Here is a 72,089-nt window from a genome sequence, read left to right as displayed (position 1 = left end):
TGGCGACGCGATCGTCTTTCGAAGAAGAAAACCGGTCGGCGTTCGAAGGGAGGTATCTATCAAAAACCCTACGAGAGACACGAGACTCCATCAAGAGCATTACGGTGCAACTTGTTCGATAGAGGGAGAAGAAGATAATTTTGTCAAACTCGATGGTGTACCTCATGGAGTGCAGTCCTCTTCCCAAAATACATCATGCTCGGTTCCGAGCCGGATCGTTGATTATGTCGATGATCTACCGGCCATGAGGGCGATCTAGCGTGGGCGCGAGCGACGCACAAGTGGCTTATGGAGGATATTCCTAGCGACTGGCCCGAGTCGCAAGATAGATGCTGCGGGAAGAAGACCAACAGTGAGTACATTAAGGGTTGCTCGGTCGCGCTTAACGTCCGGTTTCTACGAGTGATCGGAGCGGGGAAGAAAGTCCGTTTTGACAAAATCCCAAGGATGCTGTACTACGGTGAAAGTACTTTTCACGAAAGCAGCTGACGGTAGAAACCGACTTTGTCATCGCTCGATGGGAAAGAGGTAATAAATCATGGACAATGTTTAACATAAGTCTTTAATGTTTAAACATATTATTTAGCGTTTAACTTTATTATTTACCGTTTAAAACTTATTCATACTGGTTTAAATATTTTTTTCTCCGTTCAAATATATTCTATAACGTTTAAATATATAACCACTCTGTTTAAATATAGTTTTTATAGTTTAAAATGAATGACTTCGCTGAAATTGTTTGGTTTACATATGTTAGTTTCTCGAAAGTTTGGTTCCCAGCCGAATCTTTCGAAGAAGAAATATTTATTGGGGCCAACCGAGCGGATGGATGCTATTGCTCCCGGAACCACTTGCTCGAAGGCGGGATGAGAGAGCGCAACCTCTATCGTCTGGCGCTCGGCCTTGATTCTCCTACTTCCGACCCCACCACGCACACACGATCCTCGAGCCGGGAGAAACCCTCCCCACCCCCGGCAGATTGCAACAACCCCCCCTACCACGACAACGACAGTCCCCGATTGTGGCGGCCCCCGACCATGGCGGTCTCTCCGACCGTGGCGATGCCCAACGGGCGACATTAGGCGAAGATGTCACCTGCAACTCTAATGTAGGGCGTGCGGATATTGATGATCGAGTTTCCTCGACTTGTCGCTCGTGTTGAGGCGTTGGAAGGGACGTTCGCAACCGATGCGCTATCCCTCCAAAGAACTGAAGCACCCGGGGACGAGCGAGGCGTCGGGAATTTGATGACGACGACATCATCGGGAAAGGTCGTTCCAAAGACGACCACATTCGAAGAGACTTGCGAAAAGAGGAGAACAATCGCCTCTGTCTCCACTGCGGTGACGATGAAACAATAGCAACACCATCGGTCGATCGTATGTCTTGAGTCTGTCGCCGTTGATGATATGGCCATGACGGTGGAGGACATCGTAGATGATGTAGCTGTTGCCGCGGTTGAGAAGGTCGTTAACTCTCTTCTTAATGAATCGATGGACCCGGTGGAACCGGCTGCCGAGATTGCGGCATCAAAGATGGACACAATCCTTGCAGATCAAAAACAAGCTAAGGGTGTGTCTCCCAATGATGCTGTCGTCGTGGCCACGGTTGAGAAGATCGTTGAATCTGTTGCCGTGGCCGTGGCCGACAGTACGGCATCGAAGCAGGACACAATCCCACCACAACTAGAACCATGTAAGGATGTGTTTGCGGTTGATGTTGTCGCCGTCGTCCCCGCATCGAAGCCAGGCACAATCCCACAACAAGAACAACCATGTAAGATGTGTCTGCAGTTGATGTTGTCGCCGTCGTCCTCGCATCGAAGGAAGATGCTGCTGGTGTTGAACACCGTGAAGGTGCAACGGCAGTACCCCATGAAGATCCCGACCGAGCAACGAGAGAGATAATCAAGGCCAATCAACAATGGGACCAGACGGCTCGAAAAGCTTTTATTCCCAAAAAAAAAAATTGGTTGGACTGTCTCGTCTTAACAAATACGAGCAGGAGTTGATGAGGATCTTCCTCAACTTCTCTATGGACGGGTAAGTCTAAAGTTTTTATGATAGTGTTTAAAGTTTTTATTATAGTGTTTAACGATTTTCTAATAGTGTTTAATGTCTTTATGTTATCATTTAATTTGTTTACTTAACATTTAATTATATATTATATCATTTAACAATTGATAATATCATTTAAACATTTATAATATGGTCTTATTATATCTGTTATCGTTTAACCTCAGCACTGTCGTGTGGAAGAATGACGCTGTCAGCACCACACGGGACAAATTGTACACGCTGCTTGAGGGGAAGGAGATGGTCACAAATGATGTGATGGACGCTTTCATATGCATAATACAAAAGTCGCTGAGCAAATAGCCATATCCTTACAAGAAGCGCGCCTCCATCACCAGACCGCCTGCGCTGTTTATGTTAAAGCAGGACGACGCACATGAAACAATTATGGCTATGGTCGGGGATGCTGTGCGCAACCTGCACAAAGTTCAAATTATCATCCTCCCAATAATTATGAATGGCCACTTCCATGTCGTCGTCCTTGACAATGATAAACAAGAATACAGGCATTATTCTTCATGTCCGTGGTACGATAAAGACGCATTGGACATGGTAAGTTCTTTAATTATGTCTGATTAATAGTGTTTGGTATTTAATCGGTATTCTAATCTCAACTTGCATATCTCGACAGCGGAATCTATTCGACAATTGTGTCGATATGGACTTCGGCGAGTCGGCGACGGCAAAATACCCACTCGTGCACGACATGGAAACCCCACGCCAAAAACAAGGAAGCGTCGATTGCGCCGTCTACGTCATGCGGTTTATAGAGTAATTACTTTGGGGTGAGAAGTTACGGCTACCGCAGACAGACGTTCCTTACCTCAAATTAAGGTATGTTACTCGCATACTTAAGGAGGGGAGGGCAGCCGGCGTCCATGAGAAAGGGGGGTCGTCACAAGCGGGTTAAATTTTGTGACCGAAGAACATGTCTTGTATATCTCAATGTCAATTTTGTTTTCGAATGTAAACCTGGACATTCAATTTATTGTTTTGGTTTCGGAAGAACATGACTTGTATATCTCAATGTAAATTTTTTTTGTTTTCAATTGTAAAGCAGGTTAAATTCCATTCAGTTTCATTTCATTGTTTAATTTACGTTGTAATTGTGTACATTTCCGTTTCATTGTTTAAATATACCATATATCGTTTAAACATCGGTTTGAAATATTTCAAATTACGATGTATCCGTTTAAAAATAACACTGCTCTGCTTTTAAATAAATGCATTCATTGTAAAGAGTAAGAGTTTAAATATGGAAAGTTGTCCATCAATACACAATGTTTCCCTGTCATCGTCGGCTTATTTACAATACCTAGTCGGCGACAGTTTCATTGCAAGATCTACGATTGTGACCGGGATCCATGGCGGCTGGCTGCAGATGTAACTCGCGGACATCAAACGCTTGCGACTCGATACTCTTTCGTCTAGGCCGCCCGGTGCCTTCTCGTCACGAGCGGTCGTAAACGAAGCTCACGATTTCCGTCGAAGGCACTGTCATCGTCGGGTATAGGGAATATAGCTTCCTTATACGCCAGTTTGTAATTGTCGACGGTGAAGTACTCGCTAATAAATCGATGGACGTTGGTGTCTGTCTGCATTATTGCAGCGCAAGCTTGTTTGCAAGGGATACCATAAACTTGCCACTTTCGACATAAACAAGTTCTGATGGCGAGATCTACGAGTTCTCTGACCGGTCGATCACTCGTAACGATCATCGACACGACGACCAACACGAAGATTTCGGCTATCCTCAACAATGATCTCTACCTTCGAATGTATGTCCGGGCGTAAGTAGGGTCTCCCATTTGTTCGCTTGCTCACGCTAGTTACATAACATGCGCATCAACTTGAACCTGGCAAATAAGGTTAAACAAAGACAGTGGTGGTTAAATAATTCGTAAACATGTTTAAACATTATTGTAAATATTTAACCGAAAGGATTAATATTTAAAGTCAGACAAGTGTAATTAAACAAAGATTGAGAATGTTTAAAGGGTAACACTAAATGTTAAGTGTAAATCAACATTCGCGGACCTTATGGAGTCGACCATTTTTGTCACCGGTAAATGATGAGCTTCCTTGATCCAAGCATTGAACGACTCCGCGACGTTTGAATACATCTCACCCCAACGATCACCTCTAAACAGATAATTCGACCAATGTGCCATATCCGATTTATTGATCAACCAGTGATGAGCTTCAGGTGATGTGGCCTGCAGTTCATTCACGGTATCATCGAAATCTTTAGCCGTGGATGCCCACGTAATGCGGAAGCATATAGACCAGCACTCCTCCCTCAATGCCTTCCCAAGTCTGACATTGGATTTCATAAAATTGGCCTCCAAATGTCGAAGACAGTATGCATGTGGCGAAGAAGGGAAGACTCTCGCAATTGCGCTCACAAGGCCCTTGGACTCGTCCGACACTGAAGGTAATTATCTCATGATAATCTCCATCCTCGTATAAAGCATCGCCTAACTTAGATATGAACCAAGTCCAATTGGCATCGGGTCTCGTTGTCGACTATACCGAAAGCGACGTGGAAAAAAACCATTGTTTCCATCTTTCCCCGTGGCACCCGATGAGTGTACCCCGATATTTTTCCAAGGAGGTGGGTACCATCGAGAAAGCAGCCGGCCCCGCAAGCCCTCTTGAATCCCACAATACACTGCCGAAAAGAAAAGAATGCACGTTTAAAACGATCACCGTCTCTTTCTACGATCGCAACGCTGCCGGGATTTGTCTCAGCCACCTTATCCACATACCAAAGCAAAGCGATCATAGTCGGAGATGTCACTGCGGTCGAGGACCACCCGGGCATGCTCTTTTCCCAACCAAGCCTCGCTTGTATGGTATGTGGACACCATGTTCCCGCAACATGTCCTTCCCGAATGTCAATGGCCTTGCATACAGGGTCGGTCCTTGAGCTTCTGAATCACTCGTGCGCTAACCCATTTTTTGGACGCTTTCGGATGTGACGCCGAACCTATGCCACCACCGCAAGTGTGTGATGGGTTGATTGTCTTGATTCTGAAAGTATTTTTATTATACTCTTTTGATGCATGAAGGCGCGAAGGACAACCATCGGCAGCGCATTCCACAGTCACCCGATATTTTTTGTTCTTTATGAATTTGAAGTCAAAATTCCGTTTGATTGCATAATTTTGAAGTACATCCCTGAAATGTTCCACATCGTCAAAACGTTGTCCAATATCCAACGACAACACTTCAGAATGATCTGACAAGGAAGGTAGATATCCCACACCGTCAGGGTCACCATGGGGATGAACGGGAGCACTCGCAGAATCTGAATTCCTGCCAACACTTCAGTCAAATGAAAAGATCAATATGTTAAGCGGAGAATATAATGTTTAAGTGGTAAAAACAATATTTAAACGTTAAATTAAATACTTAAGCAGTTACCGAATAACGTAAACGACTAGTACAAGATGTTAACCAGTGACGGACATATTTAAACACTAATGAACCCAAACAACTGGAACAAATAAAAGAGAAGGAACCTACAACGAGTAAAACTCGTTTTCATTAGGATTCGGCAATGGCACATCTTCTGTCTCGACAACAAGATCAACTACAGCACATTTGAAGATGGAGTGCACGTGACACATCCGCTGGAAGTCAACATCGTTTTCTATTGGACAAACCGTTTTATATCCATCTGGTGTGATGAACTTAACCCTGACAAGAGAAACTTCGAGACCCCATCGCTCACATATCTCAGCTAACACCAACTCTCAAGAAGTCTGAGCCGTGAACATTAGCACTCTTCCCTCCCCGTTGAATCTAGCAATACCACAAAAACTCTCCATAATATATCGGCTGAAAACCAAATCGTACAAACCAAATGAAATGAAGAACAAAAATAAGGCGAAGAAGAAGAAGATGTGAACAACAAACAGCAATCAGATAGGCAAACAAAAAAAGTGCATAGAGGTTAGACTAGACGTGATGTGATTGGGCGGTATTTTTCCCTCCATCCCAAGGGCAAAAAGGGAAATATATGTCACTGTCGCGATGAAGACATATTGTCATCGCTCGACATGAGTATCTGTTTAAACGTCAAACTTTTTATGTTTAAACAGATACATATAGTGTTTAAAATAACGGTTACCTGTTTAAATAAAGTCTATATCATGTAAATAATACGTAAACCGTTTAAATATAGTGATTTAACTGTTTAAAATATATGTTATTGTTTAAATTGAATGCTTTCACTGACATCGCGTTGAAGATGGGTACCTCCTGGGTCACTGTTTAAACATCTTTACGTATTTTCTTAAACACCATTGTCATTGTTTAAAGAGTAAATTGAGTATTGTTTAACTTTTTCTATTGTTTACAATGACGTTCTTTTGTTTCCCATTGTTTTTACTATGTCTCTGTTTAAATTTCAGAAGTTCACATTCAAATAAGCTTGTTTCGTTTTATTTATAAAACATTTACAACATTTACAACGTCTTCTCGGACTTTAGACACTCATGACTCGACCCTCGTAGAACGAAACAAGTGTCTGTACATTCGAATGCTCACGGCGGTTGCATAACATGCGCATCAACTTGAACCTACACAACGTACAACATTAAAAAAAGGTTAAACAAACACATTCATGAAAACGTCTATTAATCAATGTGTCATGGTCTGACTTAAGCGAAGATCCTGATAGTTAAACACAGAACGTAATAGTTGTACACTGACGTAATGTTCTTAAACGGTAACAAAAAGTCTCAAGTGATAAATATCAACTCCGTCTTAAAGGATGTTTTCTGATCTCCCTCCTCTAGAGAATCCTCCGCAATCACGCAATAAGTGAAAACTTTCTTTTCTTACCCAAGTCGAAATGCCCGCTTAATTGCTTGTCCGTCATCCACCGCTGGAGAATCCTCTGCATTCAGGCAATTATGCGAGTATTTTGACTTGGGCAGGAAAAGATAGTTTAACTTGTTGCATGATTACGGCTGATTGATTCTCAAGATAAGGAGGATCACGAGACATCCTTTCAGATAGAGTTAATCTTTGAACTTTCGTCTGACTCCAGTGAATATCATACACAGGAAGCAGATGACGAGGAGGAGGAGGAGGATTATAAGGACGACGAGGAGTGGTTGTCCATGGGAAGGGTTCTTCCTTGTTATTTATGGTGTGAAGTCCACAAGCAGGCTGACTCTTCATATCCGAGAAAAAAGTTAAACGCACAGTGGACCGATATTGACTGATGACAACGAACGGGTGTTCGGATATTTATGTTACCGTGCATAAGAATTAATGTTGTCATTAATTCTTATGCACGGAATACCATAACCTTGCCACATGCCACCTGCCAACAATTCAGATCAAACGAAAAAGATCACCGTTTTACGCAGAGACTTTGAGAATTTACACGTTAATATGAATAGTTATACATGTAAAGATAAAGTTAAACGGAGATGACAATTATTAAACATATTGGTAATATATTTAAACGGATAATAGCAAATAGTTAAACAGTATTTAAAATATACAAATAGATAACCATAAAAGAGAAGAACTTTACAACGAAATGAACTCATTTTCAAACGGAGACGACAATGGCACATGCTCTGTCTCGACAATAAAATCGACTACAGCTCATTTGAAGATAGAGTGCACTTGACCAATCCGATGGAAATCAACTTCATTTTCTGTTGGAGAAACCGATTTATATATTTCGGGTATGATAAACTTCACCCAGACTACCACAAATGAGCTGCCATAATAAACACCTGCGGAATGGTCAAACTGATAGCAACGAAGAGATTCTTACCGTATTACGAAACCGGCAGAACTGAAGTCGAACAACTCAAATGAGGAGAAATGAGGAGAACAACAAGATGTAATGCAACTCCTAGGCATTGTCTATCAGAAACCAAGCAGAAAGCCCTTGAAAATGTTGAACATAATGCGATTTGGCGCTTTCTTTTCCCACCATTTTCAAGGCCAAAAATGGGATTTCACAACATGGACCCATTTGAAGTGAACGGTAGGGGGTAAAAGGGAAGTTAAACACTAACGGAAGGGCTGTCCGGGGTGTGTAAAAGTAGGATGGGGTTTTTGAAAAGTTTTGAAAATTACGATGGGTGAACAGTAATTTTCCCTTATTATTATTATTATTATTTGGAGTTCTAAAAGCCTAAAGCGCACCCCTTGTTATCTAAAATTTGAATTATCCAAATGTTCTCTTCTAAGATTTTTGGTTTCTAAGCTTAGATTTAAGATATTAAAAATAGAATAAAAATTTGAAGCATGTAGATCTATTTCTTTTAAAAAAAAAAAAAAAAAATCGGCCTTTTTAAATCAATTCTTAAAAACAAAATAAGAACTGAGAGTTGCCATTCCAATACAATCAGCATTATTGTATTTGGACTATTCTAACAAACACTTTTGTTCCCAATCAATTAAAGAAGAAAATCGGTAGTATATTTTTAAAAAAAATAAACCATTAAAACAGTAGGCATATTGAGGAGTAGGGTTGGGAGGACTAACAATGGATCTTAAAATCTAGGTCATTATTTGTATTTACCCTAAATTATGAAAATATTTTTTTTAGTTTCTAAATGTGATAAAAATGTTTATTTTGATCCTTCAATTTATCAGATAATTAATTCAATGAATACGACATTATTTTACAAAGTCGAGTTCAATATCATCATTGATAAAAAAAAAAAAATCTTTTTTGTTCCCTCTCAATGATGCAGATGAAGTGGCAAAATTATTATTTTTTCTGCTCCTAATTTATTAAAAAAAATATCCTTAAATTCAATGATTGTTTGTTTTATTATCATCATTGGAATCTGAAATAAAAAAAATTAATTTAATAATGGTATGGCATAGTCCTTTCACAAATGCATTTAAAAAAAAAAATCAAAAGAATAAATTCAGATAATTATGTGGCATATTTTGCAATTCAACTATTTTTGAAGAAACAAAAAAGTGATTTTGAAATGGCCATGTGAATGTTGTCTCTATAAAATATATTGGAAATGAACACAATGTCAATACCCTCTCAAATTAGGAAATGTAGATATAGTCAGTTGAATTTTCAGTATTTCCAAACAAATTTTTTTTTAACTTACTTTTAACTCTTCCATCCACTAGCAGGTTAGTTTTTTTTTATAGAAGTTGACAATAATGCCTTGTTTTGAAAAGCAAATCCTTTAAAAAGTTTGAATTTTAATTTTGGTTCCACAGTCAAATCAGTTGTCGCACCATACAAAGCAACAGCCAACTGAAAAATATGGGGTAATTATCTTTGGTGAGTACTAAACTTTGTCCAAATATTACTTTGAGCACACAATCTCAATTCGTATTAAAATGAGTACTAAATATCTATTTCATTTTAACGAGAGAGCACTAGGGCTATTCCGATAGGGTTTGGCTGACGTAGAGGTCGTAATGTTGACGTGGATGTTATTTTTCAACATCATATTCACGCGTGGACAAATTAAGATGTCACGTCTACATCTTCTTCCCTTTCTCTCTTCAATATGATGGCTAACGAGCAGGACTACCACCTGAGACCACAAACTCTTGCTCTGCCATCTCCGACGGTGGCATAAGATGGCAGCTAGTCCTCCAGGAATGGGTAGCCTTTCTTCTTGGCAAATGTAGCCATGAAACCAGTTTAACGACCTAGAAACCAGCAACGTGACTCAGCTCCAAAGACGGGCTCAACATCTCCATGAATGTCCACCGCCACATCCTCGTCACTCACAGCCAGTTTTTCACTGAAAAATTGTCTGACTGGTGGTCAAAATAGCAGAGGTCTCTTCCTCACCTTGTTGAGATCTTTGATTGCGACGATGTCAAGGTCTAAGTCGAGACTCTTCATCTCATGTACTCCAAGGACATTGCTGGCATCTCATGAAGGAGGATGTGTCCAAGATCCTTTGCATTCTCAAGGTGCTTTTTCTTTTTTTTTAAAAAAAATGTGATTTTAGCTGATTTTTCTCATGTTTGTGTTGGATTTTGATCAGGTTTTGTCGATGATTGGGTTTGATGCTGGGGTTTTGTCTTGCTTGGAGTACTTGGAGGCAGCGCCATGGGGAAAGACGAAGAGGAGAAGGTGGTGTCTTTACTTGTTCAGCTGGATCTTGAGAGTTTAGGAGCAGGGAAAGTGCTGAAAATAGTGTTTTTGGAGCTTGCTCCTTTAATAGAGGATGGAAGTAGCAATGGAGTTAGAGGATAAGAGATCCTTGTGAGACTCTTGCAGGTGGTGCTTGAAAGAAAGGATAGGAAGGCAAGGAGAGAAATGGTAGTAGTGGTATGGTGGTGGACATTGCTTCAGAGATCTTAGTAAAGAGGCTTTATACATAGCTTGTGATGGTTGTCTCAAGCTTCTTCGGTACCATTTCTTCCAAGCAGCAGCCCAAGAATGGGAGTGAATTTTTCCAGTGAGTACCTAAGTTTGGCCTTATATCAGTTTAAGCATTAACTTTCAATTTATATCAAAATGAGCACCAAGTTTTAATTTCATTTCTCCGGCAGGTAATTGGGGGGTTTTCGGTGGATTTTTGGTGATGTGGACGTCGGAAAGCTTGCGTGGATTTCTAGGGTCCACGTTACCGATTCACCAACTCAACCACTTAACCAATGTGGATTTTTTTTGTCCACGTAGGACGTACAATAGTTGACGTGTACATCCTACGTGGACCAAAAGAAGCCACATTGGTTAAGTAGCTGAGTTGATGAGTCAGTAACGTGGACCCAGGGCATCTACGCAAGCTTTCTGACGTCCACATCACCAAAATCCATCAGAAACCCCCAATTATCTCGCCGGAGAAATGAAATTAAAACTTGATGTTTATTTTGATACAAATTGAAAGTTAGTGCTCAAACTGATATAAGGCCAAACTTAGGTACTCACTAGAAAAAATTATCCCCAAAAATGGTGAAGTAGCTTAGATTGCTTGACAAGCAGATAACTTGTATCTAGGGTTCGGCTGAGATTGCCAGAATCAGTGGTGCTTTTAGGCTTAGGGTTTTTCTTGTAAACGTGGGATCTGATGTGGATTAGTTGGATGGCCACGTGTTCTGGTTGCTCATGTGGAATGTCCACGTGTGAATATGACATGAAAAATTAACATCCACGTCAACATTAAGGCATCCACATTAGCCAAACCCTACTGGAATAGCCCCAATACCCTCCCGTTGAAATGAAATAGATATTATGTGCTCATTTTGATACGAATTGAAATTGTGTGCTCAAAGTGATATATGGGCAAAGTTTAGTGCTCACCCAAGATAATTACCCGAAAAATGTGGTTTGGGATATGAGAAGACCTGTTGACACATCACACATGTAGCTATTTTCCCCATTTTTTACCAAAGATGCCAAAAATGAAATACCAACTAAAGAGTATATAGACCACATAAATGAGCGAAAACTAACAATGTTTTTTGTATATTCTTTTTGTGTTTGTGCATTCCGGTGAATCCCTATTTCTAAAATATTTTGGATTCACTTGTTTTGTGTTGTTGGGATGTTTTTGTTTTATTTTTTTGCTTTTTTCTTTTTGAAAATCATCTAGTGAACGAAAAGAAGATTTTTGTTCTTTTTGATTTTTTTTGTTCATTTATAAATTCAATAATTCATGTGTGTATTATGTATTTGTTATTTGCAAGCAAAACCTAAAAAATAAATATAGAAAAGTACATATGTAAATAAATTTTTAGAACTTTATATCAATAATTAAAATAAAATATTACATTCTTAAAAAAAAATTGGATTATTTTTTAGTATATAAAATTTTGAAAAGTTAATTGAAAGAAGATATATAATTGATTAAAATTCAAACTAAAATATTTAAATACTTTTATTATTTAAAATTTTACAAAGTAGTTGAGAATATTTCTATTATATGCCCGCGATGAAAAAAGACCTGCCGAGAACTAGAAATGAACATATTATACCTAATCTATATGATGAGATTGTAACAACAAAGGCATTTATAAAATAAATTAATGCTTATTATATCTTAGTTGTATTTACTATACAGCATTACCACTTATTATATTATATTCTTATTTATTAGGTAATAGATTAATGCTTAATATGTTATGTTTTTGCTTATTATATAGCGTTACTATTTATCATCTTATGTTTCCATCTAAAATGTTTTTTTTTTTAACTAAATTTTGGATATTGCCATTTACTACCTATTTAATGTTATTTTTCGTTGATAAGATTCATATTAGTAGAGGATAAAACGATGGTCCCAAATGGTATCCTAAACATCCTCACCATGATTGTCCTTGATTCATTGAATAAGAAACTTTCACCATATAGAAATGTGGGTCACAATCACCAAGCCACTACCAACGACCAAATGGTCTATTAGTATACGGGTCGCTAATAGAGCTCTTCACCGAGTGGTGAGAGTTCGATTCTCGGCTGAGGGCACATTTCTGGGAGATGTGAGTGGTGGTTGTGTGCGGGTGGTCCCAGCGCCCATGTGTGTATGGACCCCGCTCCCACTTGTTCCACCGAGACTTGTGCACGCCCCTGACGGTTTAGCAAGACCTTCAGGCTGTCTGTTCCTCTTGTCAAAAAAACAATCACCAAGCCACTAGCTCTTCTGAGTGATGTCAAAACAGATCACATGACAAATCCTAACAATGATGAAAGAAGTTGTGCATGTATATTGTGGCATTGATATGATCTTCTTACCCATCATCTTAAGCAAACACTTCCATGTTGACCTTCTCGACTATGAGAAGAAGAAATATATGCATTACTCATCCCTTTTGAGCCATACATACGATGGTTTCACTCAAGAAATTGTACTATGTATTAAATTTTTGTTATGTTTGCCTTCATCTTTAACTAATTGATGCAGTATACCCAAAGTTTGCTACATTCTGAAATAATTTCCTCAAGCTTTTTGTGTGTGTTAGGGGAAAGATAAGTTTTCCATCAATAGGAATGTTCACAATGCTCACGTATCATATTCATTAGCTTGAACCTTAAACAAGAGGGGTACAAACTAAACAGACAATATAAATAATAAGAAGAAACAATGTACAACATGTGGAAATTTACTATATTAAATGGAAACTTAAACTAATAAATGGAATCTTACTATATTAAGTGGCAACGCAGTATAATACATACTAACCCACTATAGTAAATACGGTCGTTCAATTTCCAAATGGCATAGGCCACTAACCCATTTTTTGGATGTTTTCAAATAGAAATCATGCCAATACCGCGACTGCATATAAGTGTGGTATATATTGTCTTAATTTTAAATATTTCAAGATTGTCCTCTCTCAAAGTGTGGATTCGCCACTAGCAGCCAGTCGCAATATATTAGACAATCACCTTCTACTTATTACTTTTTAGAAAGTAAAGATAAAATTCCTTTTTATAGTAAAATTGCACAACACATCCTTGAATGATTGATCATATGGTATATATGTCACATAAACTAAAACTCTACTTTAAAATGAGAGACCACAAAACTAAACTTATTGTGTGGAGTTCAAGGACCAAAAATAAATGAACTAAAAAAAGGGCGACTAACTGGGATATTCAAATGTCATAGGATTTGTTGGGGAAGATTTGAAACTTCCAAATACCTATACTTAATTTTTGCTAAAAATATATTTTATGATTGTTCACATATATTGTCTCCATAAAATATATCAACATTTTAATTAAATTTGAAAAACTTAATATAAATAATTTCATTATTTAAAGGCAGAAACAAAGAATGATCCAAATTTAGGGGCATTATGTTATGTTCCCACATTTAATTCAAACGAAATCGCAAGTTGAAGGCCAAGTGGAGGCTCATGAAGGGATGAATGCAAATAAGGAGGAGTTAATTTGTAATGGCCGCGTGGAGACCGAGAAAAATAGATTAAAAATCAGGAGGAGATAGTGGTTAATGGCCAAGTGGAGATTAAGGAGCAGGTGGATTCAAATCAAGTAAGAGTTTTTATGAATGGGCAAGCAGACAAGGTTGTTACTTTTGAGAGAAAGCAACCAACGCTGGGTAATGGAGAGCAAATGAAGAGAAGACACGTGTATAACCCGATAGAGCAAGTGGTTACAGAATCAACGACTGAAAGAGGTGAGGCAAGGATCTCCAGAGAGAGGAGGATTAGCTCTTACCTGGAGGGCTTCGTTCTGACAGGAAGGAAAGAGGATATAAAAGGAGAAGGAAGGAGAGAGAGGAAAAGGTACAGAAGTAGTGAGTCGGAGTTGGAGACCCTGCCAGAAAGAGGGATTGATGTTATGAAGAACTCTATATACTTGAACTAGCTGTTATTTCCTTTTAATTGCAAATATTTGTAAGATATTTAAACTCTATATACTTGCTTTCATTTTTGGTGCTTGATTAGTGATTGATGTTATGAAGAACTCAATTTAGATCTATTAATTTCTCTACTTGAAACTTGTTGATTTGGTGCTGATTTAATGAAAATTAGAACTGTAAGCTCTTAGCTGGTGTTGCTTGTTAAAATTTATTTGGATTGATTTGAAATTCATTAAATTTTTGGTTCTTTCATCTTCTATGGTTGAGAACACCATATTGAAAGATCTCTTGGCTAGAATGGTGACAATGTTAGCTGTGTTGGTGATAAAGAGGAGAAAGATAAGTTGAAGGATGAAAGACTTTCTCTGATTGAATAATCCATATCCTATTTGGTTAAGTGTATGGAGTCCTTGCAACAATAAGCCATGATGACTACCATAGCGTCTTCTCCTTCTATGATAAATGGTTGCTTCATCTGAACCCAGAGCTTCTTATAATTCTCCACTGCCATCTATCAAAATGGATTTTCCTCATTTTGATGGTTCACTAGCTTTGTAGTGGATTTATCAAGCAGAACAATTCTTTGATTACTGTGAAATTTCTAATTTCTATCGTCTGAAGATTGCTTCGATCCATTTTGATGGGCCAATTTCCAAATGCTGCAAAGATTGGGTACTATTGAATCTTCGAAGAGTTTGGCAAAAGCAATCTAACAGACTTGTGGTCCTTCTATTTTTTATAGTCCTCAATCTTCTCTTTTTAAGTTGTTTCAGGAGAGTTCGGTAGTGGAGTATTATCATTTTTTCACATAGTGGCTAATATATAGGGCTGAGGGTAGACATGACCACGGTTTAGGAACCGCCGGTTATGGTTCCTGAACCGCCGGTTCCGGTTCAAGGAAACCTTGAACCGGAACCGAACCGCCTAGGCAAGGTTCTTGGCGGTTCGGTTCCGGTTCGGTTTCGTTCCGGTTCTAGCGGTTTGGTTCAACGGTTCCGGTTTGACGGTTCATACGGTTCGGTTTTTTTTTAACTAAATAATTCAATAATTCAAATTAATTAACACAAAAATATAAGAATTAATTTAATACTAATATAAGATAGTAGGTTAAGTTAGTAGGTATACGGTATACCCAAGATTTCAATGTTTTATTTATTTTGTTGTTATTATTTTTAATGTTCATGTATGTTATTTGTTTTTTTTAGGAATTGTTTTTATTTTTTTTCCTTTTTCTTTTTGATTTCTAGTATACTTATATAAGTTGCATAGTTTACAAATTGAAAATCTTGGGAGTTTTATCTATATATTGGAATATATATATATATATATATATATATATATATATATATATATATATATCTTTAAATGATCAACAAAATCAGGCAAATTGATATATATACATATATATATTCATGTTTATTTTATTTTATTTATTTATATATTTTTTTAATGATTCAAATGTTTTACATGAGAGCATTTTACTCAGTATATTTTCATTTATATAAAATAAATATAATTTAATATGAACTACGTTAATTTTGTAAGTTTCAAAACGGAAGATATATAAAGTCTAGTCTTTGTTTTTTATATTAAATTATAAAAATAATATGGAAATCTACTAAAGAATTGAATATTTAAGTACTTCTCGTTAATTAAATTGTTTTAATAAATCCATATTTAATTTGTAACTAATAATTTGTGGCATAATAAATTAATTATAACTTATCCTCTTGCATGAGTAACAAAGTTTCACATGGCACAGTACATATAAGTTGGACGAATGTCACAAATCAGACCTAATCGGCTAATCAAGTATTCAGAATCAGACCTAATCAATAATCAATTTGGTTAATATTTTTAATTAATTATTTAAAATATCTTTAAACATGCAATTACTTAATTAATTACTAATTAATGATATTAACAAAATAAAAACCTAATCATAAATGACGTTATTTATATAGTATGACATTATTCATATTATATTTATATAATATAATATGAACTTTTGTTTTGAACCTTTGGTTGAACCGTATGTGGAACTGTCGGTTGAACTACATATGGAACCGCCGGTTGAACTGCTGGTACCACGGTTTTTAAATTTTGAAACCGGAACCGAACCTTATATGAAGGTTCCGGTTCCGGTTTTAGGACGGTTACGGTTTTTCCGGTTTTTGGCGGTTCGGTTCCGGTTCGGTTCCACGGTTTCGGTTCAAAATAGCCACGTCTAGCTGAGGGTTTATTAGCATATGCTCTTTTGGATTGCTTTCTCAGTGGTTTAAAACCAGAGCTCCAGCGAGACATCATACCTTGGCAATAAGAGTCTATTACCAAGGCTGTTACATTGTCACGATTATATGAAAAGAAGCCGATGTCTACTACTTGATTGCATTGAAGTAAATCTCCAATAACTATTGAAGTTTCCAGTGCACCAAAGAAATCAGTAATTGGTCTTTCACATTATTCAAGACCATCCAAATTATCTGGATTACCACCAATTGGGCCACCACCAATGGTGTTTCCTAGCCCTGCAAATACAACTCCTTCGCATTTCTGGAAAATGTCTTTCAAAGAAATGCAACAGAGAAAGGCTCAGGGTTTGTGTTATAACTGTGATAAAAAATTTTCTCCAATGCATAAATGTGCCAATAGTAGACTCTTATTACTTCAATGGGATGAAGAACTTATAGACTCTTCAAAAGGACTAGGGGAAACTTCTCAGGTATTGGAATAGCAATTTTTTAAGGAATTGCAGAGTGTTTATCTTATTTCTAGGGATGGAAGTTGGGTGTCTGGCACAATGAGATTCATTGGACTAATTGGTGGGCATTCTGTACAAATACTTCTAGATGGAGGTAGTGATGACAGTTTTATCAGACCAAATCTTGCTAAATTCTTACAATTACCAATTTTTCCAACTAGACAATTGAAAGTCTTAGTTGGGGATGGTAGTGCATTATTAGTAGAAGGTTTGGTTCAAGATCTTCAGGTACATATTCAGAAACACAAATTAACATTTTTTGTGAACCTCCTAACAATTGTAGGTGCAGATATTATTTTGGGAGCTAATTGGTTGGCAACCTTGGGGCCACACATCACTAACTACAAAAACATGACATTAAGGTGAGAGGCAACTGAAACCTTTTATAACTATGTTCCTCAACTACATAGATTCAACAAATGCCATTGCATCTTGTTATACTCTTATTGTATCCTAGAATTCAGAATTAGAGGGCACCTCTCTTCTGAGATTACTAGTGCAAGATCAAATTATAGCAGATGAGTTTATTTTACCTCTCAGTTTACCTGACAGCATACAACAACTGCTAAGTAGATATTATGCAGTGTTCTCTATTCCTCATGGATTACCACCATCTAGAAGTTGTGATCACCGTATCCACTTATTGCCAAACTCCAATCTAGTTAAAGTGAGGCCTTACAAATATGTTCATGCTCATAAATTTGAGATTGAACACATGGTAGCACAGAAGTTGTCTAAGGGTTTGATTAAACCGAGCAACATCCCTTTTTCTTCACCTTAATTATTAGTCAAAAATAAAGATGGCTCGTGGCGATTTTGTACAGATTATCAAGCTCTTAATGATATCACCATTAAAGACTCTTTTCCAATCCCTATTGTTGATGAATTACTTAATAAATTATGAGGAGCAACTTATTTTTCTAAGCTAAACCTTCAATTAGGTTATCATCAAATATTGTTGAATCAGGAGAACATATACAAAACACCCTTTAGGACACACCATAGCCACTTCCAAGGGTTAGTCATGCCATTTGGGATATCTAAGGCCCCGGCAACATTTCAAGCTCTTATGAATCAAGTTTTCCAATTTGCTTTGAGAAAATTTGTTTTAATCTTTTTTGATGACATATTGGTCTATAGTAAGGATTGGAATTCTCATTTGTTGCATTTGGAGCAAGTTTTGGAAACCATACTTCAACATCATTTTTTATGCAAAATTGTCCAAATGTCAATTTGGAATATAGAGGATGGAGTATTTAGGCCATGTTGTGTCTGCTCAAGGGGAGGAAATGGATGGTGCTAAATTCAGGCTAACTTGAAGCAATTGAGGGGTTATTTGGGTTTAACAAGATATTATAGGTCGTTCATAAAGAATTATGCACAATTTGCAAGACCATTGACAAATCTTCTGAAAAACAATAACTTCCCTGGAATCAGGAAGCTACATAATCCTTTAAGGCTTTGGAATTGGCAATTATATCAACACCTTTTTATCTCTACAAAATTTTTCTAAACCATTCACCCTTGAAACTGATGCATCCAGAGTAGGAGTTAGGCAATTTTGAGTCAGAATAATCACTCCATTGCCTTCTTTTCAAAGGAAATGAAACCATCAATGCAGAAACTGTCAGCTTATACAAGAGAAGTTTTTGCAATTACTGAAGCTAAATTCAACTAAATTCAGGCATTATCTCATTGGACAACAATTCATCATCAAAACAGATCAGCAGGCTCTTTGACAACTGTGTAATCAAACAATTCAGACCCTGGAGCAACAGAAATGGCTACCTAAACTGTTGGGATTTAATTTTACCATTGAATACAGGTCTGGTGTTGAGAATAGAGCATCTGAGGCATTATCTCATTGTTTCCAATTGACTAGTTCTAGTCAAGAATGTCAATTATTGTACCAAATTCAAGAAGCACAAGTAGGTGATCCTATCTTTAAAGATATTATTTATCAATTGCAAAATTCTACTACTTGTTATACTAAGTATACCTGAAAACAGGATTAATTATGGTGGCATGGAAAACTTGTAATTCATGTTGTTCCAAAAATTAAATAGATATTATTGAATGAATTCCATTCATCTAAATTGGGGGGGTTGGGGTTGGGGGTGGTGAATCAAGTCAGTTAAGAACATATGCTTGATTAGCATTGCAGTTCTTTTGGCCAGGAATGAGAAGTGATGTCAAGAAATTTATTCAAGCATGTTCAATTTGCCAGAGAGCAAAAAGTTTGCATCTTGCAAGTTTACTACAACCCTTGCCAATTCCCCAGAAAATATGGCAAGATATTTCAATGGATTTTTTTGTAGGCCTACCAATATCAAGGGGAAATTTAGTGATTTTTGTAGTCATTGATAAATTATCCAAATATGGACACTTTATGGCTCTTCGGGAAGATTTTAATGGTCATATAATGGCTGATACATTCTTGATCACATTGTAAGATTACATGGGATTCCTAGGTCTATTATTACAGACATAGACAAGACATTCACTAGCAAATTCTGGCAACAATTATTTGGCAAAATGGGTACTTCCCTCGCTATATCATTGGTTTACCACCCTAAAACTGATAGACAGACAGAGGTTATCAATAAAGGCATTAAACATTATCTCAGGTGTTTTATTGCTGACAATCCTAAATCATGGATGGACTTGTTACCCTGGGCAGAGTATTCCTACAACACTGCCTTTCATACTGGTATGAGAATAACCCCCTTTTAGGTAATATATGGCAGAGAGCCTCCTCCCTTACTACCTTATGTTTACAATGACTCAAGTCCATTACTAATATCAGAATGGTTCTCCAACAGAGATAAAATTCTGCAGCAATTGAAGATTAATTTGTCCAAGGTCAAGACAGAATGAAGAAATATGTTCATATGAAACGCAAAGAGTTATCTTTTGAAGTGGGTGAATGGATGCTAGTTAAGTTGCAACCCTACAGGCAACATTCTATATTTCTGCAAAAATTGGGGCAGATTGCTTACAAATTGCCATTGCCGTAGGGTACAAGAATACACCCAGTTTTTCATATTTCAATGCTCAAAAAAATTATTGGAAATCATGTTACAGGGAATATTCCATGGCCTATGTTTACTGATAGTTTGGGTCCTGTAATTCAACCAGAAATTTTGCCACAAAATCACACAATTTTGAGAAATCAAAAACCAGTGAAATAGGTTCTGGTTCAAGGGAATGGATTTCCTGCTTCTAAGAATTCTTGGGAGGATTTGTTGCTCTTACAAAAATAGTATCCCGGACTAGAACTTGAGGAGAAGGTCTCATTTGATGAGGAAGGTAATGTTATGTTTCCACATTTAATTCAAATGAAATCACAGGTTGAAAACCAGGTGGAGGCTCATGAAGGAATGAATGCAAATCATGAGGAGTTAATTTTGTAATGGCCACGTGTAGGTCTGAGAAAAGCAGATTGCAAATTAGGAGGAGATAGTGGTTAATGGCCAAGTGGAAATTCAAGAGCTGATGAGTGCATTTCGTATTATGTTTTATATACCCCCAATTTATACTTTTGCTCATCTTTTAACACCTTTTGTACACATTTGATGATATTCTGGGTATGTTTCATTCATGGTGCAGGATTTTAGGGTTCAAAGCAAATAGGAGTGAAATCGTGGACAAAATCAACCAAAGAAGACAATTTTTTAAGTGTCAAAGCCAAGCATAGCCAGAGCACGATCATGCTCTCTGGCGTGATTATTGTTGTCTGATTGAAGCCTAAGTAGCTTGCCAGCATGGGGGTGCTTCCAAGGAGAGCACGGTCAGAGCACATGCGTGCTCCTTCCCCGTGATTTTCTCTAGATAGATAGCACTCATTCCTCTCAAGGGAAGCATGGTCCGCGTGCTCCTTTAATGGGTGTGCACAGGCAAAGCACAATCGTGCTCTCCCCATGATTTACTCTAGATGACACTTAGCCGATTCTCTCAAAAACCCCAAGGAAAGCATGGTCTGATCACTACAGTACTGAGATCGTGTTGAGCCTGAAAATTCCTTTTTAACTCCCAGATCTAGGTTTTTTAGAGGGGAGCTTGGTCGAGGGTTTTCTTCTCCAACTTCAGGTGATTGTCAGGAAAGTGATCAGTCTTTACCACACTATCTAAGGGGATCAAGTTTGAGTTAGAAGTACTGGAGAAATGGAGTTAGCTCATCTATAAAGCTTTTGAAGCACAACTAAAGAGATTATGTAAAGGAGTCATTATTTCTCATCTTAGTACATTATTTCTTTCTCTCATTTCTACGAATTCATCAGGGAATAACAGTTCCACAGTGCCCTAAGATGCTGAACTATGTTGTTTAGTGTACTTTGAACTACTTGTTTTTAATGTCTATGGAGTTTTATTGCGTTCTTGTGTTAATTCATGCATCGTATAACTTGTCGTGTTTGGCGTAATTGCTTTGTAAAACTTGGCATGTGTTAATTACCGTAGTTGCGATTACCTTGTGTAGTTGCAAAATTTTGCGTATATGAGATCCGTAGTTACAATAGCAAAACTTGGCGTATTTGAAAGCCGTAGATACGACATTGTTTTTGAGCACTCGTAAGAACCTTAAGATGTAGCTGGTAAACATTAGAAGCAAGTCAATACACTAAAGCACATAGGGATTGTCCCGGGGCAGTACTCTCTTGATGTTGAAAACTCAATCCTTGTCTGCATATTTCTTCCACCCGTATCCTTTTAGTTGTTTAGTTAATCATTAGACAAACCATCCTTTGACTTACTAGAGATTAGAAGATCAATTAGTACTAGAAGTTCACTCCCTATGGTTCGATAATCCTACCCCTCACGGGGTACCACTTTATTACTTGTTACGATTCGTATACTTGCGGAGAATACAATAGGAGCAGGTGGATTCAAATCAGGTAAAAGGTTTTATGAATGGGCAAGCTAGCAAGTTGTTACTTTTGAGAGAAAGCAAGCAATGTTGTGTAATGGAGAGCAACTGAAGAGAAGAAACGTGTACCAATAGAGCAAGTGGTTACAGAATCAATGGCTGAAAGTGACGAGGCAAGGATCTCTGGAGAGAGGAGGGTCAACTCATGGCTAGAGGGCTTTGTTCTGACAGGGAGGAAAGGGGACATAAAAGTAGAAGGAAGAAGAGAGGAAAAGGCATCGAAGTAGTGAATCAAAACTGGAGGCCTTGCCAAAAGGAGGAATGAGGACCGAAATGTTCATCCTCGATGAACTATAGCGGTTATTTCCTTTTAATTGCAATTAATTGTGAGAGATTTAAACTCTATTTCCTTGCTTTCATCTTTGGTGCTTGATTAGTGATTGATATTTTGAAGAACTCTATTTAGATCTGTTAATTTCTCTGCTTGAAACTTGCTGATTTTTGGTGTTGATTCAATGAAAATTAGAGCTGTGAGCTCTTAGCTGGTGTTGCTTGTTAAAATTCAGTTGGATTGAGTTGTAATTCATTACACATTAATGGTTTTAATGTTTTTTTTAAAATCAAATAATAACATGGCACATTCCTTACCACAAGGCTATTTGGACTAACCGAATAACATTATTTTAAATTGTGACATCAAAGCTAATGTGGTAAAATATGCTACATATACACGTCAGGTGGCACACCATCCCAAATGACCACCTCAGCACCCAATATACACATCTAATCAAAAATAAACATGTTCATTAAGTTTGAGGGATAAAATAAATATTTTCATAGTTAAGGAGCTGGCAACCCCAACATTGCCCAATTTTGCAAAGGCCATCCTAAAAAATGCTAAGGCTTTAGTTTTCAAATAACAAATGAAATAATTTAAGTAATTAAAAAACTAAAATAAAAATTCTGAGAGATTCCAAAAAAAAAAAAAATTGCATTATATTGGCATTTAAAACGGCAGTTTCATGTTGATTAGTTTCGCAAAGATGAAACTAGTGTTTTAAACAGTAGTCCAAATTTAGTCATTATTTAAAAAAAAAAATTTGAAGACGTCCTTCAAATATCAGACTTCTAAATTTAAATATAAAAAATAGTAACATGAAAGCACATTAAAAAAATTTAGAAAAAATAGAAAAAATAAAAATAAAAAGATAACATGAAGCACGGTCTAAGATACCCACTTCAAGTTCATTTTCAACCAAAAAGACCTGAGAAAGCATGCTTAGTAAAAGTACTTTAATTCTCTTTCCACATACGAGCTGCTATTGTTGTGTTATACGTAGTTGTTGCATGTACAATTTCCTTAAGTTTATATAACATACGTTACAAGATTTGTCACATGTCACTGTACATATTTATATAGCATTTCAAAGTATGCGCACACACCATCACCACAATAGGTAAGTAATAGTATCTTTTAACCGCACACAAAAGATCGAAAATTCAACTCCTTAAATACATAACTCCCTTGAGTATTTGAGGTGGCTTATCTATATTGTAAATAGATAAATAAAAAGATACCGGTGTGCCATATACTCCCTCCGTTCTTTTTACTTATCATATTTACCTAATTCACACCGATTAAAAAAAATTAGTTAATTAAATAATTACTTATATTTTATAAAAAATTTCATTACTTTTCAAAATTATCCTTATTTAAAACTCAACTAAATAGAGCATATAATTTAATGCTTAATTGATTGTGATTTATTAAAAAATATACAAATACATTAAACTAAAGATAAATTTAGAAACATTTATTTAATATTACATAAAATTTCTAAATGAACAAGTACCCTGAAGCAGTATATATTATGAAATTGGTGTTTCAAATAATCAGACTTTATGAAATTCCACGTTTCAAAGTGATTTTTATTTCTACAAGCTGCTTCCACCAAATAAACTTCCCTAATCATTAATGACCATTAATTTTTCCACAACCACCAATATTTCAACCATAAATATCTCATATGATCAATGGGTTAGAAAATCTCAGTTTGATTTATACATATATATATATAATCTGAAAAACAGAAAAATGAAACTGAAAAAGGAAAAATCGCACCATCAAAATAGTCAAGAAACAAAAATCCACAATTTGGAAAATGAAATACAATCAAGATTTTCAAACTATACCCAAACTAACAGCTTTTCCCAGGTATCATAAAAATCAATAGGCAAAATGATAATAACATACATCATTTTATCCATCATTCACACTCATCAGTACTCACAATTAACATCATATATATAACCAAAGACACCAATAAACAAACCGAGAGATGAGAAAACAAAAAACATATACATTAACACATGCTAGAGACACATGAAATGAAGCTAAGGTCAAGCAAGAAAATTTTATCTTGGTTCACCGTTGCAGGCGCCCAGTCTTCTCTCTCCAGCATGTCATGAATAGTGAGCATTCACGATCTCCCGATACACAATATCAACAAACTGGTCACTCTGCCAAACAAAAGCATAGACAAGTCATAATAGCATTTGAGGGTTTTGCTTAAAAATCAAGTGATCATGTGAACAACTTTGACGGCCGAATGTGGCAGTAGTACAATGCACAGAAAATGTTTTTGGCATGATGGGAAGAATTAAACTCGCCCCAACAAATAATTCTTTTCTAAGTAACTCATCACTATGATTCCCCTTTCCCATGAAATATGCATATGGTGAATAACAATTATTTCTGCTATTTGTTCACAAGCCAGTATACTGGAATGGGTGATACAGAATCTCCCATGCTTCATGGTACAGTGCTGTCCAGAGGCTGCTTCTATACATCCCCATGTCTCAAGTAAGCTTTTTATATGGTGGGCATACACAAAAATATAAACTTTTACTCTGGTGTCTGCTAATATTAACTTTTGTATGTTAATATGCTTTGAAAAATTAAAAAAAAAAATCATTGTAGCAAGTGCTGATTTGCCCTCACCGCCACATCAAGGACACATCATCCTACCATCCACATCAGACAAACAATTAACATTTTAATTAAACTAAAGGATTAAGTGCATATCAATGATGGTGAGTCTAAAAGACTATAAATGAGTATGGTCGAGGAATTGAGAGGCCACTTTGAACCTGATTTAAATCTAGGAGCCAAAATAACTTTTAGGGTATAGTTAAGGCATCAGAGACCAAAAATGCACTTTCACCTCTAATAATCACGTTTCCTGTTCTCCACGAAAAATGCAAATGGTTCCATAAAATAAGCATAACATCAGCGAAAACTATCTATGCTAATTGTTTGCAAACATGCATGTTGGGGTAGGTGGAATTGGGTCTCCAATGTGCTTCACAATACAATGCTGACAAAAGGCTGCTTCTATACATTTTCTTAGTTACTTATGCTAGTTCTTTTATACGGTTTTGCAGGAATCTAATAGTTCAGATGTCTATAACCAATCAGTCAAAACTGTCATACCTTCATAGTCAATTTAGCATTGTTCTCTTGTAAATAGCTCCAAAAATGAATAACTGGGTTACACACTTTTATGGTTTCCTTTATAAAGGACCTGCTAATAAATGCTGAAGATAGCCTTCCGGAATCTTTGAGCTTTGTTCTTATTTGTTAGTAAGAAACTGGCAACTTGTTAGGGAGTTTACAATTCCAAGCCAGTGAGTTTCGCGGACCGAACTTGCTATCCTTTTTTTATCACTCTACATATCAAACTCTAATCAGCAATTCTCACCTATCATTGAATTTTCACATATATCTTGTTGTTCAGTCTTCAGATGTAATTAATACAAGCTAATTCTTAAAGTCTTCAACTTTTACAAGTTAGACACAATCATCCGCTCCTAAAGACTTTCCAATATATAATCGATATCCAACTAGGCAATCTACAATCAGTTGACAAGATGGCATAATTCAGGAATCCAAATCTTCATAATAGAGCAAACAGAAAAACTTAGCATTTTGACTAATATTCCTTGTGAAAATGCATACATGGAAAAAATCCTAAAACAGTAGAAACTCGTTCATTTCATACACTAAATTCAGCAACAATAAAAATCTTTGTTTACCATAATCACGTTACAAAATTAAGATTCCAAGTACCATGAAGAACAATTTATAGCACAAAGGAACAGTAAAAACCAGTTATCTTTGTTTCCCATAATCGCATTACAAAATTAAGATTCCAAAGTACCATGAGGAACTATTTGTAAAACAAAGGAACAACATGCAAGGAACTATAAAACAGTATCCAATGAAATCTAGATGTGCATGATGAAGAAGGAACAAGCAACCATACCTGCACAAGCTTCATCAATGCATCACGTACTTTTTCTCTTGTAATGGCAGGTGTGTTATTTGAAGCAGGGGTAAGAGATGGAGGTGGAGTCGGTGGTGGAAATGGCTGAAGCAAGGGGGTACCATAAGGGCGTTGCATAGTCACAGGTGGATGTAACGGTGGAGCAGTAGGCATGGAAACTGAAATAGGTGGCATCATTAATGCAGAAGAAGAGGACGAGGGTGTGAAAAATGAAGGTTTCACGAGATTTGTAGCAGAAACGGTGGTGTTGCTGGTAGGTTCCAGAGTGTCAAGAAGGGGCGCTAGAGGAGTTGACACAGTAGGAAGAGGTGGGTTAGGTTGAGGGGTTGGCAATGGAAATGGAGTAACACTTGTGGTCCTAGAAGGTAGTGAAACAGTTGCAGAAGGCTGATGTGGTTGTTCAGGGATTGCTGTGTTTGGTGCTATTCCAACATTCATAGCAGCCTGCAAAACAAAAAATAGACTTGTGAATTAAAATAGAGTAATATCAAACATATTGATTCAAAATATCTAATATTTTCAATGCAACCAAAAAAATCAGCCTAACATATACAAATGATTGAGAAGTAAAACCTATGAAATATCTACAGAAATATGTACAAAACAAGTATGCGCCCGCAACACCAGGAAAAAATTTAATTCAGTCAAATGAAAGCATTAAATATATATTTATAACATGAGACTCACGCAGTTAGCACAGGCTGACCATTAATGTCAAAGGCAAAATTACATACACTGAAGAAATTCACAAATGAATCATCAGCAATTTCCGAAACTGATGTAACTGTAGATGAAGTTGGTGGCTCCAAAGGACCCTCCATCACAGATAGACTAGGAACTGCTTCCAACTCCTCAAATTCGCTGCTGTAACTTACAACAAAAGCCCACTTCAGCCATGAAAATTAAATCTTCAAGCAATAGAATATGGAAAAATCCAGAGAATCCTGATATTACATAGTTGAATAATACAACAGTAGCATTGCACTGACAACAGTGCAAAAGCAACAAATTTTATGATGCAAAGTCATCTTAGGAGTTTATAAAAAGAAGCATATTTATAATAGAACAATGCTTGTAAATCATCAGTTAAGAAATGGTTCGAAGTTTTCCAAATGTCGGGCAAAGAGATTACAAATTAATTCCTAGACATGCACAAATTTAAATAAATACAGGCATTAAAAATAATGATGTTATGGACCAAGGAAATCTTACAGCAATGAGAATGAAGGTGAGCAGGAAGCATAAAAACCTACAAAGACACACATAACCTCCATTTTTCCTAGAAAGAGAGAAATTTGGTAGCAATTCATGCCAACTGTGTTCCAAATTAGACCATTCCCATAGTAGATCATATAATAAACACCAGATTAAATTACACTTTAGGTACAATATGCCATTTCCACCAGTAGCAATCGTAAGACTGAAAATGTTATGCAACATCTATCATGTTCAAGTTTCTAGAATTGGGCCTATTATTAACAAAATTCTTGGCATTCCAATGTCCTTCCACGGCGAATAGAATTTCTCATGTTGAAATCAAGAAAGAAATAATGAAAGCAGATAAAATCACCTTCCATGCCCACAATCTTTAACTCAAACCATTAGAACATCAAAAACCAAGCATGTTAAATGAATCTTATATAACGATAAAATATACAATCAACAAAGTTGTTAATTTTTAAAATAGACATTACCTACAGACAGCAAACACAGCCAATAGAATGTTTATTTAAAGACAATAATTGAGCATTGAAAATCTCTCAAATTAATAAAGAAACATGCAGATGCAGAAGTACCAATGACAGGCATTAGGGTGTCCATTGTTTAGTTATAACTGACCAAACTAATTGAATTCAACTGGTTCAGTTCAGTTATTCTTCCACGTCACCTCAGGTAATTTTTTTTTAATGTATTTTAAGCAATAAGGGTTAAATGTCGATTGGTCAATTTGAACAATTATGTTGATCAGTTAATAGAAATTTGTTAAATGAAATGTTTTGGTTATCATAAATGCCTAATGGAACTGGCCATTTGAATACCCCTGCATATGCATCTATAACACATAAATAAACAATTTTAAAAAAAAAAAAAAAAACCACAGACTGCTGAATTTCAAGAAGCCTACAGCAATCAAAAGATCAAGGAATCAGGGAAATGATTGCTTAAAAGGATGTAATTACCACCTTTTGGTTGAAGACACTTTAGATTTTGGAGGAACTTTGGAATATGCATTAAGAATCCTGTGGAAAACAAAGTAAACACAATTCACATCCATCAGCTGTAAGCATGTAAATTGATATGTAAAAAGAACTTGTAAGTATACATGGCAACCTGCATATTCCATGTCAATTAATGAATCAAAATGATTAAAAACAAGACTTAAGAAAATGTTTATTCTCCAGGAAAAACACTGTAGAATATCAGACTAGAAAGCAAGCCATGCATGTTTAGCATCAGAAAACACTTCTTGTGTTACAATTTTTTAGCAAAAATAAACCTCTTTGAAGTAAAATCAATTGGGCAAAGTTTTCAAGTGTTCCTCCAAAAGTTTAATAATTAGAAAGGACTACAACTCTTTCACCATATTAAATAATCAACAATATGCACTATAAAATCAATGTTGAGGTTGAAATAAAAATCCAATTAGAATAAGTTGCAGAGCATAAAAAATAGTAGCTAAACGACTGAACATTAGTAGAAGGCAGCAGCAATACCATTGGAAATAAAAAAGTTGAAACTAGAAGAGTTTAAAATGAATGGGAAATACAAAACAGTACTACCTGCTGAAAAGATTTCCAACTGCTTCACAGTCATGAGCATTATAAAACCATATACCATTAACTTCTTGGGATGCATTACGATATAATAGATATGGAACCTGGACATCATATTCAAAGTCTCCCAAAAGATCCTCCACCAAATTATCTGCCCATTAAAGGAAATTAATGCACTGAAGCATGTATCATCATAAACTTAATAAATCAAGCAAACACAATATTCTTGTCTAAAGTTGTCAATGGTAAACTGACCCTCAGCCCTCTTGACACCAAAAATGCAAGATTTCTAACAATAAATGATATAAATTAGTTCATCTATAAGACTTTAGTTTCTCTTACTAAATATCGCATGAATGCTCACAACAAACCATACCAATATAATGCCTAATCATCTCACAGAAGAAAGAGAGCACGGTTAAACCATAATTCTAACCTGTATTCCGCCGATTCATGACAATGAACTGAAATCTCGGTTGTGTATTCCTACAAGGAATGACATAAATCTTAAACCAATCGAAAATAGAAAAAAAAAAATAACTTTATAGGAAAAACGATAACAGCACCAGAAATCCACCCGCTCTCACAAAATCTATAGTAAAAGTAACAACAAACAGAGATCTGATAAAAGTAAAAAAAAAAAACTCCACATCAATTCAAAGATCTAATTTTTACCTTTTCACGACGAAGAGAGATCCTTCCACATCCTTGCGACTCTGGAGAGAAGAGTATCATACCAAAATCAAAAACCCTAATCAGCAACCATAGAACAACCAAAAACAAAAAAGGGATGAAAAAAAAATCAAAAACAACGGTGAGGAACGACATACCCACTGATTGAGCTCGATGTTGAATTCGTAGAAGGTGACATGGGCTGCAGTCATGAGGATCTCTTCAACGAATGGATCGATCCGCTGAAGGACGGTGAGATTGAGGACCTTGGTGCTCTGGTGATCGAGATTGGGCATGAGCTTCCAGTTCTGAGCCATGGTAGCAGCGAAACCCTAACCACGCAAGCACGCAGAGAAAGAAGGGGGAAGAACTCTAGAACGGTGTTGAGGGGGAATAGTCCACAACAGGCCAATGCCAAATCTAGTTCGGGAATTTTGCATATATACCCTTACAAAATTGCGTAATTCATAGATTTCATACATTCATTTATTTATTTGGATTTTGGCGGTGGTGGAAATAAAAAAAAAAACGTGGTTTCTTATAACTGCAAATACGGGGTAGAACAGAGAGTGGCCTCCCTATCCCCACCTCTCTGCCAATGATTGGGCCCGGGATTTCCTATTTCCAAATTTTGCAACAAGAGAGTAATCTCCCCATCCCATCCCCGCAGGGATCCTTTCACGAAAGACAACAACTATAAATTTTAGTTTTTTTTTAATTATTTAATGCAAATGCACCTATAGAAAAATATTCATTACATTAAATACAAACTAGAATATAAAATATTTTTTAAAAAAAATACTCCAAATGTTTAACAATATAGATTAAGAAACATAAATTTTAAAATTTAAACAAATAAAGAAATACAATTTTATAGAGCTCAACAGCCTCAATAAAACTACTCAGCCTTACAATAAATTAAAGTTTAAAGAACTAGTATATAAATATAATATCACCACAGGATCGAGAATACTCTCCTTGTCCCCACCCCAGCCCATTTAAGAAAACAGGGATGGGTTGACCCCGTCACCCCATCCCTACCCCCTGAGGAAGAAAAACAGAGAATCCTAGACTCTATTCGGTCGAGTCCTCATGGGAATCGAGGATTCCCAGTCCATTATTAGTGAAATATGGACAAAGCTTTTTTTTCATTTGGAAGATATGTGTTTATCCACATAACCAAAACACAGGTAATAGTGTTAAATCTTCCTTATTTTAATAGCGGTAAAATCATCAATTTATTTAAAATCTGTTACTTAGCATAATATACATAATTTTCAACATGATTTTGTTTAGTTTTTGGGATTTTAAGTTTTTTATAGTGGAATTTTGGGAGGGAATAATAGAGAGAAAAAAAATGTTTTTATACCATATGGGCAGACTTTTAAATAAATCAATAATATTGCCCTAGCCAAATAAAGAAAAGTTATTACATGTAAGAGAAGGATACGTTGTTCTGCTGGCAAACCAGATGTACTCCTATAGGATATGGGATAAAACTAACATTCCTAGCCAGCATGCACTAGTTACAATTGCTTTCAATGGAGCAAATCCACTCGACTATGTCTTTAAATGATTCAAGAAGGATAGATACTTAAAGGTATATGAATTTGTTGTTAGCCCAGCAAAAGGTAGGTCATACTAGCTAATAAGTGGAGAAAGTCCCTAATGCCTCCCATGGTTAGGAGGATACCTAGCAGACCTGCAAAAAAAAAAGGGACGAGGGAGCCATTGGAAAGCAAAAGTAAAAGCAAGACAAAAATTATTTAGGGAAAACAAGGAATTCAAGTGCAACATTTGCCATATTGAAGGACAAAACAAATTACGTTGTTCAAAGCTATTCAAAATAAGCTAATACCTCTTTGAGATTTCATTTTGGTTGTAACCCAAAAAAATTGTGATGTTGTAGATTAATATTAATGATACCCATCATGAGCCAACTCCAACAATAGAACCTGCTAATATTAGTCCAAGAGGAGAGGTGATAAGTGTTTAAATATGCTAGATTTCATATCATTTATATATGCATTTTTCATGTATATTCAATAAAAATGCCACCCATATGTACTTAATTAGTTGTATTTTGTTTTATAGGTCATGGAAAGGTGATCGTAGAATGAGCGTGTATTTGGAGGTGTTTTCACATCAAAATGAAGAAGTTTGGAGCTAAAGAAGACCAATACAGACTATTGTATGCCCGTATACATTATAGCCATGTTTTTACTATTCAAAAAAGAGTCAAGAAGAGGTATTTTCAAAGGCATATGGGTATATGGATTTTATACAATTTCATACGGGCAAGCATATGCGCATATGATTGGGCACGTGAATTTTTCAACAAGCCCGATTCTTAGACCATCTCAACCCATACATGAGTCAATATGTATGTGCTTGCCCATATGCTAGAAACCTATTTAAGACACCTTTTAGGGTTAATAAAGAGAGCTTTTGATTATGGATATTCTTGGAGCCGCCACTTCACAGAGGGGAAGAGAACATGAAGATACACCACCCGAAGCACATTGATGAATAGGAGGCCGTCAAGCATTCAAAGGAACCATCTTGCAAGAGATTTCAATAGCGTCATCGTGGCTTCTTCGGAGTTTCTCCATCCATACACCAAGATTGCGAGGTTATGGGAGTTTTTCCATGTTTATTTTCATTACTTTGTACTTTTTGTGTTGGATTTGTGCTCCACTTTCTGAGAGCTAATTTACTACGTATTTAGGCATGATAAACCCTAGGATTAGCTTGTATTAAGACATTGGATGGTCAATTTTTTCAAATGCCTTATTCCCATAACTCTCATGAGATTTAGGCTCCCCAAAATGCTAATGCAATAAGGGAGTTAGGTATTGATCGCCTCGAGAGAGGGATTTAATACACTTTATAAACCCTCGGTCCATAACCTTTCAACCATTGCCTTAACACTCTTTTCAACATTTTTATTAAAACCCTAGGGTGATTCATTGCCTGAATACCCTCTTGTGATTGATTTTCCTCTCCTCATCATTAGCAATCTTTAGCAATTAGTCCCTGTTTGTTCGACATCCTACTCTTTGGAGTATACTTTATTACTTGACAAAATCCGTACATCTGCGGAGAGTACCCATCATAAGGTAAGTCATCAAGGAAAAGCTATTGCTATAGAAACATCAAAGGAGAAGAGTGGGGGAAAAAAGAGACATGGTTGTTACATCCGAAAGGAAGAAGACACTTGCAACTAGTCATGGTTCATTTAATATGTTGAGAGTAAGCACTAGTTCAAGCAATGTTGTTTTGAATGGTTTTGCTACAATGTCCCACTTACAGAAGACTGAAATTTATTTTTCATGAGTTGTAAGGTGCTTGCACTGGTAAAACTATTATTGGAAGGGAAGTTCTCCATTTTACTTCATTCATCATTGCCAATAAATTATTATAAGATTTTTCCAATGTTTGAACCCAACTTAAGCTATAATTATTCTTTTTTTTGTTTGTTTGTTAACATATACTACTTGATGTTTGTAACAAAATTCTCAATGTAGCAAAGCATGACAGCTATTGCAACTAAAGAAAATTTTGAAATCTGAAGCGATGAAACAATTATTTAGGGATACTTTGTTGTTAGCATGGGTCTATTTTTGGGTTGTTGAGTTCTTAAATATTTGTACTAATTCCACAATATGTTGTTTTGTTTATTATGAACAACAGTTATAAGGAACAAATGTTGCTCTTGTAAATTGCATACAATCAATGAAATTAGAAGTTTTTTGCTTATGGTTATCAACTTCTGTACACATTATACTCAATGCAAATCAATTATTACAGTTAAGAATGCTTATAATATTAGAATTGTATATTTCATACAATTATTATAACAGAATGTGGCATCGTTGGTGATTGTTTTGCTTAGAATGTGAATGTCTTCTTGCTAATTGTTTTCTTATTGATGGTTTGAGAATACACTTTAGCATCATGACTCATTGTGTAGGGTGAATGAATTAAACGTTGTCACACATTCTATGTAGATGAAATTGATTACATTATCACATTGTTATAGATTGGTTTATTTAATATATGATTATCAAGCTAATTATTGGTTTGTTGATGGAGCACGTCAAATTAAATATAACAGCATCCTACTAGCCAGTAAAACAAAAATTATACATTTATATTAAAGTGTTGATTCTCTCATGCACAACACCTTGTTCAGTTTTGAATGCTCCTAACTTTGCTATTAATCAGCCACCCATAATACAATTTCTTATTGATAAATAAAAAATTAAAAAAAAAACATAAAATTAGCACAAATTCTGCTTCTCTGATGATTAGGTTGAGATTGAAGGTAGGTTAGATGAGCACAAATCTTGTTATGTTTCCTTCATCATCCATTTTCATAATACTATAATTTGCTTCTTTGGCCCTCAATTGTAACTTTAATTTAGGGGTATGGAGCATGCAGCTTGGACTAAGGCTTGGGGATGGATGAGGAAGAGATGGTGGTGATGGATGTGAGATTCCAATGGTCGTAGGGAAGAAGGTGAATGATGTTTAAGGGGGTGGTAACAACGGCGATAGCAACTACTCCAATGATGATGGTGCTAGCCGCTCAACAGGCCGGATGAAGAATTGAGTGTACAAGATGGAGGAAAAGAGTAAGGAAGAAGGATAGAGGGAAAGGAGTGATTAAAAAGAGGATCGATTATTTAGGTGGGTCCAGATTCGATTTGGATCCGTATCCAAAAAATTAAGTGGGTGTTAGTTGCTCATTTAATTGTTTTATATATTTTTAATAATATTTTACTCAGGAAAAAAGCCACATCAGCAATTCTTGACGGTAAAATCAACGTGTGTTAGGGTGTGGACTAAGATTTATCAATCGAAATAATATCGGAACTCCCTATGGCCAAATCAGAATTAGGAGAGTAAAAGTGTAATACCCTGAACCTGTGGATAACTGTTGAAAAATATATTCAGGGTATTACTACAGTTGCAGTAAGAATTTTCTACAGAGTAATCTTGTTGAGAAACCCCAAGTGGACAGAATAAGGACTTAAGTGTAAAAGTTTTTAAAAGATTTTGGGTTAAAGAGTAATAGAAAAAGGATTGATATGAAATGCTTGTGAAAACTAAGGACTGAAAGGTAAGTTGAAGGGATCATTTGGAAATATTGTGTTATAATCCAAGGACCATTGGATAATTTGAAAGGACCTTTTGAGAATATTATTTTATAATCCAGGGACCATTTGTGAGTTTTTTTCAGGGACTGGTTTGTAAGAAGTTAAGTTTTGAGGGACTAAAAAGTGAATTTTCGGCTGAAGAGTTAATTGAGAGAAAAAAATCTAGACTTTTGATGATTGTTCATCTTCTTCTCCACCATTTTTGCTACGATGAACCCGAGAGTTAAAAAGAGAAAAAGAGTGAGAGATTTGGAGAAATTGGAAGAGATAAAAAGCTTGGTATTTTGGAGAGAAGAATGGATGAAGTATTATTTGGTAAAGTATTTTGATGATTTATTTGTTGGTATACTTGAATGTATGTGTGTGTATTTTGGATTGAGAAATGTAATTTTTTTCTTGAGAAAGAAGAAGGATTTATGATGAAAAAAATGATGAGTTATTGTTAATAAGAGTTGTTGCTTCAATTTTTGGTTGGAAAAAAACACTTGTATTTGAGTTGGAATTTGCTTGAAATGGAGGTGAGTTCTTAGGATTCTATCGTAGTATTACTCGTAGCACCGAGATTAGGGTTTGGTTTGATTAATTAAGTTGATAATTATGATGATTAGGAGGTTAATGATAATGGTTAGATTGAAATGGGTTGAGTTAGTCCAATTGATTTGATTAGATCAAACCAAGTTGGATTGAATTGATTGAGTTGAATTGATTTGGTTGAGTTGAGTTGATTTGGTTGAGTTGGGCTGATCAAATCGAGTTGAGATGGGTTGGGTTTGGTTCAGTTGATTTTTGGGTTAAGGGTTTTGGACTGAACCAAGTTGGTTCAATGGATTTTTGAATAAGAATTGAGTTGGTTCAAGCTCGGTTCAGTGAAATTAAGTTTTGGTTCGGTCAGATTAAGGTTGGTTCGGATTGATTCAGCAGATGTTTAGCTCGAACCCGAGTTTGTTTAAATACAACCGAAAGGGCAATTGGACTATGCAAGGTCGGGTTTTTAACCGATTGGAGTGAGTGGGCCCAATGAGAGTCTATTATTGTTTCTTGTATTTTCTTTTTGAGTTTAAATATGTTATTTATTTTTTTATTATATTATTACATTAGGGTGTTGTTCGGGTCTTGAGAGGGAGTTCCGGATCTAGGAAGGAACCCAAGGACACCAGAGTGAGTTGGTAGTGGCTATTATTTTTTTAATATTAATTATTATTATTATTTTTGAAATAATTGTTTAATAACTAGTATTTTGGAAATAATTATTTAAGTATTTCATTTTATCATGTTTAATTTTGATGTATAAGGTTAAAAATATATGTATATTTACTTGTCGTTGATGTTCTCGACAATCGTATTGATACATCGAGTTTCAGTATAATTATACGTATTTGTGAATAGTGAAAATACATGTATATGTGATTTAATTATTCAATTCATGTATTTATTTTTGATGGTTATATATGCTTTTGATTTGGAATGATTTGTGAAATCATGTGAGCGTTTTAAAAATGTTTTACCGACAATATTTGTGGAATTGGTTTTCATTCCCGGAATAGGAATGGTATCATGGATCCGGATTTTTACTGGTTTTATCGTATCGTTATACTTTTTGACATCGGGCTTTGTGGAAATGATGTTTATTTTCGTGATGTGAATGCTTGTCCTGGATAAGGATCCTATGATGTGATTTATACAGATTGTTTTATTGCTGTATTTACATGTTGGTTTGGATGGTGACGGCGGGCTAAGGCCCGACTACTGCAGTAGTGGGTCCCCACGGGCCAGCCTTTAGAGGTGGCGTGGTGGACCTGAGTGTTGATTTGTCCAGATCAGGTGGGAGCGTAGAGCCCTGATTGGATTATACATCGGGATCCTAGAGTCACCACATGGGACCGATGGGCCAACGTCAAGGGTGCGAAGACCTTGGCGGCTCCCAACCTAGTCGCGACGGCGGCTAAGTGGGGGAGAGTTTTCCAGGCTGTGGAATTGAGAATGGATTTTTATATTACTTGTTATTTTGGGTTGTGATGAGGGCGAGCCCATTGCCGCTCTTAGGGAGGCGAGTCTCTCACAACAATTTGGATTTTCTTAGAAAAATTGATTTGATATTGATTTGTGATGAATTTATGTTTTGTGATGAGGTGAGCCCACTGTCGCTCTTAGGAGGCAGTCTCTCACAACAATTTGGATTTTCTTAGAAAATTGATTTGATATTGATTTGTGATGAATTTATGTTTTTGTGATGAGGGGCGTAAGCCCACTGTCAGCTCTTAGGGAGGCGAGCTCTCACAACAATTTGGATTTTCTTAGAAAATTGATTTGATATTGATTTGTGATGAATTTATGTTTCAAAAGTTCTTTAAAAATGTATTTTGCTAGAATTCTGGTATTTTTGGAAAAGTTGGAAAAATTATTTGAGAGGTTGGTATTTATATATTTTATATATCATGTATTTGAGTATTTGAAATTATTAAGCCACTACCTGACCAACCCGAATGTCTTTAGAATCTGCAGGAGCAAGACCCTAGATTGCCTGTTCAAGTTTAGAGCTAGTCAGGGTTAAGTCCAAGACTGCAGCTGGGTCCCATACTTTTTCTTTATATTTGTTGGTATCGTGATCTTAGTAGCGGTTGTACCCACAAATTTGAGTTATTATATTTGTTGTATTTATGTATTTGAATCCTGCAGATTGGTGTAAAGTTGTAAATTGTAATTTGTAAGCCTCGATTTGGTTTTCGAGAGGTAGTCGGGTTTCCAGCTAAAAAAAGAAATTTTTAAGCGATGGGTGCCACATTTACCTCGGTAGAAGGGGTGGGTGTGACATCTTTTTGGTATCGAGTCATGAGGTTGAGATATCCCTGGTTGGTAGAGATCACGGGTTGTGATCTGAGCCTAAGTTTAGAAGTCATGTCTAGACTTAGAGGGTTAGTAGTGATTAGACAGAAAGTTAAGGGCCCAGTAGAAGTATTTAGAGTCTCCAATCGGGTTAAAACCTAAGTTGCATATTGGGATTGAGGACGGATAGTAGGTTTTGACATTTGAGACAGAGCTGAGTAGTGTACTGTGATCAGGATCATGTGTTGAGATATTTGTCGGAATTGGTTTTATTCAAAATGAGTTAACTTAAAGATGCCAAAGAAAGGTGTTTGGCATGCTTTTTATTGACTGATACATAGTGATTTGTAGTGTGATTATTTACTATTGAGCAGATTTGTAGCAAGAGAAACAGGGTCTTGGACCGGTAAGTGAAATTCAGTGATATCAGATTGATGTATGCTAAGGAAATTTCGAGGACGAAATTTTTTTAAGGAGGAAGGATTGTAATACCCTGAACCTGTGGATAACTGTTGAAAAATATATTCAGGGTATTACTACAGTTGCAGTAAGAATTTTCTACAGAGTAATCTTGTTGAGAAACCCCAAGTGGACAGAATAAGGACTTAAGTGTAAAAGTTTTTAAAAGATTTTGGGTTAAAGAGTAATAGAAAAAGGATTGATATGAAATGCTTGTGAAAACTAAGGACTGAAAGGTAAGTTGAAGGGATCATTTGGAAATATTGTGTTATAATCCAAGGACCATTGGATAATTTGAAAGGACCTTTTGAGAATATTATTTTATAATCCAGGGACCATTTGTGAGTTTTTCAGGGACTGGTTTGTAAGAAGTTAAGTTTTGAGGGACTAAAAGTGAATTTCGGCTGAAGAGTTAATTGAGAGAAAAAAATCTAGACTTTTGATGATTGTTCATCTTCTTCTCCACCATTTTTGCTACGAGTAACCCCGAGAGTTAGAGAAAAAGAGTGAGAGATTTGGAGAAATTGGAAGAGATAAAAGTCTCTAGTATTTGAGAGAAGAATGGATGAAGTATTATTTTGGTAAAGTATTTTGATGATTTATTTGTTGGTATACTTGAATGTATGTGTGTGTATTTTGGATTGAGAAATGTAATTTTTTTCTTGAGAAAGAAGAAGGATTTATGATGAAAAATGATGAGTTATTATTAATAAGAGTTATTGCTTCAATTTTTGGTTGGAAAAACACTTGTATTTGAGTTGGAATTTGCTTGAAATGGAGGTGAGTTCTGACGGATTCTTGTAGTATTACTCGTAGCACCGAGATTAGGGTTTGGTTTGATTAATTAAGTTGATAATTATGATGATTAGGAGGTTAATGATAATGGTTAGATTGAAATGGGTTGAGTTAGTCCAATTGATTTGATTAGATCAAACCAAGTTGGATCGAATTGATTGAGTTGAATTGATTTGGTTGAGTTGAGTTGATTTGGTTGAGTTGGGCCGATCAAATCAAGTTGAGATGGGTTGGGTTTGGTTCAGTTGATTTTTGGGTTAAGGGTTTTGGACTGAACCAAGTTGGTTCAAATGGATTTTGAATAAGAATTGAGTTGGTTCAAGCTGGTTCGAGTGAAATTAAGTTTGGTTCAGTACAATTAAGGTTGGTTCGATCGATTCACAGATGTTTAGCCCTGAACCCGAGTTTGTTTAAATACAACCCGAAAGGCAATTGACTATGCAAGGTCGGGTTTTAACCGATTGGAGTGAGTGGGCCCAATAGAGAGTCTATTATTGTTTCTTGTATTTTCTTTTTGAGTTTAAATATGTTATTTATTTTTATTATATTATTCTGTTAGGTGTTGTTCGGGCCTTGAGAGGGAGTTCCGGATCTAGGAAGGAACCCAAGGACACCGAGTGAGTTGGTAGTGGCTATTATTTTTTTAATATTAATTATTATTATTATTTTGAAATAATTGTTTAATAACTAGTATTTTTGGAAATAATTATTTAAGTATTTCATTTTATCATGTTTAATTTACGTATAAGGTTAAAAATATATGTATATTTACTTGCCGTTGATGTTCCCGACAATCGTATTGATACATCGGTTTCAGTATAATTATACGTGATTTGTAGAATAGTGAAAAATACATGTATATGTGATTTAATTATTCAATTCATGTATTTATTTTTTTGATGGTTATATATGCTTTTGATTTGGAATGATTTGTGAAATCATGTGAGCGTTTTAAAATGTTTTACCGACAATATTTGTGGAATTGGTTTTCATTCCCGGAATAGGAATGGTATCATGGATCCGGATTTTACTTGGTTTTACGCATTGTTATACTTTTGACATCGGGCTTTGTGGAAATGATGTTTATTTTTCGTGATGTGAATGCTTGTCCCGGATAAGGATCCTATGATGTGATTTATACAGATTGTTTTATTCTTCTGTATTTACATGTTGGTTTTGGATGGTGACGCGGGCTGAGGCCCCGACTCATGCGATGAGTGGGTCCCCACGCGCCGGCCTTTAGAGGTGGCGTGGTGGACTCGAGTGTTGATTTGTCCGGATCGGGTGGGAGCGTAGAGCCCACGATTGGATTATACATCGGGATCCTAGAGTCACCACATGGGGACCGATGGGCCAACGCTCGAGTCGCGAAGACCTTGGCGGCTCCCAAACCCTAGTCGCGACTGCGGCTAAGTGGGGAGAGTTTTCAGTCGTGGAATTGAGAATGGATTTTTTTATATTACTTGTTATTTTGGGTTGTGATGAGGGGCGAAGCCCACTGCCGCTCTTAGGAGGCGATCTCTCACAACAATTTGGATTTTCTTAGAAAAATTGATTTGATATTGATTTGTGATGAATTTATGTTTTGTGATGAGGGCGAAGCCCACTGTCGCTCTTAGGAGGCGTCTCTCACAACAATTTGGATTTTCTTAGAAAAATTGATTTGATATTGATTTGTGATGAATTTATGTTTTGTGATGAGGGGGCGAGCCCACTGTCAGCTCTTAGGAGGCCAGTCTCTCACAACAATTTGGATTTTCTTAGAAAATTGATTTGATATTGATTTGTGATGAATTTATGTTTCAAAAGTTCTTTAAAAATGTATTTTGCTAGAATTCTGGTATTTTGGAAAAGTTGGAAAATTATTTGAGAGGTTGGTATTTATATATTTTATATATACTGTATTTGAGTATTTGAAATTATTAAGCCACTACCGACCAACTGAATGTGCTGTAACTGCAGGAGCAAGACCCTAGATTGCCTGTTCAAGTTTAGAGCTAGTCAGGGTTAAGTCCAAGACTGCAGTGGGTCCCATACTTTTCTTTATATTTGTTGGTATCGTGATCTTGTAGCGGTTGTACCCACAAATTTGAGTTATTATATTTGTTGTATTTATGTATTTGAATCCTGCAGTTGGTGTAAAGTTGTAAATTGTAATTTGTAAGCCTGATTTGGTTTCTGAGAGGTGTCAGGTTTCCAGTTAAAAAGAAATTTTTAACTGATGGGTGCCACATTTACCTCGGTAGAAGGGGTGGGTGTGACAAAAAGAACCTAGCCTACTTAGAAGGACTGTATAGGGAATTAAACTTTAAAAAAAAATTATAATATATAAAAATGTTTATTTTAACCTAAAGAATACAGATCCGTTTGGTTGGAGGGAATGAGAATATGAGGATGGGGATAGGGAAGGGGATGGGGATGGGGATGTGGATGGGAATATAAATAGGGAAGGGGGATTGGGGATGGAAACAAAAATAATGTTTGGTTTGAGGGAATGGGGATAGGAATATGAGAGAGTATAGGGGAAAATTTTAGTAAAATTATTTTTTAAATGAGTTATTAATGTATTCATTTTTTAAATAAAATTTTAAATATATACATTTTAATTGATGAATGCAATTTAATTATTTTTATTTAAAATAAACAAATGCCCAAATTTAATTATTTTTAAATCACTAAAATATAAATAAATCTAACATTTTAAAAATAAATAAAATGTATATTATGTCATTTCTTAATTTTCATTCAATACAATGTAAATAAAATGTGAATCACTAAAATTTAAATAAATATAATATTATAAGGAGTAAAAATATATTTACCTCATCAAGACGTGCTCAATCTCCCCAAAATGAGGGGATGAGCATGAAGAATTTGAGGGGCATCCACTACCCTCCTCAATCTCTTCTTATGCCTTTTGGTGCATGTCCAAACATGGGCATGCATATGCCATAAGACCTTGCATCCAAATACACCGACAAATAATTGTGTCACCCACCCCAAATTCAACCTCTGCTCTCTATTAATTGTGCTTTTGCTTCTCTATCTCTCCACCCTATTTGTCACATTTTTATTTAATAAAATCAAATTTCCATTTTATATGAATGACTTAAATATGTTTATTTCGTTTTTTTTTTTTTAAGAAGTCATCAGATGTGGCCCTCCACTTTTAAAGTTGAGATAAACAGTGTTTTCAGACCCGGATCGGACCGGGCGGTCGGACCGGGTTGACCCAGACCCGGCCTTAAAACCGGTCCGGTTCAATATATAAAACCGGATTTTGATAAAACCGGGGTTGAACCGGCAATCCGGGCGATCGAACCGGTGACCCGGTGACCCGGCCGGGTCATCAACCAGGGTTTGCACCAATTTTTTTTTTAATTCTTATTTTATTTTTATAATATATTAATGTTTGGGGGTTATAATGTAAAATTATAAAACTAAAGAAGGTAGAGACTAGAGGTGAAAGATCGGGCTGGCCGGGACGCAGTGTGGCTCGAGACCCATGCGATGCTCGGGCCGGCCCGGCCCGACTTGCAATCATCCTGGGCCGAGCACGGCCCATCAGTACAAGGGGTCGGCCCTGACCAGAGCACGCCCGAGCCCGACTTGGGTGGGCAGTCTTGGGCACTGCCCTGACCCGCTTTTTAATATTAAATTATTTAAATTCTTTAAAAAAATATTGTAAAAATTGTAAAAAAATACTTTTAAAAAAATACTAAAAAAATATGGAATTTTTTTAAAAAAATCTAAATATCATAAAAATATAAGTTTCTTGATTGTAAAAAAATATACAACACATAAAGACTATAGAAAAAAATAATTAAAAAAATATGCAAAAAAATTTTTAATTTACATGAATACAAAAAGATAAACTTTTTTTAAATTTAACATAATATTAGAAAAATAAAAATTACATAGAAAAAAATAGAAATAAACTAAAAAAATAAATTACAAATAGATATAGGAAAAAAATTGCCATTTATTTAAAAAAACTATGAGGACAACTTAGAAAAATTACAAACTTCGAAAACAATTTAGAAAAATTACAAAGTTCGAAAACAATTTAGAAAAATTACAAACTTCAAACTTCATTTGATTAATCTATTTCTTCATCAATACGGGTTAAAGGGGCTACAAATGTCATTTTCCAATATTTAAATTAGTTGGGGAAACAAATACAAAAAAATAAAAATCAGGGCGTGGCAGTGCCGGGCTCACGCAACGGCTAGTGGCGGGCCGTCTGGGTCAGGCTCAGCGTGCTTGGGCCACCCAGCCCAGTGCGGGCAGCTGAGCCACCAAAAGTGTGGCTCGGCATCGTAGTGGCCGTGCAGGCCGTGCACGCACCCAACTCGTCTTTCGGGTCGTGCAGGCTCGGGCCCAGGCTGCAGCCCGCTTTGCACCTCTAGTAGAGACCAAGGGAATATTTTTATTTTAATCTTTTTATGAATTTTTTAGTTGTGTATTTCCTTGTGAATATTTTTATGCTTCTCAATTAATTTTATATTAGTTTATTCTTATGTTATTGGGTGTATTTTACATTTTTAATATGGTGTACTTCAATATTTATTTATATAAAATACTCGCTTAAATTTGTAAAAATCATGTTTTTATTTTTTTTATTTTTTATTCTTCAATATTTAATTTTTTTAATTATATATAACTAAAAATTATATTATTTTTAATAAAAATTAATGACCGCGGTTCAACCCCGGTTCAACCCCTCGACCCCTGACCCCTACCCTTCTCCGGGTCAATGACCGGTCCGGGTCTAAAAACCTTGGAGATAAAGTGAAGTGGAATGCAAACTTAAAATAGTTGTGTTTTTTTTAAAAAAATAAAATCAAATATAACATAATTATCAATAATATTTTTTCAAAACTTTCAAAGAATTAGAAAATACTGAATTAAAATCTATGTTTTGTATTACATATTTAATTATGATTTTTGAGAGGATTTATTGAAGTAGTTTTATTTTGTTTTTTCATGATTTTGTTTGGTGAATATATAAATAATGACTAAAATTATTTAAATATATTTAAAAATTTCACAATACCTTCAGTAAGTAAAAGTCATATTTAAAGCAATTTTTTTATGTATTGATACTGACTGTGTAAAAAAATAAGTATTTAAAAAAAAGTAGTTTTCCCCAAAATAAGTTTTTTTATTATATATAAATCTTAAAATTTGAGTACAAAAGTAAAACAGTGGTCGTGCCGGAGTGGTTATCGGGCATGACTAGAAATCATGTGGGCTCTGCCCGCGCAGGTTCGAATCCTGCCGACCACGTTAGCCCTCAATTTTTTTTAATAATAATGGTATTACAATCTTTATCTTAAAAAAGTAACTCAATCTTTATCTTAAAAAAGTAACTCCATTTCGTTCATGATTTACATCTTTAAAAAAAAAACAGAAAGTAGCTTGTTTTCATGATTATTTCCATGAACCTGAAGATAATACATTTTAGTGATTTCGCCCTAATATAGCATGGTTTTTTTTCCATTTATTCCTCTCATTTGAGACATGGAAGATTCAATTTATAACTCATTTATATTTTATTTTATAAACAAATACTCCCTATGTTCTTATATATCATGGAATTAATAAGAAAAAAAGGAGCCAAACAATAACCAAAGGAGGCCAAACTATATATATTTTTATAAATATTTTTTGAAAAACATAATTTTTTAAACCATATATAATAATTTATAAAAAAACTAGGGGTTTTATAAAAAATTCTCTTTTAAAAAAAATTAATAGACATGTGAAATTTGTCAGAGTTATAAGAATATTTTGAATATTTTGTATTTTTGTCAGCTGGAATGTGTTTCTTGTTATTATATAAATTAAGATTAACTGTTTGGCTGCAAAATAAAAAAATATGGCATAATTTTATTATGCAGGAAGTGCAACTGATTATTACAGAAATTGTGGCATATTTTATTCTTATAGAATGAGTGTTTGGGTAACCAAAAAAAAATTACGGAGACTTGACGATCAACGAATGGACCGCCGGTGGATCAATGGCCGGTCGCCGGAGGTCGGCCGAACCACCGGTGGCCGGTCGTCGGAGGTCAGCCGGTAAGCGGTCGGACCGCCGGAAGTCGGCATGACCACCGGTGGACAGTCGGCGTGTCACCGGAGGTCTGCCGGATCGACGGTCGATTGCCCAAGGCCTGCCGGACCGCTGGTGGCCGGTCACCGAAGGTCGGCCGGACCACTGATGGACAGCCGGTGTGTCACCGGAGATCGGCTGGACCGGGGGCCGGTTGTCGGAGACTGGCCGGACCACTGGTGGCCGGTCGCTGAAGGCGGTCGCCAGAGGCTAGCCGGACCGTCGGTAGGCCCATGGCTGGTGGCTGGATGGAAAGGAAGAGAAAAACTTTTTACAATGAGAAAATATTCCACTCTTAGTGAAATATTTTTTTATGCCATAATACCTATATTATGCCATAATTTTATACTCTAAAATAAGTACCCAAACAGCCAATATGGCATAATTCTCAGAAAATGTTAAATTATGCCATATTGTACAGATTATGGCATAATTTCTGACTATCCAAACAGGTCCTAAGATTTAAAAAAAAAAAACCCAATCCGCATTCAGCACATGGCTGTTGGGGAGTGTGGGGATATGAAGGTAAAAATACAAACCAATCATGATGTTTGATGTTTCAAATGGCATTTGGAGAGAGCTTAAGGACTATTAAGTTAGATTAATATTATGTATATATTTTTCAAACTATATATACAAATATATAAAAATTCACGGGCATTTGAAAAAGCCCAGGGCTTCATTCTTATATATTAAAAAAAAAATTAATTAATTAATTTAAAAAAATTCAATGAATATTTTAATGGGATTTTTAAAATTTTATTATCTGGATGTGATGCCTAAATTATATTAATGAAGATAGTAATATAGTTGGAATGCAATAATAATACTTGATTAATTGGGAATTTTACATAATTAATTATCATTTTGCTAAAGTACAAATAAATTAAAATTTTATAACATTTTCTAATGTAAATATATTGAAAGTTGTTTAATAAGAAAATTTTGTTATTATCAAAAAATATATTTTAATATTTTAATATTTAATTTTTATTAATAAATAAATTCTAAAAATTATTATTTTTAAATAATGATTAAATCAAACTGAATTATTTTAAATAAATATAAATTTTTCTCCAATTTGATTATTTAATATTTGAAAAAATTAATTTCAAATTTTTATCTCCAACAAGATATTTGAATTTTTATATTTTTAAAAGTTTTAAAATTTAATATTTCGAGAATTATATTGAACTTGAGGGTATAATAGGGGAAAATTCATATTTCCTCTAGAATTTGAGATTACCATTATTTCAAATGGTAATTATATTCCCAGTAATGTTGGTCAAGTTGTTACAATCCATAAATATGATATTCCCATCTTAAACAATTACAACAACAAAATAGGTTTTTTAGTGCCTTTTTTTTTTTTAATATTTTGAGGCATTTTAAAACGCCGCTAAATAATGAAGCGTGTTTAGAGATGTCAAGGGTGCGGGGATTCACTGGGGAATACATTCCCCGGCCCCGACCCCGAAATGAAACTCCCATCCCCGAACCCGGCCCCGAACCCGAATAAGGGGAATTTTTTTCCCGTCCCCGTTCCCGTGGGGATTTTTCGGGTTTAGGGATTCCCCGGCCCCGATTAATAAATTAAAAAAAATTATTTTTAATTAAAATAAAATTTATAAAATATTTGTTAAAAAACCATAAAAATTTTAATAATTGAGAAACTCATTTACAAATACGACCTAATACAAAATATCAACATACACAATCACTAATAAATTATTTCCAAATTTAAATTTTTTTTAAAAATACAATATAGTTAATATAAGTTTAGAATTTTATTTAATTTTTATACTAATGTTCATTTAATTATTAATAATTTGTTAATTAAATAAATATATAGGTTTTTTTCAATTTTTATTTAGATATTTATAACATAATATATATATATATATATATATATATATATATATATATATATATATATATATATATATATTATTTAAATCAAATATTTAATATTTCGGGGCCGGAGCGGGGCGGGGAGGATATTCCCCGTCCCTGGCCCCGACCCCAACGGGGAATTTTTTTTAGGCCCCGGCCCCGACACCCTAAAAAATTCCCCGACCCCGGCCCCAACGGGGTGGGGAATCAGGTTCCCCATCGGGGCCGGGACCAATTGACATCCCTAATTGTGTTGTATTTTAGCGTCGCTTTTCATACCAAACGGCGCAAACTTAGCGGGGTTTAGATAACATTTAACGGCGTTTTGTAATAAAAAAATTGTAACTAATTAACGACGTTTTTTAGAAGACACTACTAATTTAACTTTTTCTTTTTTTTAAAAAAGAAGAAGGTAATTTAGCCGCGCTTTTATGTGTAAGTGCCACTAGTTTACCTTCTTTCTGTCTTTTTTTCTTATTTTCTTATTTATTTATTTTTCTAATTTGTTTTCTCTTCTCGTCTTCACATCTTCTGGCATCATCATCATCATCTTCATCTTCTTATCTAAACTTCTACTTCTTGTTCCTATTTCACTTCTTTTCTTCTCTAGCTTCCGTTTCTTTTTTGCGACTTTCTCCACTTCCTTTTCTTTTCCATTTCTCAACGGAAGAGGTATTTATAGAAAATAAAAAAACATAGGCAATTTAGCAGTGTTTATTTTTAAAACGCCGCTAAATTTAAAATTTATGTCACAAAGGGCCAGGTTTAAATTTTTTTAGCAAATGACGCCAAATTTAAATTTAAATTAAAAAATTCATTTGGGCGGCGTTTTTTTTATAATAAATGCCACTAAAGAAATAAATCAATTTAAAAATGTTTATAATTTAATGTCATTTATTCTAAAAAAACGCAGCTAAAGGAATAAATCAATTAAAAATATTTATAAATTAGCTGAGTTTCTTGGCATTTACCTAAAAAAAAGGCTGCTAAAATAAAAATTTTAAATAAAAATTTAAATTTGCACATAACTTTAGAATTGTTAATTTTTTAAAATGCCGTTAAATTTAAACTTTTCGCACATGGTTCCAAATTTAAAATTTTTAGCAAATACGCCAAATTTAAATTTAAATTTAAAAATGAGTTTTGGTATAAAATGCCACTAAAGTAATAAATTAATTAAAAATATTTATAATTGCACGACGTTTATTGTATAAACGCCGCTACAATGAAAATTTTAAATATAAATATAAATTTATAGATAATTTTAGCGGCATGTATTTTAAAAACACCGCACAATTATAAATATTTTTAAATTGATTTATTAATTTAGAGGCATTTATTTTACAAACGTTGCTAAATTGAAATTTTTAAATATAACTTTATATTTGGAAATAACTTTAGTAGCTCTTATTGTTAAATCACCGCTAAAGGTTATTTGTAGTGTCGTTTAAAAAAAATATTGTTAAATGCCTAAATTTAGTTCCTTTTTTAAAAACGGCGTGAATAAAGTGCCGCAAAAACCTTTTTTTTGGTGTAGTGAATCAAACGAGGTAATGTACCTAGTCCACATCCCAGAGGGCAAATGGCACCTTAATTTCTCTTTACAATTTTTTTTAAATATAATTTTTTTTATTTAACACATTAACATTAGAAGAATAGTAACTCTTTTCTTTACCAAGTGAGAGATTGAAAGATTAACTTCTTCTCATAATATTGGTTGGTGAATGGCTTGTTATGGCGTGCTTGTTTCTTGCCTCAACATTTATGGGACACTTAAGCCATCACCCCTTAATACCAAGTTAGCATGTCGGAGCGGTTAGCTAGGCAAGTAGCTCAAAGGCGCAATAGACATACATCAAGAGACTCAAAAGTATAAGAGAGAAAAGCATAAACTCTCTATTAATGAGAAAAAGTTTTTACAACTAAGAGCTAAGACTCAAACAACCAAGGAGAAGCTAAAGTCCTCTTAAAAAAAGCTCCGGGTAGAATATATAGTTCATCCCCAACCCAATGGATGGCTAGTGTTAGTGCAACCACACTATTTAAATTGGCATGATTTGACACCAAGGCAAGATGACGTGGTAACCATAGTGACAAGGAATAATTGATGGCATGGAAAGCATGGTGACATGACAAAGAGACTTGGCTTGCAAGGCAAAATATTTTGAAGATCTTGGTGGAGCTATTTTTAGTATGTTTATAACTTGGAAGAAAATATCTTAAAGATCTTGGTGGTATTATTCTTGGTAACTTGTTCAAGATCATATCAAGACCATTCTTAGAGAGATATGATTGAAGACTAAATAGGGTGGAGCTTACTTAAAAAAATATCTATTCATGGTATGATTTGAAGAATCCTTGATGATTGAATTGATTGATTGAAGATCTATTATTGGGAAGATTTGAGGACCAAACTTGGATGAATTGAAGATCAAGTTTGGAGAATCTTTGAAGACCAAACTTGGAAGATTGATGACTAAGTTTGGCAAGTTCCATGAAGATGCACAAGGACGTGCTCCCCTTGCGAGGGGACTGCGTGATGAGGAACTAAGGAGGTAGGCTAGTTGCCGGCAGTCGGGATATCATGGTCATTTGATATCATGGTCTTCCCTTCTTCCCCACATGTACACTGCCTCGTCACTTGGAGGCCAATTTTATGAAAAACAATGTGCCAATGTTAGACTTGGGAATGCATTGAAGGAGGAGTGTTGGTCCATATACTTTTGTATTACATATGCATCCACGGCTAAAGAATTTGATGATTCGGTGAATAAACAGCATGCCACATCACCCGATGCATATCACTGGTTGCTTCATAAATTAGATATGTCACATTGGTCGAATTATTTGTTCAGAGGTGAATGTTGGGGCGAGATGTATTCAAATGTCTCAAAGTCGTTCAATGCATGGATCAATGAAGCTCGACATTTACTGGTGACGAAAATGATCGACTCTATACGGTATTTGAATGATGATTTTATTTAACGCTGAATTTTGGTTGTTATCATTTAAACCTGTTTGTTTTTGTTTAAATTTCAGGGTCTTCATTTAACTTTTTATCATTTAACAATTTTTGTTTCTGTTTAAATTTCAGGGTCTTTGCTTAACTCTGTTTATTCATCATTTAAACTTGTTTGTTTCTGTTTAAATTTAAGTTTCTTAGCTTAACAATGACTTACAATGTTTTATTATATGTGTTCTACGTCATACAGTTTCAAGCTGATGCGCATGTTATGCACTCGCCATGAGCAAGCGAACAAATGGGAGATATACTTATACCTTAACATACATAAAAAGGTAGAGGAACTTGTTGCAGAAAGCCGACATCTTCATGTTGGTCGTTGTGTCGATGATTGTTATAAAGCGATTGACAGTGCAACATCTCTGTGGATCTATTGGGTAAAACTTATTCATATCACAGGTGGCAAGTTTATGGTATCCCATGTAAACACGCTTGTGCTGCAATAATGTAAACAGACACAAACATTCATCGATTTATTAGCGGCTACTTCACCGTCGGCAATTACAAGTTGGCGTATCAGGAAGCTATTTTCTCCATACCCGACCGTGACAAGCCTACGGATGACAATCTAGAACTGCGTCCTCTTGTTACGAGAAGGCAACTTGGGCATCGAAGATGGAAGAGGATCAAGTCACAAGCGTCCGAGATCCGCGAGTTATGTTGTAGGCGCTACTACAAGCCTAGTCACAATTGTAGATCTTGCAATGAAACTATTGCAGACTAAGCATGGAGGACAACTTATATTAGTTATATACGAGCATTACAAACTATCGCATAATACTGTACATTTTGCTCGCCATTTATGAAAATAGTTTTTGTAAATAAACACAAATTGAAAAGAAACAAAACATAAACATTGATACTTAAACAGAAATATTGATATTTAGATATAAACACTAAAAGTTAAATAGAAACATTGATACTTATACAAAAAAATCGATAATTAAATAGAAACAATGATATTTATATTACAAATTAAACCTGGCCATCCTAGATGGAAGTGGATCGAGTCGCAAGCATCCGACGTCCGCCATAGTTAAACAAAAATTTAAATAAACACTAATTTAAATAGAAATGATGATATTTATGTACCAATCGTAGATCTTTAAACATAGACAACAATATTTCAAAAGAGACTACAATGTATAGGCTTAATGTTTTTGTCCTCCAGTTGATGTATCGGCTTTCTCACTAATGCCAGTTGTGCTCCCTTCCATAAGTATGAGTGTGACATACTTTAGTCTTAAATAAGGGACATCAGTATGCGGTAGCCAACACTTCCTCATTTTTGTCTTGGAGTGTCAATATCATGAATTAAGTGGTATGAGGTTGTCACCGTCTCGCCAAACTCCATCTTCACACAATTGTCGAATAGTTTTCGCTGTCAAGAAATACATTTTCAAGTCAGAATTCTGATTAAGAAACTACAATGTGTGTGCTCTATTTAGCATGAAATTTACCATGTCAATGGCGTCTCTATCGTACTCCTCACTCTCGCATGAAGAATAATGCATGTACTCTTATTTGTCATTGTCCATAACAAGAACATGAAAGTGGTCACTAAGGATTATTGGCAGAATGATGATATCAACATCATGTAAGTTACCAACGGCATCTCTGATCATAGAGAGAGTAGTCTCAGATGCGTCTTCCTGTTTGGACATAAATAGCGCCAGTGGCCGCGTGATGGAAGTGCGCTTCTTATACGGATATGGTACTTTCTTCAGTGACTTTTGAATTATTCACTCAAATGCGTCCATGACATCGTCTGTGACCATTTCCTTCCCGTCTAGCATTGTGAACAGGCTGACTCGTGTTGTGTTAACATAATCATTCTTCCAAACAACAGTCCTGATGTTAAATGGTAACACATATATTTAAATGACAACATAAATACTTAATCAGAAACTACAAATATTTAAATGAAAATGTAAATAGTTAAAAGGAAACTAATACTGTTAAATGGTAACACATATATTTAAATGATAACATAAATATTTAAGCGGAAACTACTTCTCTTAAATCGTAACACATATATTTAAATTATAACATAAATACTTCATACTTACGAGTCTATCCAGCAGTTCAAGAAGATTCTCATTATTTCCTGCTCGAATTTGTCAAGGCACGTGTATCTAGCGTATCTTTTCTTCTTGGGAAGAAAATTCTTCCCCACATCATCATACTGTTGGTTGGCTAGGATTGTACTGTCTATGTCAGTAAACGTTGTTTCTTTATTAATATTTCCTTGCCCTTCGTTAGTAGCATCCTTCGAATTTGAGTTATCACCAGAGGGTTCATTACCATGAATAACCGAGACATCTTTGACTCCCGATAACGGTCCTTTAGGTGATGTTGTTGACGGTTGTTGGTGCTCTATAATTGGTATACAAGTTGTTTCCTGTTGGTCCAACAATGGTTCACTACCAGTAGTTGCTGCTTCGTGCTGTTATGGGATTGTGTCTTCCTTCGATGAGCCGCTGTTGTTTGCTAGTTTTATTGAGACAGGGATTTCATTAACAAGAGATTCAATGATCCTGTCAATATCGGCCGTGACAACATCATCAACAGGAGACACATCCTTTGGAGGTTGGTCCATTGCAGGTGAAGCTACTGTTGGGGCAATTTCCTCAGACGCTAAGCTTGGGGCAATTTCTTCAAACACATCTCTTGTATTTGGTCGATCAACCACAGGCGGTGCTACTATTGTTTTAATGTCAGCCGGTGGAGGGAGAGATATTGTTGATTTTTTCTCATCGCAACCCTCTTCCAACGCGGCGTCTTCAGATGACCATCCTAATTACGTCATCGGCAAACGTCGAGGCTACGTTAGTAGCATCAGGGCTATACCTAGTAGCTTCGGTGCTGGGTAGTTCATTAGTTGGTAGGGGCATAGTACTCGACTATAAACTTCTTTCCAATGCCTTGACATGAGCAACAAGTTGGGGAAACTCTTTTGTTAGTATTTCGCACTCCTACAACAACCATGCAGTGACATCATCGGCTGTCGTCCATGGGGGGTAGGAGGGGGCTTGTCCGATGACAAGAAGTTTGTGCGCGAGTTGGGCTGGGAAAAGGGGAATTGCGTCGAATGCGCCTTAAAGAGGTTGACCTCTCATCTTTCGTTCGAGGCAGTGGTGCGGGAGCAATATCAACTCCAAGATGGGTGGCCCGAACAAAGACTTCTTTATCCGTATTCACGGTGACCAATTCAGGAAACTAACATTTGTAAACAACACAATCTAAGTGAAACCCCTCAATTTAAACAATAACCAATATTGTTAAACACTAAAAGAATATTTTTAAACGGTAACCAGTAAACTTAAATAATAACTAACATTATTAAACACTAAAACAAATTTTTAAAAAGAACATACTATTGTTAAATGATAACAAGTATACTTATACAGAAACAAAGTTTTCTACACAAAAATGGCACTCAAGACTGTTGTTAATGTAAAATGTGAAATTGTAACACACATTATTCATAATTTATTACCTTCTTTCCTTCGAGAGATGACAACATGGGTCTTATTGACGCTTGCTTTCGATAACTATTTTCACTATAACACAGTATCCTTGGGGTCTTACAAAAAATGTAGCTTTTTGCCGGTGTCGGTGCCAGTGAGCTCATAAAACTATATGTTCAGTGTAACCGCACAACCTTTAAGGTACCATGTGTTGGTCATCTTTCCAGTGCATCTTGCTTGCACTCGAGCGGCAGTTTGTGGAATGTCCTCCATAAGCCACTTGTGGATTGCCTATCCCCATGCATATCGTCCCATACCAAGTAGGTCATCTATGTAATCAAAGATGCAATTCGGAACTGAGCATGAGGTGTTTAGGAAGAGGATAGTACCTATGAGGTACACCATAAGGAGTTTTACAAAATTTTCTTCTTCTCCCCTCTACTGAATAATTTGGTCAAGTGTTTTCTTGATGGAGTCTCTGTGTCTTTCGTAGGTTTTCGATAAATACTTGTCTTCAAAAGATGAGTGTGTTTTCTTCTTCTGAAGTACAACTGCGTCTCCATCACATCGTAGAGCAAGAATGACAGCTACATCTTTAGGCCTGAAACTCAACAGGCTTACCTCGATTCTGAATTTATTGGTGCAATCATCATACTTTTGTAACAGAGAATCAGGAAGGGCCCTCTCTTGGAATACAGGTTTCAGTTCAGTGAGTGCTGTAAACGGTGCCCTTTGGATGATCTTCCAGTGTCGTCCACTCATGTGAACTTTAAATTCACACATAGTCTTCACTACCGGTGTCAAGTAGCATCCCCCATTAACTAGGCTGACCATCATAATCATAAGCCTACGACAATAGCAATATATTAACCAGTATTCAAAACTCTTAAACGGAAAGCTACGCTTTAAACAAAAAACCGACAACTTAAATGGAAAACTCATTTCTTAAACTGATACTATTAAACACTCCATAATGCAACATACACATATGATATTGCATAATAATCAAAAAATCTATTTAGAACTCTTAAACGGAAAGCTATGTTTTTAAACAGAAAACTCAATTCTTAAATTGAAACCTCATTTTTTACACTGATACCATTAAACACTATATACTGCAATCATATCAAATTAAAGGGGAAAATACATTACAAACATTACATAGCATAATGAGATTGCAAAACAATCGAAAAATCTCCTTTAGTACAATATTATCGCTTTTGATCGTGTACATAGACGAAAATGAAAAACAAAATAAAACCCTAGCCGAAAAATCTCCATACAAACTATAGGATCATCCAATAATAACACCATAAAACCAAAAAATCTCTCTTTCTAACAGAATACTTTATAAATAAACTAGAAAAAACCCCACAAAATGTAAAAACGAAAGGAAATTATATAACAACTTCAACGGTGCCCATCTCGCCTCAATACCTTAGAGTGCAAACTGATGAAATGCTGAACAATTGAGCGGGAGTTCTACTTCAAGATAGTGGTCCGATCCTACAGAAGATGCCCAGGCAATGACAACTTTGGAAAGGGAAAAGCTGAAGAGACAACAAGAGAAAATAACCGGCGCCAGTAATTGTGATATCTCGGGATTACCCAAGAAAAAAGAAACCGCTTCCTCTCAAAGCGGAAAAATCATTGCAGCCAAGGGCATTATGGTCAAACCATGTCTCACTGCCACAACTTCCCATGTAAGGGACAATTTTGTCCAAAAAATTCAAATCTAACTCCGTTACATGATTTGTGTGTGTGTGTGTGTGTGTGTGTGTGTGTGTGTGTGTGTGTTGTGGTTTGGGTGGGTGGGTGGGGGGTTTCAAATTCATTATATTCAAAAGGAGGGCCTTTTTATGGATACTCAAATTTAGGTGGACAATTTGTGCATATTGCAAACTTAGAAGGTGTTTTTTGGTAATTTCCTGTATTTTTAACAAAAATAATTTTAAAAAGATAATATAATTTTTTATAAATTTTATATTACTAATTAATTTAATTATTTTTTAATTTATGTGGAATATTTAAAATTAAAGATAAATTATTTAAATAGTCACCCAACTATTCGTTTACTCTTATTTGAGTCACTGAATTAAAAAAAAAATTTCAATCAGGTATCCTAACTTTACATTTGTGTTCAATTGGATCACTGGACTAACTTTGTTAACAGAATTCTCACGTGACTGTCACATCATGCCAATTGCCACATCAGCAGCATATCACATTATGCCTCTGTTGGGATCTTATCACTCTAACAAGAGAATTATCATGCGAAAAATACATGCCAAAACGCAGCAGATAACAAAATTTTTAATGGCAAGTAAACATGATAAAACCTTAGCGCATGCCAAAACTAGGATTAAATTCTAAATAAATAGATAATTAAAAGTTATATCTTTCTTTTGATGATGATTCTGAACGCACCCTTGTTTCCCCGAAATCGAAAGGGACTGTGAATTGCGACTCTCCTCTACTATTATGTACACACGAATGCCTCTGGGTATCAAGCAGGTATGCTAGTAACTCAAGAAACAACACACTACAACAAATTTGTCAATTATTGACATATGTGATAATGTCATAAAATAATATATTTTTGTCACTAAAAATTTTTTGTGACGCTCTGTTGCCGTCACCACATTTTGTCGTCTTTGCTCCGTCGCTAAAGGGTTAATGTGACGATTACATGTTTGTCACATAATGATACCTTTTATGTGACAAAATTATCATATTTTACCTATTTTATAATCATTAATGACATGCATTTTTATCACTAAATGTTGTGCCAAACTATCATAAAATGTTATGAATTGTCACTAAATATAAGATAAAGTTTTATCATTTGTGACATTCCATTGATTTTCAAATAATAAATAATAAAAATATTTGTCACTATTTCAAATAGAATAGCGTCATAAAAAGTGGTTAACGTCACTATATATTGTTAAAAAAATATAATATTTAGTGACAAAAGTCTATTTTTGTGATGATGAAAATGCGTCACTAATGAAAAATATGCCATAAATTAATTTTTTTGTAATGTCACAATTAATTAAATATTATATGGTTTGTAATATTTTTATAATGTCACAATCAATCATGTTTTTATGATGTATTTGTAATTTGTGATATATTTTAGTGAATATTTTTTAATAAATTATATAAATAATCAAAATTTTAATTTTTGATAATATATCATAAATAAAATTAAATCAATATTATTATTGCAAAAAGAAAAATAACACAATTATCATAATTTATAGTTAACTTTATGGATTAACAAATTTTAATTTTGTAAAATTTCAATAACATTAAAAACTTATAATCTTAAGTAAATCATATCAAAATAGATAACTATTCTTCATGCAATTCTTGTGGCGTTCGTGTTTATGGTGTTTTGTTGATGTAGAGCTTGCCTCATTAAAACCTGAAATAAATATTTTTAAAATAATAAATATTAATTTATAAGAAGAGTAAATTAACAAAAGTAAAGTTCAAAATATAATTATATATACATATACATATATACTAATATGCATCCAAAAAATTAATAATAAGCACAATAGATAGTCATAACAAAAATTAATTGATTAATGACAAACTTTAACAATTTAAAGTGCTAATCAAACAACTATAGAAATTATAACAATAATTCCATTATAAAATGATGATAATTAAAAAATACATAAATTAATCAAAAAACACAAGAATCAATATTGTTAGCAACCCTTTGGAAAGAAAACTTTAATTTAATGATTGTAGCCGATGTTAATCTCTTTCCTATTCAAATATTCTCTTCTCCAACGGAACCATCATCACTACAAAACCCATAAAATTAGAAGCGAATCAAGCAATTATAAAAAATTTATGAACTAGGTGCATTGGAACACTAATGTAAATACTTAAAAGATTCATGAGATCTTTGATGAAGTAGGAACTTACACAAGCATTATAAAAAAAATCAAGAACTAAAAAAAAATGGAAGTGTGCTTTAAGATGGAGGCAACAATAAAATAAAAAATAGACGGTAGTATAGACATTGAGAAAGAGAAATATAATGTACCTTAGTAATGATGAGAGAGAAAGAAAGATTGAGAAAGAATAGAAATTGAGATAGAGATTTATATAGAATTTTGTTTTTTTAAATATAGAATTTTGTTTTTTTAAATTTTTTTATAAACTTTAAACTAAATTTAGAAAAAAATTAAAAATTATCCGTAAATTTTTTTATAGGATATATCTTTTTATTGAATGAAAAATCATTGAAAGTCTATATTAAAACTAACATATTTTTTTATATTTTTTTAATTAAATTCAGCAATAATTTTTTTAAAAAAATTATTAACAAATTTAAACTAAATTTAGATAAATTAAAAATTATTTAAAAAAATTTTTATAGGATATATCTTTTTTTATTGAATGAAAAATCTTTTCAAATTCTATATAAAAAAACTAACATATTTTTTTATATGTTTTTAAAATAAATTTGTAATAATTTTTTTAAAAAATTATTAACAAATTTAAACCAATGAAACTTGAATTTTAAATTATCGTTTAAATATATTTCGCAATAATTTTTTTAAAAAAGCTTGTAACAAATTTAAACCAATGAAATTTGAATTTTAAATTAATACTGTAATTATAAAAACTTCTTTAATATCTATATAAAAATTACTTCAATAATATAAAAGGTCTTTTTATAATTTAGTCCTTATTAATAAAAATAAATTATAATATATATGAAGGTGTTAATATAAAAATATCTCTAATAAAAATCTTTATTCAAAAAAAGAAATAAAGAGAGTTATTTGAATAAAAAATAAATAATTTAAAATAAATCAATATGAAATTAAACTAATATGGGGATGCTACAACCCTATCTTCACAATTTTTTTTTTGAAAATAAACAATGTATAAATTGATAAATATAGTTTAAAAAAAATTATATTTTTAGGAAAAATATTTGCAAAATTTTTTTTTTTATCCCCTTTCCCCTATGTATAAATTGGTTTATATAACATGAAAAAAATTATATTCTTTTGCAAAAAATATATTGTTTTGCTTTCTCAAGTTTTTTTACTTGCAAAAGCTATATATATTGTATAAAAATATATGATTTTAGAAAAATATTTGGAAAAGTCTATTATTTGCTTTCATATTCCACAAATTGGTAAGCATGATATTGAAAATTATATTTTATAAAAATATTTATAAAAAAAATTGTTGTTTGGTTTATTAACATTTTGTGTGACCCACCTAAAACAATTATTGTTATGTCCTTACTCATATCTATGTCAATTTATATAAATAATTTTGTTATATCTTTCTCCTAAATTAATTGTAAAGCATAAAAGAATGTTTATGTCATTTAGCATTTTATCTTTCAATAGTATTTAGCATTTGATTACGAAAAAAATTATTAGTGAGAGATGATTAGTGTCATTAAATTTAGTAACAAATAGTGACATTATCCAATATCATCAAGTAATGCGATATTTATTTGTAACAATATTATAATATCATTATTACTTATATTTTGGTGACAAACCTATGTGTCACAAAAATTAATTAAGGCACATAAAAAAAAATTCAAATTGTCATTGATAATATATGTTAATATTAGTAACATTATTTAAATTTAGTTTAAAACAACAAATTTTAAAATTTGTCCCGAAAAAATATTATATTAATGACGTACTATATTTGTCACTTAATATTTAAACCGTCTCTAAAAGTACGAGTGCATTTGGAGCTAATCCTTTTGTGATAATATCATGTGACAATTTAAAGTATTGCCACATAAAATTATCAAACAAGCAAAATGAGTGACTAAATAATGATTTCGTCACATTATGTATTTTTTTTGTGACAAAAAACCAATATGTCAAAATTAAAATTGTCCCTAATCATCAATTTTGTTGTAGTGACACTTGTTTCTTGGTTCGAATGCCTCTGGGTATCAAACAGTCCCTTTTCTCTTGAATTCAAGAGAAAATGGACTGTAGGCGCGGCGGCGGGGGGTTCTAGCGGTGGGATCCGATGGCGGTGGCCAAGGAAGAAGAATGGGTGGCGGCTAGGGTTTCTTAAGAGACATTGATCCCAGCATTCTTAGTGTACGATCCTGTAGGCCCATTTAACATTGGCAATGAGCTTAAACAATTACAACGCTCATAAATATTAATTATTCTCTAACAAGATTATACGATTACCCAATATTAAATGAAGGTCAATTTTGAGAATTAACGGAACCTATTGCAACCTCATACAATCCTTTGCCACTGAATATCTTAATTAGCATAAGGCATGGAGAGAGTCACCCTTATTTCAATGCTAATTAATTTCTTAATCTCTTAGTGAACTGACTAGGTCAAGTAAATGATAACTCTTATCGTTTTCTTTTGGCGTGGCGACGCACTACTCAGTCTCACTAATCAAGTGACCGGTAATATTCACTCTCTCTACAGAGAGAGACAATTCTTTTACTTCACTCATATCTCTCGACATGAACCGCGATATGCCCAAACATACCCGTACTTGCCACTCAGTTACAATGATGTTAGGCGTAAGTTAAAGCATGTAAGGATTTATCCGAGATCTATAGTGATTTCAAGTCGAAGGATTCGAGTAATTGAATTGCTTGAGAAAAACACTTATGACTTTACAATCATGTAGTGTTTTTAAGAGCAAATCGATGCAGATACACTGTTCCCTAACATGTATCTATGTCCTTTGATTGATATCCCATATCCTATGACCCATAAAAGAAGGCCATCTCACGAAAGATATACTAATCTTAATTAATTTTTTATTCCCATGAAAATAATCGACTAGGGACATTTAGAATATTGTTCTAGTTTATGCTTCAAGGTTTTACTATCTAAATCACGCATTTGATAACTTCAGCAAAACCAATATTCAAGGATATTTTATCTTATTAACTATGCACAGAAATAATAATAATAGATAAAACGATGTCTCATAATAATTATCAAAATAATAAGAGTTCATACAATGTATTGGGGCTAGGGCTTACACTAACAGCCTTTTGCCACATCAGCATGCCACTTGGATAAAACCCCTTCTTTATTTTGGAGATAATCAACTCACATTATTAGTCTATCATGCGAGATAAACAAAAAAATAATTTGATTTTTAAATTTTTTAATCATGTAGATTGAAGTAATATCTCTTATTTGATTTGATTCTTTCTTAATGGTATGGTAAGAGGGTATGATGTGGTATAACACGTCAATACGTTGTTAACAAAGCTAGTCCGAATGACCTAGTTAAACGTGAATATAAGTTAGGGTTACTAATTGAAATTTTTTATAATTTAATGATTCAAATAGGAAGTTGGGTGACTATTTAAATAACAAAAAATTGCCAAAAACACCCCTTAAGTTTGTAATATGCACAAACACAACCCCTAAATTTGTGTATCCCTAAACACCCCTTCCTTTTTAAACACAATTATTTTCAAACCTCCAAAGCATATAACAGTGGTTAACAGAGTTAGTTTTGAATTTTTTGGATGAAATTGCCTATTGTATGGGAAGTTGTGGCAGTGCAATGTGGTTTGATCATAATGCCCTTCGCTGCAATCATTTTTCTAGTTTGAGAGGAAGTAGGGTTTTTCTTTTTGGGTAATCCCAAGAAACAACCATTACTGGCACCGGTTATGTTTTTCTCTCTCTTTGCCTTTTTAGCTTTTCCCTATCCAAAGTTGTTTATGCCTGGACATCCTCTGTAGAATCGGAATTTCTCTTTCCACCAGTGTCTCGAAGGAGAAGTCTCGCTCAAGTATTCAGTATTTCATCAGTCTAATGTATTGAGTCAAGGTGGACGCCGTTGAAGAAGTTGTGATTATGGTTTCATTTGTAAACTATTCTATTATAAAGAGAGATTTTTCGGTTTTGTTTTGTGGTTCTGTTTTTATTGGATGATATTGGAGCCTGCAGAGAGATTTTTCGGCTAGTGTTTTATTTTGTTGTTTATTTTCATCTGTGTATACGATCGAAAGAGATTTTTTGATTGTTATACTGTATAATGTTTATAATGTATGTTTCCCCTTTACTTTGATATGGTTGCAGTTTTAGAAATGAGGTTTCTGTTTAAGAAATGAGGTTTAGTTTAAAAAATAATGTTTCCGTTTAAGAATTGTTGTTTCTTTTTAAAAAATGAGGTATCTGTTTAAGAAGTGATGTTTCCGTTTAAGAATTGAGGTTTCCATTTAAAAACATGTCTTTCAGCTTAAGATGTTCTCAATATTGCTCAATGTATTGTTATTGTCGCAGGCTTGTGATTATGGTGGTAAACCTAGTTAATGAGCTACTTAACACCGGTAGTGGAGAGTGTGGTTGAATTAAAAGTTCACATGAGTGGACGATACTGGGAGATCATCCGAAGGACACTGTTTACAGTATTCACTGAACTGAAACCTGTATTCCAATATATTATGTTGCAAAGGTACGATAACCGCACTAATAAATTAAGGATCAGGGCAAGCATGCTGAGTTTCAGACCTGAAGATGTGGCTCTCATTCTTGGTCTGCGATGTGATGGAGACGCAGTCATATTTCAGAAGAAGAAAACATACTTAGTTTTTAAAGAGAAGTATTTATCAAAAACCTACGAGAGACACAGAGACTCCATCAACAAAACACTTGAGCAACTAATTCGGCAAAGGGGAGAAGAAGAAAATTTTGTCAAACTTCTAATGGTGTATATTATGGGTACAATCCTCTTCTCAAATACATCATGTTCGGTTCCGAATTGGATCGCTGATTATGTTGATAATCTACCTGGCATGGGGCGATACACATCGGTACAGGCGACACACAAGTGGCTTATGGAGGACGTTTCACAAGCGGTCGCTCAAGTCCAAGCAAGATGCGTTGGGAAGAAGACCAATACAGGGTGGGTACCTTAAAGGTTGCTCAGTCATACTGAACATTTGGTTTTATGAGATGACTGGCATCGGGGAGACGCTATGTTTTGGAAAGACCCCAAGGATGCTGTGTTATGGTTAAAATAGTTATCGGAAGCAAACATCGATAGTAACCATGTTGTCATCTCTCAAAGGAAAGGAGTTAATAAATCATGAACAATGTGTTACAATTATCTGGAATACTATTATTATTATTTAACAATACTAGTTTCTATTTAAGTTTAGTCATTATCGTTTAACAATAGTAGTTTCCATTTAAAACTATGCTTTAGTGTTTAACCTTGTGGTTTGTTGTTTAAGTATATGGGATACCGTTTAAATATATAAGTTGACTGTTTAAAAACATTTGTTACTGTTTAAGTTGAATGATTTCATTGAGATTGTGTTGTTTAAAAATGTTAGTTTCATAAACTGGTCGCGGTGAATGCGGATGAAGAAATCTTTATTCGGGTCACCCGCCAAAGGGATCTTATTGCTCCCGAACCACTGGCTCGAAGAAAAGATGAAAGGCCAACCTCTTTAAGGTATGCTCGACCCTGTTCCCCTTCTTCCATCAACCCAGCGACGCATTTCTCATACTGGACAAAGCCCCCTACCTCGCCTCGATGCTAATACCCTCCCCGACAGAACAACCCCCGACAACAACAGACCCCCGACAACAACAGCTCTCCGACCGCAACAACCGATGATGTCACTGCACGTCTGCTGTAGGTGTGCTAGATATTGATAACTGAGTTCCCCCGACTTGTTGCTCATGTTGAGGCGTTTAAAGGACGATCACAATTGAATGCTACGTCCCTACAAACAAATGAAATATCCAGCACGGACGCTACTAGGAATAGCCTAGATGCAGCCGAGGTAGCCCCGACGATTGCTGACAACGTAAGTGGGATGACCTCAGATTTTGATGACGATGACGTAATTGGGATGGCCATTCGAAGGGGCCACGTTTGAAGAGGCTTGCGACAAAAAGAAAAATAATAATGTCTCTCTCGCCACCGGCTGACGATGAAACAATAGCAGCACCATTGGCAGTTGATCGGCTGGCTACAAGGGTAGCGTTTGAGGAAATTACCCCAACAGAAGCTCCACCTATAGTGGAACAACCTTTAAAGGTTGTGTCTCCAATTGATTATGTCGTCATGCCTGATCTTGACAAGATCGTTGAGTCTATTGCCAAAGAAATCCCCATCTCAATGGAACTGGCGGACAACAGTGACGCATCAAAGGTAGATACAATCCCTCAACAACATGAAGCAGCAAAAGATATGTCTCCGATTGATGATGTCATCATGCCCAAGCTTGACAGGATCATTGACTCTATTGCTAGAGAAATCGCCGTCTTAGTGGAATTAGCGGACGTCAATGCCGCATCGAAGGAAGACACAATCCCACAACAACACAAAGCTGTAATCATAGAACACCAACAACCGTCAACAACAACACTTGGTAATGAACCCAAAGATACTGTTAACGAGGGGCAAGAAAACGTCAATGAAAAAACGATTGATGGTAACGTTGATAGTATAGTCCTTGTTAACCCACAATATGAAGAAGTGCGGAAATATTTTTTTCCCAAGAAGAAAAGATACCCCGGACAACGCGCCTCGACAAATTCAAGCAAGAGATAATAAGGATCTTCATGAACTGCTAAATAGACTTGTAAGTATGAAGTTTTTATGTTATAATTTAAATATATGTGTTACCACTTACGATAAGAAGTTTCCGTTTAAATATGAATGTTATCATTTAACCATATGACTTACAATTTAACATTGTTAGTTTCTATTTAAATATTTACGTTACCGTTTAAATATATATAGTTTCCACTTAACTATTTGTGTTTCCATTTAACTATATATGTTACCATTTAACCTCAGGACTATCATCTGGAAGAATGACTATGTCAACACAACATGTCACACCCACCCCTTCTATCGAGGTAAATGTGGCACCCATCAGTTAAAAACCCATTTTAACTAGAAAACTGACACACTTGAAAAACCAAATCAGACTTACAGGGCACAATACTAACTTTACAAAGTTACAGGGTTCAAATACATGGATACAATTTGCACGATTAATCCAGCATGCAGGTACAACCGCTACACAACCACGACACTGGCAGAAGAAAGAAAAGGGATCCACTGTAACCCTCAACTCAGCCTTAACTGGCTCTATACTCGCACATGCAAGCTAGTAGGGTCTTGTTCCTTCAACTGCAGCACATTCAGTTGGTCGATAGTGGCTCAATAATTTCAAATAATTAAAAATAACGTATATAAAGTACATAAAGGTCAATTTCCCAAATAACTTTCAAACTTTCACAAAGACCAGAATTTGGCAAAATACCACTTTAAAGAGCATTTGGAATATAAATTCAACAGAAATCAACATAAAATCAATTTTCTCAAAAAACACAAATTTTGTGAGAGACTGCCTTCCTAAGAGCAACAGCTGGCTTCTCCCCCTCATCATAATCCAAAATAACATAAATCTCAAATTCAATATAAAGTAATACCTAACACTCACCCAGCATAACATGGTCTAGAAATCTCTCTAAACCTTTGTCGTGGCTGCGGCTAGGTTTAGAGCTGTCAAGGAACTCATGTCCTTAACGTTGACCCATCGGTTCACCGGTCGGTGACCCCGGCTACCCGATGAACCTACAGTCAGGGCTCTGCACTCCCACCTGAACAGGATCAATAAGTCAGCCGGTCTTCCACGCCACCTCAACAGGTTGGAGGTGAAAAACCGCCTACTGCAGTAAGGTCACCATACAAACTCAACAAACATACATCTCGCAACGAGGAGTCCAAACCAGGACAAAAAAAATCAATATCCAAAATATCTGTCATTTTTCCTACGGAAATGATAAGCACAAGTGTATCCAAAGATTTTAATATAAATTAATGCACAATTTGCGAATCCGTAACAATCCGGAAATCCTCGCCTTTGAACAATAATGCTTTCAAGTATGAAATATACGCAAATAACTCATTTCAAATCCAATAAAGTCTCAATGCAGTGTAATAACCAATAAAACTTTACTTAAGCAATATAGAACAGTCATAGGCATTCTATTAGAAGAATTGCGCATAATTTAATTGTTAAAACCAGAAATACTTATACGATTGTTAAAGCATAGCAAACTGCAAATAAATATCAGTAAGCTTTAACAATATAAATCATTAAATAATATAAAATGGAATAATTAACCAATTATCTCCAAATAGTAGCTATTAAATAATTATTTAAAAATATTATCAATTAACCAATTATGCAAAATAATAGCCACTACCAACTCACCTGGTCTCCCTTAGGCTTGACCTGGAACTCCCTCCCAAGCCTGAACAACACCTAACAAAAAAACGAAATAAATGCAAATGAAATGCAGCCTATAGACAGAATTTAACCCCAAAAGAAAATACAAGAAATAAATAACTGACTCTCTAATTGGGCCCACTCACTCCAACCGGTTAAAACACGATCTTGCATAATCAAATAGGTCTCCAATTGCACTCAAACTAACTCAATTTAGGCTAAACCATCCCGAACTAACCTGAACCAATCTCAATTCCAATGAACTAAGTTCAATTGTTATACAAAGTCTCTTGAACCAGTTTGGTTCAACTGAACCCAATTCTCCTTGAATTGGTTCACCACAAAGTTATTAGCCCAAAATCTCAACCAAGTCCAAATCAATCTCAACCAACTTAACCTAGCCAAAACAATTCAAGCTCGACCACAATTCATCTTGATTTAATCAAACCTAGACCAAATCAATTCAATTAAATCCAATCACAACAATTCTCATCCAACCCAACTTCAAATTCAACCAAATCAATTAAACCAACCACTTAATTCCCAACCAATTTAACTTGATTTGATCAAACCAACTCAACCAAACCATTTTAACTCAACCAAACCATTTTAACTCAACCAACACATTCCCAACCATTATCATCACCAACTTAATCACCCAAACAAAACCATAATCTCGGTGCTACATAACTCTACAGTACTCTACAGTAAAAAACGAGAATTCATCCTCCATTTCATACAAAAATCCATCTCCAATACAAATATTTTTCACATAAAATCATCTAATATCCATTCTTCATCCTCTCCATCAATCTTTCTTCCAAACCCTCATCTTCTTCATCAACTACCAACACATACACACATCTTCTTCTTCATCAACCATCTTCTCTTTCATCAACCAACAACACCTACAAACATCTTCTTCTCCATCAACCAACCACACATACAAACATACAAACCTACACCCATACATCTCAAAACAAAATTATTTAAAACCATTACCAATCAAACACCAAGTTCCTTCTTCTCTCAAACCTCCAAGCTCCTTCTTCTTCTTTTCATTCCTTCTTCTTCTTCTTCTCCTCCCGGGTTACTGTAGCATCTATGGAGAAGAAAAACCACAAAAACTAGAAGATTCCAACCTTATCTCTTTAATTAAAAGTCTGCCAAAATTTACATTCAGTCCCTGAAAAATTAAATGTTTTACAAAAAGGTCCCTAAAAAGTCACCAATGATCCCTGAATCATAAAAATAATATTTCAAAAAGGTCCTCACAAACTATCCAACGGTCTCTAGATTATAACACAGTATTACAAAAATGTCCCTACCGCCTTCCCTTCTAGTCCTTGGTTTCTAAAAACATTTCATATCAATCCTTTTTCATTACTCATGAATTCAAAATCTTATGGAAATTTTCACACTTAGGTTCTTGTTTTTTTCCACTTGGGGGTTTTCAACAAAATTTCTCTGTAAAAAAATTTTATTGCAACTATAATAATACCCTGAATATAATTTCCTACAAGTATCCAATGGTTCAGGGTATTACACTACACGAGCCAGCTTATACATGATGCTGGATGGGAAGAAAATGGTGACAGACGATGTGATGGACACGTTTGTATGTATAATTCAAAAGTCACTGAAGAAAGTACCATATCCGTATAAGAAGCGCACCTCCATCACGGGACTACCTGCACTGTTTATGTCCAAGCAGAAAGACGCGTGTAACACGACTCTCACTATGATCAGAGATGCCGCGAGTAATCTGCATGATGTTGACATAGTCATCCTCCCAATAATCATGAATGACCACTTTCATGTGCTAGTTCTTGATAATAACAAGCAAGGATACATGCATAATTTTTCATCCCAAAGTGAGGAGTACGACAGAGACGCCAAAGACATGGTAAGTTTTTTGATAAATAGAGTTTGATAAATAGTAGTTTCTTAATCTAGATTCTAACCTCAAATTGTATATCTTAACAGCGGAGACTATTCGACTATTGTATCGATATGGAGTTTGGTAAAACGACGACTATATCGTACCCATTAATTCATGACGGTGACACCCCAAGAGAAAAACGAGGAAGTGTCAACTGCGCCGTCTATGTTATGCGGTTTATCGAATAGTTACTTGACAATGAAAAGCTACGACTACCGTAAACGGACGTCCCTTATTTGAGATTAAAGTATGTTGTCAGCATACTTATGGAAGGGAGCGTAGCCGGCATCAATGAGAAAGAAGATTCTTCGACTGGAGGGAAACATAATTAATATTGTTTTGAAATATAAAATAGTTTTGTTATTATAATTTAAATTCTATTTATTCTTTTTCACTGACTTAGCAAGTTTTCTCATGTAAATTTACTTGAGTTCATTTAATGTTGTATGCTTATTTGTATGCTTGCCTGTCTTTATTTAACTTTCAATGTTTTTAATTAACTTGTTATGTTTACGTTGAAAACAGTGTGGTCTCTGTTTAAATATCATTGTTTCTATTTAGCATTCAGTGTTCCCGTTGAATAATCAGTGTTCCCGTTTAATAATCAGCGTTTCTGTTTAACTATCAGTGTCTCTGATTAAATATAACTGTTTCTAGTTAAATATCAATGTCTCTGATCAAAGATTGACATGCAAATAAGTTTATTTCTGTTTAAATTTGTGTTTATTTACAATGCCTAGTTGCCGACAGTTTTATTACAAGATCTACGATTGTGACCGGACGCGTGGCAGCGGCTGCAACGTAACTCGCGGACCTCGGACACTTGCGACTCGATCCTCTTTCGTCTAGGACTCCCAGGTTGCCTTCTCGTGATAGGCAGATGCAAACACAATTCTCGATTGTCGTCCATAGGCTTGTCATGGTCGGTTATGGGGAAAATAGCTCCATTATACGTCAATTGGTAATTGTCAATGGTGAAGTAGCCTCTAATAAATTGATAAGTGTTGGTGTCTGTCTGCATTATTATAGTGTAAATGTGTTTGTACGGGATACCATAAACTTACCACCTACGATATGAGCAAGTTTTACCCGATAGATCTACGGAGTTGCTGCACTAGTCAATCACTTCATAACGATCATTGACACAACAACCAACATGAAGATTTTGGTTTTCCGCAACAAGTACCTCTATCTTTGAATGTATGTCGGGGCATAAGTAGGTCTCCCTATTTTCTGCAATAAGTACCTCATGGTGGGTGCATAACATACGCATCAACTTGAACCTGTATGACATAGAACACATATACTTAAACACTATTAGGCTAAGACACTGAAATTTAATCAGAAATAAACATTTTTAAATGATAAGAAAAGACATTAAGCGTTTACCTTTATAGTTAAACATAAACAATATTATGTAATCAGAAATAAACAAGTTTAAAGGATAAGAACCATTTTTAAGCGTTAAATAAAATCAACATTCAAATACCGTATGGAGTCGACCATTTTCGTCGCCAGTAAATACTGAGCTTCTTTGATCCACGCATTGATCGACTCTGCCACATTTGAATACATCTCGCCCCAACATTCACCTCTGAACAGATAATTCGACCAATGTGACATATCTGATTTATGAATCAACCAGTTATAGGTTTCCAGCGATGTGGCCTACAGTTCATTCACAGAATCATTAAATTCTTTTGCTGTAGATACCTACGCAATACGAAAGTATATGGACTAGCACTCCTCCTTCAGTGTCTTCCCAAGTCTAATATAGAAGGCGACATGGAAAAAACCATTGTTTCTATCTTTGCTTGTGGCACCCAATAGAGTACTCTGATACTTTCCAAGGAGGTGGATACTATCGAAAAATAGCAGCGGCCTGCAAGCCCTCTTGAATCCCATGATACACGCACGGAAAGAAAAGCATACACGTTTAAAATGCTCACCGTCTCTTTCCACAATCAATATGCTGCCGAGGTTTGTCCCAACCACCTTATCCAAGTACCAAAGAAACAAATCATAGCTGGAGATGTCGCTGCCGTCGAGGATCACCCTGGCATATTCTTTACCTAAACAAGCTTGCTTGTATGGAATATGGACACCATGTTCCAGTAACATGTCCTTCTGAATGTTGATGACCTTGTACAAGGGCTGTTCCTTAAGCTTCTGAATGACTTGTGCGCTTACCCATTTTTTGGACACTTTCGGATGTGACACCAATCCAATTCCACCATCGCAAGTGTGTACCGTGTGCATTGTCTTGATTCTGAAAGTATTCTATTATATTCCTTTGATACTTGAAGGTGCCATGGACAACGAACGACAGCGCATTCGACAGTCACTCGGTGTTTTTCATTGTTCATGAATTTGAAGTCAAAATTCCGTCTGATTGCAAAATTTCAAAGTGCGTCTCTGAAATTGTCAACGCCTAAAAAATATTGTCCGATATCCAACGATAACACCTCAGATTGATATGACGAGGAAGGAATGGATACGCTCGCAGAATCCGAATTCCTGCCACCACTTCAGTTTAAGCAGAAAACATCAACATTTAAAGCGGAAACGTAAACGTTTAAACGAAAACTAGAAACTTTAAATAGAATACAACCATTTTAAAGGGGAAAAGAAAAACGTAAGCGGAAAAGAACATTTTAAAGGGAAACTGGATAACTTTAAACGGAAACTTGGATGAGAAATGGATAACAAAACAAAACTTATGGTTTTGCTTTGTTTTATGCAAAAACATATTTTTTAAGTGAATACTGGATTATTTAAGAGAAAACATATATTTTAAAGCGGAAACTGAGATAATTAAGCAATAATTAACTTCTACAACTAAGTAAACATAAAACATAAAGGAGAAGAACGTTACAACGAGAAGAAATCGTTTTCAATAGGATGTGACAATGACACATCATATGCCTCAACCACTAGATCGACTGGAGCGCATTTGAAGAGGGAGTACACGTGACACATGCGCTGGAAGTCAATCTCGTTTTTATTGGACAAACCGTTTTATGTCTATCGAGTATGACAAACTTCACCCTAACACGGGAAACATCGATACCCCATCGCGCACATATCTCTGCTAATACTGATTCCAAAAAAGTCAGTGCCGTGAACAATAGCACTCGTCCCTCCCCGTTGTATCTAACAATAGCACAAAAACTTTCCATAATAAATCTGCATTTTTATAAATTATTACTCTCTCTCGCAGGATGATAAAGTGAGGGCAATGAAGAAATTCTCACCTTATTGGGCAATCGGTAGAACATGAATCGAACAGACCAAATGGGGTCTAAGGTGATGAGTCTTTCAAACTTTGTTTGAGAAAACGAAAAAAAATTGCAAAAAGGTATGCAAACATTTTGACATGATATGATTGAGCGGTTTTTTCCCACCAATTTCAAGGGAAAAAATGAATTTCACAACATGGACAGAGGGTAAAAAGCCAGTGAAACAATAATGGAGGGGCTGTCTTGGATATTCAAATTTTACAGGGGCTATTTGGGAAGATTTGAAATTTTTGAGAGATAAACAGTAATTTTCCTTCAAATAATTTACCCTAAATTTAACAAACAAAAATAAAAAGGGCCTCGAGTATATTTATGCTAATTAAAAGCGACACCCAACCAGGCCTTTGTTTTCTACTACGTCCCCGGCTTTTCCACTAACCAACTCAACCGAAGGAGGCGAAGAGGGGAGCTCGTTGCTCACCGCCATGGCGGAACCCGACGACCTACCCCTTCTCGATCGATCCTCTCGAGCAACAAGAGGGAGGAGGTACCCCTCCCTTCTTCTTTCATTGCTCTCCCCAATACCTAAAACCCTGGCTTTCGTCGAATTCCATGAAACCCTAATCTGATACTTTGCATTTTATGTTATAGCTCATAACCATTGCTTACTGGTGCGTTTTCTTTTTTTGTACGTTTTTAGAGACATTAATGGATAGTGTGCAGTGATTGAAAGATTAACTATAAAGATTGAGTTGGGAAGATTGAATTTTTAGGAGAAGGTTGTTGATGTTTTGGGGTTCCAATTTTGGGAGCCAATGGTGAACTGGGAGAGTGTTCTGTATGTCATTGTTGTGCAGGTTGTGGCCCTCTTCAAAGGACATGATGCTGATCTTGTGGTGGGTTGAGGAGTTGAGCAAGGAATGTCATGTTATTAGTGCTAGATAGGTTTTAAGACGCATTAAGTGCACTTTTGGTTGGCGAACTATAGCTGAAATTTGTTGTGGTCTCTGAAAACAAAAAATGTTTGCCTTGTTTAAGGATCAAAATTGATGTTTTTAATAAGGTTAAAAAATGCTCTCTTTTTTCATAGTATAAAGACTATTC

At 35.2% G+C, this 72,089-nt stretch overlaps 2 protein-coding genes, 1 long non-coding RNA gene and 1 other non-coding gene across 8 annotated transcripts in view; 2 read left to right on the top strand and 2 right to left on the bottom strand.

Annotated features, from left to right (window-relative positions):
- Window positions 1-24,167: 24,167 nt before the first annotated feature.
- LOC120275734 (mRNA-decapping enzyme-like protein) lies at window positions 24,168-30,194 on the bottom strand. The gene is made up of 8 exons (XM_039282420.1): window positions 29,950-30,194; window positions 29,795-29,835; window positions 29,556-29,605; window positions 29,126-29,270; window positions 28,529-28,585; window positions 27,080-27,209; window positions 26,325-26,789; window positions 24,168-24,519 (listed from the first exon to the last, which is right to left on the bottom strand). Exons 1-8 carry the CDS (start codon window positions 30,106-30,108, stop codon window positions 24,463-24,465), a joined length of 1,104 nt encoding a protein of 367 aa, XP_039138354.1. The 5' UTR covers window positions 30,109-30,194; the 3' UTR covers window positions 24,168-24,462.
- Window positions 30,195-44,237: 14,043 nt separating this feature from the next.
- On the top strand, window positions 44,238-44,319 carry TRNAS-AGA. The gene has a single exon. It is a non-coding gene; the product is annotated as a tRNA-Ser (tRNA).
- Window positions 44,320-64,442: 20,123 nt separating this feature from the next.
- Window positions 64,443-66,888, bottom strand: LOC120276407. 3 transcript variants are annotated; one of them, XR_005541238.1, is made up of 4 exons: window positions 66,807-66,888; window positions 65,790-65,829; window positions 65,013-65,172; window positions 64,443-64,699 (listed from the first exon to the last, which is right to left on the bottom strand). It is a non-coding gene; the product is annotated as an uncharacterized LOC120276407 (long non-coding RNA). The 3 variants fall into 3 exon arrangements; XR_005541237.1 differs by lacking the exon at window positions 66,807-66,888 and having other exon boundaries at window positions 65,013-65,238; window positions 65,790-65,813; XR_005541236.1 differs by lacking the exons at window positions 65,790-65,829; window positions 66,807-66,888 and having other exon boundaries at window positions 65,013-65,621.
- A 4,495-nt stretch (window positions 66,889-71,383) lies between these two features.
- Window positions 71,384-72,089, top strand: part of LOC120276390 (SWR1 complex subunit 2) — a 6,717-nt gene continuing 6,011 nt past the window's right edge. For all 3 annotated transcript variants that reach the window (XR_005541232.1, XR_005541231.1, XM_039283115.1), the window contains exon 1: window positions 71,384-71,532. Coding sequence is in view for 1 of the 3 variants with exons in the window: in XM_039283115.1 (XP_039139049.1) it covers window positions 71,471-71,532 (62 nt within the window). In the remaining 2 variants the exon portion in view is untranslated. The remainder of the gene's footprint in view (window positions 71,533-72,089) is intronic.

The sequence above is a fragment of the Dioscorea cayenensis genome, chromosome 14 (assembly GCF_009730915.1).
Source record: "Dioscorea cayenensis subsp. rotundata cultivar TDr96_F1 chromosome 14, TDr96_F1_v2_PseudoChromosome.rev07_lg8_w22 25.fasta, whole genome shotgun sequence".
NCBI lineage: Eukaryota > Viridiplantae > Streptophyta > Magnoliopsida > Dioscoreales > Dioscoreaceae > Dioscorea > Dioscorea cayenensis.
The sequence above is the reverse complement of the archived record's forward strand: the minus strand, read 5'-3'. Positions and strand labels throughout refer to the sequence as shown.

Bases quoted from the DNA above. Each gene is read 5' to 3' on its own strand.
- LOC120275734 (XM_039282420.1), bottom strand. From the start codon at position 30,108: ATGGCTCAGAACTGGAAGCTCATGCCCAATCTCGATCACCAGAGCACC. The intron at 29,606-29,794 runs GTAAAAATTAGA...CATTCCTTGTAG, and splicing joins TCTCTCTTCGTCGTGAAAAG to GAATACACAACCGAGATTTC. The intron at 24,520-26,324 runs GTATGGTTGCTT...TTTGTTTGGCAG, and splicing joins CATTGATGAAGCTTGTGCAG to AGTGACCAGTTTGTTGATAT.